The sequence below is a fragment of the Hordeum vulgare genome, chromosome 1H (genome assembly GCF_904849725.1).
Source record: "Hordeum vulgare subsp. vulgare chromosome 1H, MorexV3_pseudomolecules_assembly, whole genome shotgun sequence".
NCBI classification, from domain to species: Eukaryota; Viridiplantae; Streptophyta; class Magnoliopsida; order Poales; family Poaceae; genus Hordeum; species Hordeum vulgare.
The window spans coordinates 212,145,303-212,217,391 of NC_058518.1; positions in this window are offsets into that span (position 1 = coordinate 212,145,303).

A 72,089-nucleotide genomic window follows, 5' to 3' on the forward strand; every position below is an offset into this window, starting at 1 on the left:
TTCTTGTATGCTTTCCTTAGCTCGAGCCATCGGAGAGACGTAGTGAAGCTGCGAGGTAGAAGAGGGTAGGAGAGCGAGCACACTCGAGAGTTCTAACCTTTCCACGTATGCGGAGCCCCGCTTTCGACAATTGGCGCTCTAGGTAGGGGTGCGCAGCTGCTCCCTGGCTCCAGTTTTGGCTTCGGCTTCACCGACTCCATGGTTGACGCCCACCGTCCGTGCGCTGAGCAGACGGCTGCTCGATTCACCGCCGTCGCCATTCTCGCCGAGCCCATTCCTCGAGGGCTGCGGGCTTCTTCCTTCTGCCTTCTCGAACATCGTGATGATGACTGCACCACGGATCCTCTCCCCCGCACCAGCCTTGGACATGTGCATGCCCTTGCCACGCTACGCAGGGCGCATGGTTTTCCTGGTCCCAAACTTGTGGGCACAGGGCCTGGTGCTAGGCAGGGCTAGCGCGCCAGGCCCACCACCATCGTTGGATGGGACAGGGCAGCTCCTCCACCATCTCGCTCCCTGTCACCGTGCGCGGGGTATATGAAGTGCGACCCACAGATCATTTGTGTGGGCGGGTGCCGACATGGGGCATACCCCGCCAGTGGTGGCACCACGGTGTGCCGGGGCCGGTGAGGGGTGGCATGCATCCTGGCGGGGCCCAATCCCTAGACAATCACCGTCACTCCAAGTCGTCCTTTCGTGGGGAGAACGCGGCCCTCGAAGGGCGAGAAAGCACGAGCCTTCCAAGGATCACACCTCGGACTGGTGGAGAGTTGAATGGTGTCACATTCGATGTGAGGGACTACCAGGGGTCTATGGTTGCCAGAGGAGTTCTCCCCATGGTGTGCACCCGCACCATCAGCGGTGTCGGTGTCACCAAGACCCTCATCGATGGGGGTGCCAGGATCAACATCATCTCCGCCGCGGCTTTTGGGGCGCTTCAGGTGTCTTACAGCCAGCTGAAGCCTACCGGGCCCATCTCTGGGGTGTTCGGTGAGACTGCGGCCCCTCTCGGCCAGATCCGTCTTCCCGTCACTTTTGGTACCCGATCCAACTACCACTCTGAGCTCATCGACTTCGATGTGGCGCACATCGGCCACTCGTACAATGCCATCCTGGGGTATCCCGCGCTTGCTAAGTTTATGGCAGCGACCCATATGGGGTAAACCTTCGTCAAGATCCCCGGCAGCAGCGGCGTCCTAACCATCAAATGCGATGAGAGGGCAGCGATTAGTTGCCTCCGTAATGCATGCAAAGCCCCCATGAATGTGTGCATGGTTGACGGGAGCAAGGCGATGTCTCGTGAGAAACTTCTGAGGTGTCCCCAGCAAGAAAGAAACATAGATTCTCTGAGGACCTGACCAAGACGAAGAAGGTGCCGCTGAGTTACAGGGACTCAAGCCACACCTTCACCATCGGTGCCAACCTCCGGTTGGCGCAAGAGAGCATGATAATCGCCTTCCTCGGGGCGAACACAGGCGTGTTCGCTTGGAAGGCTACCAACCTAACTAGGGTACCGAGGCACGTGACCAAGAATCACCTCGTCAGGTGCACCAACACGCGCCCCGTCAAGCAGAAGCTGCGGTGCCAAGCACCCGAAAAACAACGCTTCATCATTCAGGAAGTGCAGAAGCTGCAAGAGACCAGGGTCATCCCCGAGGTGCACCACCCGGCATGGATTGCCAACCCTATCATTGTCCCCAAGAAGGGAGGCTAGGAGCGTATGTCCGTCGACTTCACCAACCTCGATGCGCATCGACCAGATCATGGACTCTACAGCCTGCAGTGACCTACTCTGTTGCTTGGATGCCTTCTCGGGCTACGATCAAATAAAGATGGCAGGAGGGGATGTGGAAAAATGGCCTTCATCTTCCACTATGGAGTGTTCTACTATGTGAGCATGCCCTTCGGCTTGAAGAGCGTTGGCGGCACCTTCCATTGGCTATTATAGATCTCGCTGGAGCCCCATATGCGAAGGAATATCGACACCTTTGTCGATGACATCTTGGTCAGGATGTGTCAGGCTAGGATGCTCATCAAGGACATGGAGGAAACTTTTGCCAAGCTACGCAAGGTCAAACTGAATCTCAACCCCGACAAGGGTGTCTTTGGGGTCCCTTCTAGCAAGCTCTTAGGCTTCCTCGTGCCGCATCGAGGGATTGAAGCAAACCCGGAGAATGTTAAGGCCATCGCGCAGATACGCCCTCCACAAACCCTCAAGGAGGTGCAGTCTTTGGCGGGGTGCCTAGCCTCCCTTGGGCGCTTCATCTCCAAGTTCAGCGAGCGGGCGTTGCCGTTCTTCAAGCTGATGAAAAGGATGGGTCCGTTCGCATGGACCCCTGAAGTGGACGCGGCCTTTCCGGACCTTAAATGGTACCTGAAGAGCCCTCTCGTCATGGTCGTGTCGCGGCCCTGTGAGCACCTACTATTGTACCTCGCGGTCACCCCCCTGACAGCCAAAGCGGCCCTTGTGGTGGAGCAGGAAGGCCATGCACGCATCAAGAAGCAGTTAGCGGCCACCCATAAGGCGTCGCAAGAACTTGCGTTGGTGTCGTCGGGGCCAAGCGTCAACGCTCCTCGGGAGGCTGCCGCCACTCTGGAGGATGTTCCTTCTCAGAAGCCTCTTGTGACCCATGGCGTCACGCCTCCGGAAGTACCCGCAGCCGCTCCCGCCTAGCCCCTCGGCGGGTGTGACGATGACACCACGGTCATGACGTACGTGGATCACCCCGCATACTATGTCAATACAGTGTTGAGGGACGTGCGCGAGTGTTATCCCATATAGCAGAAGCTCCTCCTCGCAGTCGTTGTCGTCTCCAGGAAGCTGGACAACTACTTTGAGGAGCATCCAATCAAGGTTGTCTCTGCTTATTACCTTGAGAAGATCCTGCACAGTCCCAATGCTGCTGGCAGGGTTGCGGAGTGGAACATCGAGCTTCATGCATTCGAGTTAGAATTCTGCACCACCAAGGTCATCAAGGGCACGGCTGTGGCGGACTTCGTCTCGGAGTGGACGGGCCCGAGCGAAGAGGATCCTCGCGAGGGTGAGTCCACCCTACCTGGAGAAGAAGCACCCTACGACTAGGTCATTTGCTTCGATGGTGCTTTCTCCATGCACGACGCGGGGGCTGGCTTGGTGCTCATTTACCCAAAAGGAGACAAGCTTCACTATGCAGTCCAGTTGTGATTCGGGCACGACATGAAGGCCTCCAATGACATTGCGGAATACAAAGATTTGATCGCTGCCCTCAAGGCTGCCTCGGCCCTCGGCGTGAAGCGTCTTGTCTTGAAGGGCGACTCCCAGCTCCTCGTCAACTTCTCCAACAAGAAGTGCAAACCCAAGGACGAGCACATTGCGGCTTACCTAGAGGAGGTACGTAAACTCTAAAAATGGTTCCTTGTTTTAGAATTGTAGCACATTCCACGCAACGCTAATTAGGAGGAAGATGACATTGTCATCGCCAAGCGGGCATCACGCCGGGAGCCCTAGCAGCTCGGCTTCTTTGAAGATCGACTTCTCAAGCCGTCGGCCGTGTCGCTCGTCACTGACACTGCGCCACGGCATGAGGGGCTGCCACATGTGCTGCTAAAGGGCATGTCGTACTGTGACCCACCCTCGGCCCAACGACCGCTGCTCGCGCTGGAGCCCCAAGAAGGCGATTGGACCTTCGAGTTCAAATCCAACCTGCTTCGGGGCGACCTCGCCGTGGAGGACGAAGGAGCAGAGCGCGTCGCATAGCAGGCCATCGCTTACTGCCTGCGGGACGGGGAGTTGTACCGCTGGCGGCCCAAGGACATCCTACTGTGGTGCATCTCAGAGCAGCAAGGGCGCGAGCTGCTCACCGACATCCATGTAGGGGATTGTGGTCACCACCCCTCGTCGCGCACGCTTGTTTGTAAGGCGTTTTGCAGCGGCTTCTACTAGCCCACGACACTTCGCGACGCCACCAGGCTGGTTTGGTCTTGCGAGGCATGCCAGTTCCATGCCAAGCAGATTGATCAGCCCACACAGCGGGTGCAAACGATTCCGCTCTCCTGGCCCTTTGCAGTGTGTGGGCTAGACATATTGGGCCCTTCCCCTGAGCGATCGGCCGATATAGCTACCTCTACGTTGCCGTTGACAAGTTCACCAAGTGGACAGAGGTCGAGGCCGTCTGCACCATCCCGGCCGGCTCAGCCGTCAGGTTCATCAACGGTCTCGTGTGTCAATTCGGTGTCCCAACCGCATCATCACCAACAACATGTCTCAATTCATGAGTGGTCCCTTTAAGTTCTATTGCACTAACCTTGTTATGCAGATATGCTATGCCTTTGTGGCACACCGGCATAGCAACGGTCAAGCTAAGAGGGTCAATGCCAAGGACCTCAAGGGTCTCAAGACCAGGAGCTTCAAGAGAAAGCTCGAGGCTTGCAGAAAGGGCTGGCTCGATGAGCTATAGTCCATGCTTTGCTCCATCCACACCACCGCAACCAAGCCCACCAGCGAGACTCCCTTCTTCCTCATCTACAGGGCTGAGGCGGTCCTCCCCACAGAGATCAAGCATTGTTCCCAGTGTTGTTGGCGTTTGATGAGGCACATCAAGCCGACTCGCGGGAACCCGACCTCCTGCTCATCGAGGAGGCCACTACCAGGCCCACCTTCACGTTGCAAGATATCAGCAAGCCTGCGGTGCTACCACAGCCGTCATGTCCATCCTCGTACCCTGTAGGTCGGGGACCTTGTCCTAAGCTAGGTCCTCTCCAGGGAGGTCCTTCACAAGCTCTCCCCCATATGGGATGACCCCTTTGGGATCACCCATGTCTCCAGTCCTCGCGCAGCACACGTGGAGACGGAGGGTGGGAGCACGGTGCCAAACGCTTGGAACATTCAACACCTCCGGAAGTTCTACCCGTGACACTCTCACATAAGAATGAGTGGGTTATATATGCCCGGAGCCTCCTGACTGGAAGCCCACGACGAGTCGCGTGGTGGCCTCGGTGGAGGGTTCCCCCCATGCCCAAGTGCAAGCCCCTTGCATCGCGCCTGGGGAACGATCGAAGAAGATGTCCCGGGGGCCGTAACTAACACTTATTTTAGGTTGACCTATGCTGGATACGGCAGCCGCATTTCTCTCTAGGTTGACCCGTGCTACATACGACAACCGATTTTCCTCTTTTCCGTTTTGACTTGTAAGCTAGCTCGTGAGGCTGACCCATGATGGATACGGCACCCGCGCCTCCCCTTTTTGGGCTTGTAAACGAGTTCGTCTCTGGTTTTAAAAAAAAGATATCGATCTTTTGATTTTTGTGGAGTTTAACTGGTTTTCTCTAGTTTCACCATGCGTGCTCGGCACCTCCCTCTTTAACGTCACACGAGTGGGTCCGGGTATATGGCCCACGCCCGTGATACATGCTTCGTCCACGAGCCTTTCAGGCTTCATCCACGGGCCTGTTACCACGTGCTCCACCTCACCCAGGCTCTTAGATCCTAATTCCCTCGTGCGACGGATGAGAGCAAGTTGATGAAGCAGGCGTCAGGCCCCCAAGGAATAGCACCCCATGCATGGGAAAGCATGACATTTGGCAAACGACGATTTATCAGCCATACCGCCTCGGTAGGGCTCGGCCTACTCTAGGCACCTTCGCCGCTTAGCCCTACCCAGTCGACCGCGACCTGCCTCCCAAGTGACAACTATGCCCCGCACATGGGCTTCATTCAGATAATACAAGGTATGGAATAACAACAGAGGAATCCACACAATAAACAAAATATTCATGACAGGAGCTTGTAGTACGAAACGAAAGCTGCTAGCTTCATGACTCATCGGTTCTTGTAGCTGGCATGCCCATGACAGTCGGAGAATATTAGAGGGATGCGCCATTATCATCGTCATAGTCATACATGCGTGCTTGGGCTCCATCGCTGTCTTCATCGACCGCGTGTCCCTCCACACCCCGCTGACCCTCGAGGTTGTTAGGGGTGAACTGTGCGCTCAGCACATCGAATGGTCTCTTACTACCTTCCCCAAAGCGCTACGGATCGCCTCACGAACGGGGGCCATCCTGGCCCCAAAATCAAAGTGGGGATCAGCATGGAAGAGGTTGATGAAGACGCACATCAGCGCATGGGACAAGAGATTGCGACTTCCCTCCTCAATTAAGACAACCACCTACTGGGCACCCACCTCAACCCATTCCATGAGCTTGGTGAAGAAGTCAAAGTAAATGGCGTCGTCGAGCATGAGGGGACTGGGGATGCTCCCTTCGTAAATAGAACCTGGGGCTCGGCATTCTCGCCGCTCGAGCCCTTGGAACATATTCGAGCACAGGAGCTACAACCGTCAGGCCTCTCTCGCCTCGTCAGTCGCACACTCCACGAGGGAAGCAGTGCCACCTACTTGCCCCTGGAGTGATGTCAGTTCGGTCGTGGCGGCGTCCAGGGACTCGAGCGTAGCTTCCTCCTGGCCTCCCGCAAGATTAACGACTTCTTTGAGACCATCTATATCACCCTGCATTTTTGTGTGCCAAGCCATGAAGCGGCTCGCCCGCAGCTTCAGTTTTGTTATGTAATCCTTGCGGGCCAGGTCGACCCACGCGTCGGCATCCCCTTCGATCTTTTCCACCCTTTGGTTGTTGGTGGCCTCGGCGTCGGTCACTTCTCGATCCAGCACCTCCAACTGCTTGCGCTTCAAGACCAGCTCCGATGACGTCAAGGCAAGCTGCTGTTCGACGGCTCGGAGATCTGCCTCGCGAAGGACGAGCTCGGGCGCTTCTTCAACCTAGTCCCCACCCCCCCCCCCCCCGCCCCTGAAGCTTCTGTTTCAAAGTGGCGTTTGAAGATTGAAGCTCCCGCATGGCACTCAACCTCTTCTTCGGCATCGCCGGGGGCACGGTCGCCTGCCTCCCTCGCCGAGGCTGCAGACACTTTAGAGTTTGTGCGTGCTACCTCATGTTGGTAGCGACTCAGCTTGACGGCCATGTCAAGCTGTTGCCACCCGTGAGCCAAGCGCAGGTGTTCCTTGGCAAAGCATACGTCGGCATCCTGAAGCTCTTCCCCAAGTTGTCGGCATCCTGAAGCTTTTGCCTGAAGCATATGCGTGCTCAAGGCATTCATCAGGAAGTCATAGCGGATCGCAGTCCAGGAGGCCACGAGTGCTAGGGACCAGTCCGGCTCGGGCCCAGTGCCTTCGTCCTTGGACGGGGCCCCGAAGGCTCCAGCGCCGCCCGCCGAGGGCTCGAATCTGGTTGATGCTTGCCTCGCCTAGCCGGGGCTGGGCATCATTTGCGGGGGGCTCGAAGCCCTCTCCGGGGCGGTTGTCTTCTCGGAGTCATCCGCGGCGTTTGCCAGGGAGGCCGAGGTGGTCGGCGGCACCATCTCCTTCGGCTTGATGCTCGCCTCGGAAGAAGGCACTCCCGAGGGGCCCTTATGCATGTCTTGACCCGCAGGGCTTCCCACGGGAGGTGATGGGGGAGTCGCCATGCTTCACACTGGTTCCTCGACGGACGAAGGTGGAGTCACGTCGCTACCACACGCGCCGCTCGCAAGGTGATCCGATGCATGTAAACCACTTCCACCAGCCCCGACCGATGGAGGGAGGCCACCTGCCAAGCCAGGCGGCTTGTTGGCCCTCTTGCTCACCAAAAGCGTGCACGGAAGAAGAGGCCAGCTACACCTGTAGCGCGGAAGCAAGGAAAACAAGGGAGTGGCACCCACTCATATCTGGTAGCCCATCTTCTCCTCTTCAGCTCCCTCGGCAGCGCGCCGGTACTTCCCTTGGATCGAGCCCGAGTCGGAAGCCTGCTTCCCCCAGCAGCCCAGACTACGAGTTTCGGGCCTGTCAAGGCTCCCGACTTAGAGGCCACCAAGACAGTGCGTCCTAAGGTCCCGCGAGTCCCCCGGTAAGCAGCCCCCACTTATCAAAGAGGGGCATTGTGAGAAGAAGGTCTTCCCCATTCTTGAACCTGTTCAAGGGGTGTCCATCATGGGGAAGGCCACCAACGGTCTCGCCAATCAGGGTCAGGAGTACCTCGTTGAGCACATCTGGAGGCAGGCACTCCGGATGGAGCTGCATGGGGTCATTCGCCCCGAAGAAGGCCCACATCAAATGAGAGTGGCGTTCGAGGGGGCAATCTGCCGCCTAAGGAACTCCCTCACAACCATCCCGGCGGTCACCCCGCCTACCTCAAGGTTCCTAACCTCCTCCACATCGGCAACAACCTTGGGTAGTCAAGTGTCACGGCCAAGATGCGACCCTATCCTCAATTTGGCACGAGGGCCTCGTCAGGGATAGAAGCGCATCTCGTCGTGTCGCAAGAATGGATATCGTTACAAGTACATGTACTGGAAAGAAGAGATATATATATAGAATTGGCTTACACTCGCCACAAGCTACATCAGAGTCACAGCAATACAATACATAAACATTATGATGAAGAGTTGGGTCCGACTACGGACGAAAACAAACGAGAAAAATAAGAACGACGTCCATCCTTGCTATCCCAGGCTGCCGGCCTGGAACCCATCCTAGATCGATGAAGAAGAAGAAGAAGAAGAAGAAGCAACTCCAAATGAACAATCAACACGCTCGCGTCAAGTAACCTTTACCTGTACATGCATCTGGTGTTGTAATAATCTGTGAGCCACAGAGGACTCAGCAATCTCATTTCCAAAGGTATCAAGACTAGCAAAGCTTAATGGGTGAGGCATGGTTAAGTGGTGAGTTTGCAGCAGCGGCCACGCATACTTTTGGTGGCTAAACTTATGAGTACAAGAAATAAGAGGGGGATGATCTACGCATAACGAACGTGAACTACGGATCATCAAATGAATGATCCTGAACACCTACCTACGTCAGACATAAACCCCACAGTGTCATCGATCGGAGAAGGAACTCACGAAAGAGACAGTCACAGTTACGCACACAGTTGGCATATTTTAATTAAGTTGACTTCAAGTTATCTAGAACCAGTGTTAAACAAAGTGTCCACGTTGCCACATAATTGCGGGCACGACTTTCCGAAAGATTTAACCCTGCAGGGATGCTCCAACTAGTCCATCACAAATTACCACAAGCCGCATAGAAATCCTCAATCACGAAGCTCGCGATCTCGTCGGATTCCCTAGTGGAAACCCTCAACTCTGAGATTACCCAAAGCATCACCGGAATCCCGATGCACAACATATTTTGTCAAAGGTAAAACTAATCCAGCAAGGTCGCCCGACGTGTCGACGATCCCGATAGGAGCTGCGTATCTCGTTCTCAGGACACGACGGATGAGCTAGACGTCGGTATCGCTAAACCTCTGTGTGACCAGAGGGGCGCCGGACATCGCTCAGGTGGGACCAACACTCATGAGGAGCACTGGCCTGGGGGTTGATTAAATTACTCCGCGGGTGCCGGCGGGTCCCTATGCATTATTATTAGGTTATTAGGCAAATATAGTACCAAAGTTGGGCCTTGCCAGACCAGCTTTAATCTAAAACGAATTATCAAGGGGGTCCCCATAACAACCCCGATCGTGTTAGGAGCGCTCGTTTATGGAACATAACACCGGTAGCTGAAACTAAGGGGGCAAAGGTGGAACAAAACACGAGGCTAGAAAGGCCAAGCCTTCCACCTTTTACCAAGTATATAGGTGCATTAAATTAAATAGCATTTAATATGGTGATATGACAAGGAACCCATGTTATCACATGGAAGCAACTGCACCTGCAACTAGCAACGCTACACAGGGTTAAGCAAGCGGTAACATAGCCAATCAGTGGTTTGCTAGGTTGGACAGGTTGAAGTTTTCATGGCATTGTTGAGAGGCTGATATTTAACATGTGGTAGGCAACGCAACATAATCGATATAAACGGTAAAACTAGCATGGTAATGATAGTAATGGTATATGGGGAAATGGTCATCTTGCCTGAGATCCCGCTTGGAGGAAGAATGCCTCCGTGAAGCAGACAAACCGATGTAGTCGAACGGGTCCTCACTTTCCGACACGCTTGCGGAACTCTATCGAGGCGGAGGAAACCGGAAACAAGCATCAACACACGAGATTCACCACACGATGCACAACACATATGATGCATGAACAGCTGAATACATGCAAGTCACGGCATGCCAATTCACGACAAACAAACACTACACATTAAGTGAAGTTCAATATGCAACGAGTTGCATATTGACGAAACTCCACATACGGATTATTTAGTTCTATCTCGATTAGGTACACGACAATATTAAATGTTTTTAAACATGACAAGAGGTGAAGCATAATTAAACTACCTATCTAGGCATTTTAAATGAGGTCGGAAATGACATATAGCACCTCCGAAGCGACCTCACATGTTAAATTAAATTATGTCCAGATCTGAACTAACACATTTAATTAGTTGTTAAACAGCAAAACAAATAGGTTCACGTGATTCTACACGTTGTTACAAGCAATTTACACATAGAGAACATCTCCAACGGTGCTACGGATCAAAAGATACGGACACCGCAAGATATAATGGCATGAATGCAATATGTGTGCAACGACGGTCACAAGCACCTCAGCACATACAACTAGCGAGAGAAAAAGAAACTACACGAGATTCTAAGCAAGTTTCATATAGGACACGATCAAATCGGAGCTACGGTTCAAAAACTACGAGCAAAACAAGATATCACAACAATCTGCCAAAATCAGCCACATAGCATTTTCTACACCCCACAACTACGAGCTACAAAATCCCAATATGCTCAAGCAAGGCATGACACTGTAGAGGGCAAGAAGCACTACAACAAACAACTAACAACAACAAGCATGGCATCATGGATCACTAGGGAAAGAAGTCACAAAATGGCATCCCACACACTATTTCAGACTTAGTGAAAATAGCAGTTTATGAAGCTGCAGTTTTCGATCTGAAGGCATATTGACAGCAGAAAAACCATAAGCTACAGGACTCCCAATGGCATGAAAATTCACAACATGCTAGAGAATCACAAAGTCTACAACTAACTCCATTGGACCAACCTCAAAAGAGCTACAGAACTCAAGATAGAAGCAAGACAAGACAACAACAAAATATAACAGATTCCAGACTTAGAAATATTTCAGCACCTCTAAATCAGCACTATTTCTAGCAACTTGAGAGGAAGCAAACCACACCTAAACATGCATTTCTATTGCAACCAAAAATACCACGGTCTAGAGTGAGTATCAAAGGGCAACTCTCTAGTTGACACCTCCTTCAAATGAAGCACGGATTAAATCCTACAAGAAAGACAAGAGGGCAACATAGCAAAATATCGCGAGAACTAACATTCTCAAAAGCTAAAACTAATTGAACAGAAAAATCCTATGGATTTTTCTACCCTGAAAACATATAAAATATGTGGGGTTGCACAACAAAAATAATGCCACACGTAAGCGCGAGAAAATAACCTATACATAGGAAAATAAACTAGCGGCAATCCATACACGCAAAAATACCAATGACCGCTCTAAAATACATCGAAAAGGGGTTCCCAAAACATTGACATTTAATCTAAGGCATTCGAGCAACCCGAACACGCGCGAAAAATAAATGCGGACATCTATCCTACTGAGACGGCACATAAACCTAGGCATATGGCGGCTCAAACTACGTCAAACAAATATGCAAGTTTTAAAATTGGATTCTACGCGCAAAACAACACAAAAACCATATGCTACACGTCGCGATCCGACTTACGGATTAAAAGATACGAGCACCTAAATATAACTCTAATATGTGGAATTTAATTAAATTCCGAATAAACCTAATTTTCCTAACGGGCCGAACTAAGGGGTAATATAGCTAATACGTCACCTAGGCGAAAAAGAAAAAATAAAGGCCGGTGGAGAGCGCACCTTGGGCCTGGCCCAGGTCGACGAGGGAGGTAGGACGGTCGGCGCCGGATGGGCCGGCCCATGCGGGGGAGGCTGCTGGAGGGGCCAAGGCGCTGGGTGTGGCGGCTCGCGTCCTAGGCGGCCCGAGCGGTCAACGGGCGAGGTGGCGGCGTCCTCGTCGTGCTCCCGTCCCGATCTGGAGCGGCGGGGAGCAGGGACAGGCTGGCGGCGGCGGGATCGACCGGGATCCGGCGGGGCGGCGGCACAAGGTGGCGGCGGGATATGGCGCGGGGAATGGAAGCGGGGCGGCGAGCTGGAGGGAGGTTGGAGCTGCGGGGGCCGGCAACATCGAAGGCGGCCGGAGGGAGGTGGGCGGCGCAGCTCTCGGCCGGCGGGCGGTGCTCCGGCGAGCACGGTGGCTACGGGCACTCGAGGGGATCCTCCCCTCGATCCATCTTGACTGGCTGTGAGGCACGGGCCGAGGTGGAGCGCTCGGGCCCGGCGGGCCTGCTTCGGGCTCTTCGGGCCGCGGCGGCGCGAGGACAGGCTCGACAGGTGGCGGGCGCGGGTAGGCTGCGCGCTTCGGCTGGCGGCGGTCGGCTCGGGAGGCACGAAGTGTGAGGTGGGAGGTTAGAGAAGGCCCAGATTAGCCAGGGGGTTGTTTAAATAGAAAAGGGGGCTAGGTTTTCCTTTAGGGGCACATTAGGGTGCTTAAATAGGCAAAGGGGGGCTAGGTTTAGCGGTTTTTCGTTCCGGATCCAACCGTGCGGTCGGATTCGGACGATTCCGCACGCGGGAATGGGTAAGTGGCCGTGTAGTGAAGATATCCGGAGACGAGAGGGGAAACGGGCGACGCGGCAACAATTTTTAAAACACCGACGAACGTCCGATGGTAGACCGTATACGGTATCGCTACGGTCGACCGTTCGGGTACCAGACGGACTCTGATCGCGACGAAATTCGACAGGCGGCCTAGCTATAACTAATTACGACCGCATGCCAAGTTTCACCCCAATCAGAGAAAGTTTTCTGCACACTTTTAAAAACAAGATTTAAACGTTGCCACGGGCGCGTGCGAGTGTGGTCGGGCTTAGAACGGACAACGACGAGAACCGGCAACTAACAACGGATGCGAGTTTTGAAAACTTGCGGCAACGTAGATGCCGATGCAATGCTGATGATGCGCATGATGCGATGATGATGCGACAAACGAAACAAATAGACACACGACGAAAACGGAAAGAGAGGGGAATATTCTGGAACATCGGCATCGGGCTGTCACAACTCTCCTACACTACAAGAGGATCTCGCCCCGAGATCCAAGAATGAAAGGGGGGAGGATGAGAAAGAACAAGAGATAAAACTTAATCACTTCTTTGACAAACGAGTGAAAACAACGATCCTTGAAGGTTGCAAAGCGATGAGGAGTGATATGAGAAACAAGCAAGAATTCACGGAAAATTTCGGCAGCACTTCGGTACGAAAATGGGACAAAAAATCGATAAGATGGAAGAAATAGACAATATACATAACAAACAACTAAATAGAACACGGGAACACCATGATCTTGATAGAACAACATAATAGACCCAAAAGAGCAACATCACAATGCCTCCAGAACAATAGAATAGGAACTAGCTCATACAGAAGAAGAGAATGAAGAGAGAATGACAACTACTAACTCCAATGAATTTGGCAAGCATACTTGCAAGCGGAATTGAACGAAGTTGTTGGAAAAACAACAACGAAAAGAACAAGATAGAAGTGGGCTTATGGAAACCTTTTCAAACTAATGAAGTGACAACCAGCCACTAACAGAAACAAGGATTGATTGGGAGAAAAAGATATGGACAATTTCTTACACCAAGAGGATACATTGAGAACTTGGATCAATGATAAACACCATATTAGCAACATCCTTAGACAAGCTTTAGGTCAAGTCCAAACCAAGATAGCTCAATGAAGAAATCATGGGTTGAAAATATCTCATGATCATAGAATTGGTGGGTTTAATTATCTCATTCTTGAAAGGAAATCTCTTCGAGGCTCCTACACTAACAAGAATGCTATAATACCACCTCAAAGGATAAAGGATGAAGAATTGCACTTTGAAATGCAATAGAAAGGATACTTGAGGTTCTCCAACAAGAATCTTGAAGAACACTTGAGAATGGATTGAAACCTTGATGAACCACCATGAAGGACCTCCATATACAAATGAATGATGCAAAGATATGAAGGTAGAAAATAATAAGATTATGACCTTACCAAGATTTAGATGAAGCCTCACAAAGAGATACTTAATAGGACTTGGAACCCCGGAAAAGAAAGATAAGCACAGGAGAAAAGAATTGAAACCAAGAGTCACTCCGGAAGAAGAATTCAGATCTCTATGAACAAGAATAAGAATTATGTTATGCTTATCCTTCATCAAGTTTAATTGATGACAAGCAACGGTTTTAGCATACCACTTATTCTTCTAGAAATGATTTAGGAGTTATAAGAGCACAAACTTGAAGAAGTCTTCATGGAGACACCGGTAAGAATTGAAATGAACGAGGCAACCATGAATGAATGGAGATACATGACAATGAAGAGATTATGAGCCACCTAAGAGAAAACTAGAACAAGGCACCGGAATAATCGAGAGACGAACGAAGAGACAACAATTGAGAAGAATTGAGGGTGAAAGCTGAAAGCTGAGAACGAAGAATCTTCTAAAATGATGGCCTTCGGAGGATCGAGAATGAAAACAACTCAGAAAGCACCAAATAGCACAAAAGGGATTACTCAAGATTGGAATAATTAAGATGATGACACCAAGCTGAAATGATGAATCTCCAAGAGAATGAACCAAGATTTGAGAGAAACACTCCTTCGGATTGCAAGCTGAGACTGATGACGAGAAACTTCGGGATAATGAAGAATGAAAGGTTGAGCCAAATATGAGACACTCCGGGATAATGAAGAATGAAAGGTTGAGCCAAATATGAGAATTAATACAAATGGATCTTGAAGAAGTAATAAGACTGATGAAATTCATACTTACGTCATAGTTGAAAAGATTTAGAGATCTCCGGAGAATATTAAAAGAGCCAGGAAAGATCCTGGGAAAGAACCTGTGGGTTATGGGCCCACTGAAAAGAAACCACCGTCGAAAAGACTACTTAGGAAGATAGATATTGCACCGGTACAAATGAAGAATAGATGAGGTTAGCACCTCGAAATAAATGAAAGAATTGAAAACAAGAATTTCTGAGATAACTTCAGCACACCGGATAGAAAGAGAAGAATGAATAACAAGATAGGCTGAAAAGAATTTCCAACATGGGAAAGAATTTACAAGGATGAAAAAGGATATGATGAACACGGACAACTGAACTAAATTCACCGGTAAAGATAACAAGACTGAATAAAGATGAACACGAAGCTCCTAAGAATCTTATCAACGACTCACCGGATAAGAGAGAAAAGAACAGGCAGCGGAAGCACAATGAAAAGAAAACTCTTGGATGAAAATTCCATCACTGAAGAAAAAGGGCGGGAGGGTGGGAAAAAACAAAGACAACTTGGGCTAGATGAGATGAACTCCGGAATGAAATGAGAGATTGATCCTGCAAAATTGGAGAGGATAGAATTACTTGAAGAGAGACACACCGGTTGAAAAGACTTGACATAACAACTCCGGTTGACAAAATTGATAAGACAATTGATTGAGCAGAAGGATTAGCACTCTCATATGAACATGAGAACACTTCTTAGAAAAGATCTGAAATCACCACTTGACATCGAAGAAACTCGAATTACCATATTCAACACAACAAAGGATGCGGCTTACAATTAGCCCGAACAAACTCATGAGAAAGATTTCGTCCAATATTTTCGTGGACAGGATCGCACAGGCTCGATCCTTACAGTAGACATCAACTGCAAGGCAGTGCACCCGACATACGAAGCGTCCCCGAGTCGTAGCAAGCTACAAGGACTCTTTAAGACACAATGAGAACCGCTGTAAGTCGACCGTCAACAAACGAATCCACTAGATGTCGAACCCCAACCTAACATCATGCATTTGTTAGAAGATTGTCCTATAAGCAACTACTAGAATTCCCACCTAAGAATTCGCGAAATATCTGGTCATGCAATCTGGTACACGGATACAAGGAGTAATATTTCACACAACTCCTATACTAACCCGTCACGTGTATCACATCCGTCAACACACAACCAGAATCTCGGACCTTCATCTACTACAGACCCTCGTGATCACAACGATACAAATTATGGCAGTACTCCCGAACAATCTGCACCAGTACTGGGGACATCGGGGTTATCTCGCCACTACTAGTATTGAATCAATTATGAACATCCTTCATTCTGAGATACTAAGAAACCTGAATGATAACGATGTGCTCAAGAATCCCTTGGATCTCAACTCCCCAGAAGAAAATCAAGTCAGACAGGAGGCACCAAGACAGAACTCCATCACATCGGCATCATATAGATCCCAAGAATATCCGCATGATCCTAAAAATAATTTGAGTGAGAAGAGGAGTAGAATTAAAATATTACGTCAAGATTCCTCACCAGAGCATAGAAGAGGAGAAAAAAGAATCCTACTCTCCGATATATAACTAGACTCAAAGTAGTTTTTCACTAGACACGACTCGGCCAAGTTCGATCAATCAAGGGGGCTCCTAGGTCGGTACTGCTCTAATACCAACTTGTCACGCCCAAGATGCGACCCTATCCTCAATTTGGCACGAGGGACTCGTCAGGGATAGAAGCGCATCTCGTCGTGTCGCAAGAACGGATATCATTACAAGTACATGTACTGGAAAGAAGAGATATATATATATAGAATTGGCTTACACTCGCCACAAGCTACATCAGAGTCACAACAGTACAATACATAAACATCATGATGCAGAGAAGGGTCCAACTACAGATGAAAACAAACAAGAAAAATAAGAACGACGTCCAACCTTGCTATCCCAGGCTGCCAGCCTGGAACCCATCCTAGATCGATGAAGAAGAAGAAGAAGAAGCAACTCCAAATGAACAATCAACGCGCTCGCGTCAAGTAACCTTTACCTGTACCTGCATCTGGTGATGTAGTAATCTGTGAGCCACAGGGGACTCAGCAATCTCATTTCCAAAGGTATCAAGACTATCAAAGCTTAATGAGTGAGGCATGGTTAAGTGGTGAGTTTGCAGCAGCAGCTACGCATATATTTGGTGGCTAAACTTACGAGTACAATAAATAAGAGGGGGATGATCTACGCATAACGGACGTGAACTATGGATGATCAAATGAATGATCCTGAACACCTACCTACGTGACTCCGTAACAGCAGACCTTCCCTTGCAACGGCACCAGCAGAATGCTGCTAGCACTCGCCGACAATCGAAACTAGAAGAATGTTGTTGACGGCCCACCAGCGCGTGGGATCGTAGCAGTTTTCGAGGGTAGAGTATTCAACCCAAATTTGTTGGTACGCCTATAGGAGGTGAGAGGATACTCTCAAGTATTAGCAGCTGAATATGTTAGATTCAACCACACCTGAAAGATTAGTATCTCCAAGCAAAGTATCAGTAGCAAAGTAGTGTGATAACAACGGTGTCAGAAACAATCTATTGACACGGCAGACTATTTCTAACGATTGTATAAATGGCGCCAAGTTGCCTCATTGACAGAAATTGTCAGTTCCCATCAACGACAAGCAAATCAAGATTGTAGCAGGTAGCAGCAGTGTAACGAGCAATAGCAGTGGCAAGGAACAGCAGTAGTGACAGCAGTAGCAAGTAGCAACAGTAGCAAGCGACAGTAGTAGCAATAGTAGCAGTAGAGCTAGACAAGTAACAGCAGTAGTGACAGCAGTAACAGCAGCAGAGCAAGAGAAGTAACAGTAGTAATAGGACAAACTCGTAGGCAATGGGTCGGTGATTTGTTTGGATGATATTCATCATGCAACAGTTATAACACGGAGAGATATGTGGCTAGCTCCCGTTCGTCAATGTGATGTAGGCATGCATTCCGTGTGTCGTCATACGTGCTTAGGGAAAAGAACTTGCATGACATCTATTGTCCATCCCTACCATGGCAGTGGGGTCCAAAAGGAAACTATGGGATATTAAGGTTCTCCTTTTAATAAAGAACCGGACCAATGCATTAGCACTTGGTGAACACATGAACTCCTCAAACTATGGTCATCACCGGGAGTGGTTCCGGTTATTGTCACTCCGGGGTTGCCGGATCATAACACATAGTAGGTAACTACAACTTGCAAGATCGGATCTAAAACACACATATATTGGTGACAACATAATAATTTCAGATATGAAATCATGGCACTCGGGCCTTAGTGACAACCATTAAGCATGGCAAAGTAGTAGCAGCACCAATCTCAGAACATAGTGGATACTAGGGATCAATCCCCATCAAAACTAACTCGATTACATGATAGATCTCATCCTACTCATCACCGCCCAGCGAGCCTACGAATAGATTACTCACGAACGACGAAGAGCTTCATGGAATTGGAGAGGGAAGAAGGTTGAAGATGACGATGGCGACGATTTCCCCTCTCCGGAGCCCAAGACGGACTCCAGATCTGCCCTCCAGATGAAGAACAGGTTGTGGCGGCGCCTCCGTATCGTAAACGCGATGAAATCTTCTCTTTTTATTTTTTCTGGGACGAAAGTGAACTTGTAGACCTGAGGTTGGGGGCGGCAGAGCTGTGTGGGCCCCACAAGACTGCCCATCGCCACCAGGGGAGGTGGAGGAGCTAGGGCTTGTGGCCCACTGGCCCACCCCCTCAGGTGGAACTTGGCGCAGATATTTTTCATATTTTCCAAAAATTGCTCCCCGTAAATTTTCAGGACGTTTGGAGAACTTTGATTTCTGCACAAAAATAACACCAAGGCAATTCTGCTGAAAACAACGTTAGTCCAGGTTAGTTCCATTCAAATCATGCAAATTAGAGTCCAAAACAAGGGCAAAAGAGTTTGGAAAAGTAGATACGATGGAGACGTATCAACTCCCCCAAGCTTAAAACCTTGCTTGTCCTCAAGCAACTTAGTTGACAAACTGAGAGAGAAAGAAAAACTTTAACAAACTCTATTTGATCTTGTTGTTGCAACTATGTCTAACTCATAACTAGAATTTCAGCAAGATCACAAGTTAACCACATAAGCAAATGACACAAAGGTCTCACGGTAAACTAATATCAATGGCATAATAAGCTAACATGCAAATAATAATGAGTTTCAAATACCAACACTTCAATCAAAATAAGAATGAAGCAATATGAATAGGTGGTATCTCGCTAGCTCTTTTTGAGACCGGAAAACATAAATGCAGAGCACTTTCAAAGATCAAGGGCTCACTAAACATTGTAATTCATAGCAACGAAGATCCATTCATAGTCACACTCAATATCAATCAAAAGCAAAGCATAAAACTGACAGAGGTGCTCTCTAATTGGTGCTTATATAAGAGGAGGGTGACTCGACAGGAAAATAAATAGACATGCCCTTCGCAGAGGGAAGCATTGATTTGCAGAGGTGCCAGAGCTCAAACTTTGAAAAAAGATGTAATAATTTTGGGTGGCATGCTTTCATTGTCAACGCAATGACCAAGAGTTCTCAATATCTTCCATGCTACTCATGCTATAGGCGGTTCCCAAACAGAAATGTAAAGTTTTAACTCCCCCACCACCAATCAATCACACTCCACGGCTAGCCGAATCCTCGGGTACCGTCCATACTAACATCAATCCGGGGGGAGTCTTGTTTCACAGTTATGTTTTCGATTTAAGCGTGGAACTGGGCATTCCAATTACCGACCCCTTTCTCGTGAATGACAGTGAATAAACACATGTCGAGGATAACACTCCTCGCATGGAAGATACCAATAGCCCCCTGTCACCACATGAGCGGTTCGGGCATGCAAAACGGATTATTTCTTGAAGGTTTAGAGAGTGGCACATGCAAATTTACTTGGAACGGCAGGTAGATACCGCAAATAGGTAGGTATGGTGGACTCTCATGGAGAAACTTTTGGGTTTATGGAAGTGGATGCACAAGCAGTATTCCGCTTAGTACAAGTGAAGGCTAGCAAAAGACTAGGAAGCGATCAACTAGAGAGCGACAACAGTCATCAAGATGCAATGAGTTTGACTAACATTGAATGCAAGCATGAACAAGATATAAATCACCATGAACACGAACATCATAGAGGCTATGTTGATTTTGTTTCAACTACATGCATGAACATGCGCCAAGTCAAGCCACTTGAAACATTCAAAGGAGAATACCATCCTATCATACTACATCATAGTCATCTCAAAATCTATGTTGGCATTCAAGACAAACCATTAGAAACTCTCAGCTAAATAAGCATGAGGTCCAATTGCCACGAAATTTACGGAGATTTTTTTGGACCAGAGGGAAACTTGGGAACCAAGAATGAGCAAGAGACGAGGCGAAGGGGGCCACTAGACATCAGGGAGCGCCGGAGGCCCTTGACACGACCTGGTGTCTAGTGGGGCCCGCGGGCACCTCCTCCGAGCTCTATAATACCCCAATACTTAGAAAATCCTATAAGACTCGATGAAAAATCATTTCAACCGACGCAAGTTCCAGAGCCAGGAAATCCAACCTCGAGCCTGTTTCAGAGAGGAACACGATCACGGAGGGGTTCACCATCCGCATTGGCGGTCCTCTGATGATGCGTGGGTAGTTCATATCAGACCTACGGTCCATAGGAAGTAGCTAGATGGCTTTCTCTCGTTTTGTTTCTCAATACAATGGTCTCTTGGAGATCCATATGATGTAACTCTTTCTTTTGCGGTGTATTTGTTGGGGTCCCATGAATTGTGAGTATGATCAGATCTACAAAAACATATTCATGCCTGATTATTTTAGCCTCATATTTCTTCCCCAATATTTAGTGTTTGTCTAGACAACTTGATCTTTTATCTTGCAATGGGAAGAAGTACTTTGTGATAGGTTTGATCTTGCAGTGCTCATCTCAATGACAGAAAGAGACATGACACACATGTATTTTTGCTATCAAGGATAAAATGATGGGGTCTCTTCCAACAAGAATAGATATTGTCTACATCATGTCATCGTTCTTAAGGCATTACTCTATTTCTCCACGAACTCAATACACTAGATGCATGGTGGCTAGCAGTTGATATGTGGAGTAATAGATGTAGATGCAGGCAGAAGTCGGTCTACTTATCTTGGACGTGATGCCTATATACATGATCATTGTCTTGGATATCGTCATAATTATTTGCTTTTCTTTCAATTGCCCCAAAGTAATTTTTCTACCCACCATTTTCTCTTTCTAGAGAGAAGCCATTAGTGAAACTTACGGCCATCGTGTCTACTTCACATCATCTATTTGCAATCTCTACTTTGCTACTTTCGTTTCTAGTTTATTTTCTCCTTTGTTTTCAGTTCTATATTATCAAAAAAACCAAAAATATCTTGCTGCGTTATATTTGCTATCACTCTTATTTACATCTATCAATCTATCCACCCACGAGGGATTGCCAACCTATCCACCCGTTGGATTGCGAGGATTTGCCATTTGTGTGCACGTGATGTTTACATAGTCGTGTAGATCTTCCTACTGGATTGATACCTTGGTTTCATAATTGTGGGAAATACTTGTCGTCGCCATGCTACATCAACCTTTATGCTTGGAAGGAAACCAATGCATCAGTGAGACCAAAGAGAGGACCAATGGGAGTATAAAAGAGAGGCACGACCTCCGTAGAAGGGATCGATTTCCCCCATCGTCTCCACCTAGGCAAAAACTCACACTTTGTACTCGTCTTCCACCTCAAGCAATCTAGACAAGCAGGAGTAGAGTTTTACACCGCAAGGTGGACCAAACCTGGATAAACTTCTCGTGTGTTATTGTATACTTTCCTTAGCTCGAGCCATGGGAGAGTTGCAGTGAAGCTGAGTGGTAGAACAGGGTAGGAGAGCGAGCGCCGTCCAGAGTTCAAACCTTTGTGGGTCTGCGGATCCCTGATTTGTACAGAGACACACCAAGTTTGAGAAAATATCGGACATACTTTTAAGTAGCACCACCGAGCTCTCCTTGACCGTGGACACGGCTATTCGAATAGTTTAATACTCTACAGACGTTACGCGCTATGCCCACAAGACTCGGGGAACTTTTGTGTCATCCATGACTCACGGTATATTAAATAGCCGAGGTAAGCACCCGAACAATGCCTTTCCCCAGGCGACACTAAAAAATACTCCACTTGTTGGCCCACGTCCTCATGATGTACATCATACGAGACTCGCTCAAGAACGTACAATCCCTGAGGGGACACAATAGTGGGTCTGGTGTGTGTAAAAGCACCCCGTATCAAGAGAGCGACTCGACTCTCCCGCCACTAGTAATGCGGGCTCTCTTCATGCATCAACCAAGGTAATCAACAAAGTCCCGTCCCATAAAGGGGTAATATGGTCGAACATGTAAGGTTGGGATAGTCGACCAACCTTAAATCTCTTTGTTTTCGAAAACACACACCCTCAACTTATCTTGGTGCACAACTTATTTCTCAAGTGCTTACCTACCTCAACACCTTCTCCCTCGGGCATTAGTGGCACCCGACGGGATTTTTGAGAAGTCTTTGGAATTGTTTCTTTTTCCGTCACCATGCATATTTCCGTCCCATTAGCGTTGCGACTACTAGCGTCATATCTACTCCCCTTCCGCACAACCCTCATAGGAAGGTTGGGTCATGCTCAGTGCAAGTAGTCATGGTCAAAGTGTTGCTTGCCTAGTTCTCCAAAGTCTTCAAGTTCTTCACAGTTTTCTGGTCCAACTCCGAGCACTTCATCTACTTCGTTGACTATCGTCGGAAACACCCATAGTAAGCAACACAACAAGCAGAGAAATAAAAGTCTTCTAAAAACGAGTTTTTTATAGCACACATCTGGCTATAAGAAAATTAACCAAAGAGGTCTTACTGGATCCGGATCAACAAGAATGTCCAAAAGGTGGAAATAGACGTAACGATGATCCTATAAGGAGTCTATAGAAAACATTTTTACAAAAATGAGTGAATGCAACTATTTAATAGAGCATGATTGTACATGTACCTAGTAATTGGTTACACCCGATTTGGAGTTGGGATGAATTTCCTAGGGTTTCTCTAAGATGGAAATAAAGAAAAAGGGAGCTATTTATTTGGTCCAAGGAAAAGAATGCTTGGAAAAATGTTCATCGTGGCAAGATAAATAGGGAATCATTTTTAGAAAATTTAGAAATTGGAATTACTCCATTTGAATGATCTAGGGATTTTACAAATGGAGCTTTGAAAAATTCAAATTTTAATTAATACGGGAGTAGGGGAGAAACTTGTGGTGGAAAAATATGAAAGTTGCATCATTAGGTAACTGGCATTTTTAGGAGAATGTAGAAATTTTAATCATAAAATTTGGACATTATATGAATTTATAATGAATTGTTTGCTTCTCAGGAAAAAGGAAAAAGATAGAGAAAATACCAAAAAGGCTAACCCGCGCATTTGGCGCAATATATCAATTGGGTCAACCAGCAGCTTCAACCATGCTCTCAGGAGGCCACGCCGAAGGCGCCTTTCGGGAAAGCGCTTTTGCTGTAGGGAAACACACTTGGGTGGGAGGCATCTCCACTTTAATGATCGGGGTTTGGCCATTGACCGTTGGGCCCCGCTTGCATGTCCTCCTACGTCCCACGAGAGCAAGGGAGGGAGAGAGGATCCCAACCGAGCGCGCCGGCACCCGCCCTGGTGGCTCCGGCCACCGGTGAGCTCAGGGCCGCTTGTCGCACCCACCTGGACGGTCCTTCGACCCGGGGGAGGTCGAGACCGAACGTAGCTTCGACTATGGTGATGGGTACGATGTGATAGCCGCAGAGGAGAGGAAGTGGAGAGAGGAGGGGGATCTACTGTGGAGCTAGGGCATGGAGGTGGAACTCATAGGGCAGGAAAGAGGCGGGGTGCTACCAATCCAACCGGTGCCGAGGCGACGCCACGCCAGCCATGGAAGGAGGAAGAGGGCATGGGAGCTTAAACGGCTCGATCCAAGATCTCCATGGGAGTCATAGGGGTGCACTAGGGGGTCCATGTTGCTCGGGGGAAGGATAAAGCAAGAGGGTGCGACGGCGTGAGCTCGAGTGTGCCTCAGGTGCTCTCGGTGCGGCGAGCACGCACTTTAGAGACAGTTTGGAGATTTGCTAAAGTCGCGAAGGGGCATGGGAGGATGAGACAGACCCCCTGGTGTGTTGGGATGCTGTGACACTGCTCGACATGAGCTACACGATGGGGCCAAGTGGCACAACATCGTTTCTACCTGCCATCAGTGTGGTCACCACACGAAGGCTTGTCCAGGACCACGTTTTGGTCAGCCCAAGTTTTCTAGCATGCAAGGCATGCGTGCTAGAGGTTGGAGTGAGGTTTGGATCCATTTGGAGCTGGCTGGAGTTGTTTTGAGTTCAGGTAAGTTTGCAGCAACAAACTTAGTTGCTAGATAAAGGGTTTTTATTAGACGGCATTTGGTAGGAGACTTTGTCCAATGATTTTAGGTAGGGAAGGACTAGATTACCACCAAGTTTTTGCTCCAGGAGATGAGAGTATCTAGTACTTACAGTTGAAGGCTACATTTGCTACCAAAATCTAGTTTTAGATGGACTGCTCACATTTTCCATGTGAGCCTGCAAAGTTTGGGTTTGGATTGATGCATCACTATGCAAAGGGTATTGTGGTAAATTTTGGGGACAATTACATGCAATGAATGGAAGGAGAGGGGAAAGAGGGGCATGCCAATGCTGCCCAAACAGTAAAATGGAGGGTTTTTACCCACCAATTATTGCTTCCTGGGCAAGAGAGAGCTACTAGAGGTAAAATACAACAATGTAGAGCTGTGGTAAAAAGTTGGAGGCAAGGAGAATCTCCTAGGGTCAACTTAGCTTGTCCACAAGCTTATTGCTGAAGATGTTTGTTTTGTATTTGAGCTAGGCAGAGGAACCCTATGGCCTTGATTTTAAAAAAGAGTAATTGGTAAGACCAAATGGCCCTTATAACCAACTTTGAGAGCATATGATGAAAATTTGCAATGTAAACTTGATAAACCATAGAAATGGGCAAAAATGGTTTTGCTTAGATCCATCCATGCAGTTCTATTTTTGTGGGGACCCCGATCATAAGTGGTGATCAATGGTCACCGAATGTACGTCCAAAGTGATCCAGATATCAATGCGCACAAAACACACCAAAACTGAATAACAAGAGGCTTACATCCATTACATACCGCTTTACTTGATTACGGCCTCCATAGCCAAGTCTTCATATATTTGCAGCGGAAAATCTTCATCAACAACGTGAACCCATGCCATCTTTCTTAACCCTACATGCATTCTGATTGGGCAGCATCCCAGCTCACACGAGCGTCACCAACATATTCTTCATCATATCTTGTTCTCTCATGCCTGGTCGATAAAATATCAAGTGGAAAGCCAATGATACTTTGAATATACTCCAAGCAACCCATGTTGTGGAACAAGGCAATAACAATGCATGATATAGCATTATAGGTAAAATGCAGAAAGCGGATTTTCAAGTGCAATTTCATGACCAATTTCTTGTGAGAGCATGCATTATGACGTAAATGATGTCCATAAGAACAGGTTACAGATATCAATATCAACTGAGGGTCAAACATCCCATGTCCACCCATCATGCCAAGATGTCTGACATAGCCCACGAATCATACTGCCATCTTTATCATACAATCACCTTTCTCACACACGCACACTTGGTTTATGCGAAAACTTTTGGACGTAGTTTAAGTAGGTCCACCCAACTGTCCTTGACCGTGCACATGATTATTCGAATAGTTTTACATTCTGTAGAGGTTGCGCGCTGTACCGACAAGACTCGGGGAACTTCCGTGTCATGCACGACTCGCAGTATATAGCATACCCTAGGTAAGCAACCAAACAGTTCCTTTCCCCTTGCGACAATAAACAAAGAATCCACTCAATTGGTACACAACCCTCATGATGAACATGATACGAGCCCAACTATAGATCGTACTATCCACGAAGGGACCAACGGTGTGCCTGGTGTTTGTAAAAACAGCCCATGGTCGCCCTACCTTGCATGACCCCGCCTCGAGAGTGACCACCCCATTCCCGCCACTCATAATGTGGGATCTCTACTAGCATCAACCAAAGTAATCAACAAAGCCCCGTCCCATAAAGGGGTATTGTGGAAATACATGTAAGGTTGGGACAGTTAGCAAATCTTAAATGTAATACCGTTTTAGAAACAACACACACAAAACTAGGCTTGGTACACCACTTCTTTATCCAGTGGTTACCGAGCTCAACACACCCCCCCTCGGGCATTAGTTGCACCTAACGGGGTTTTTGAAAAGTCTTTGGAATCTTTTCCTTCAGCATCACCATGCATGTTCCCATCATGTTTGCGTAGCAACTACTAGCAACCTAACTACTTCCCACCCGCACAACCCTCATAGGAAGGTAGGGTCATGCTCACTTCAAGTATCAACGAGGATTATCGAAGACAACCCACCAAGGTGATCACCTGTTCAACATGATTCAAGTGCAACGAAGTAAAGTGCCAGTTTACATGCATAAATTGTTTCAAATCATGGTCAAGGGGATGCTTGCCAGGTTCAACAAAGTCTTCTAGGGCTTCGCGAGCTTCTTGGCCAACTCCGAGCAATTCGTCTATTTCGTTAACTATCGTCGGAAACAACCATGATAAACCACACAACAAGAAGAAAAACAAAGAGCTCTATAAATAGGAGTTTATTTTCCCGACATCTCTGGTCATAAAAAATGCCTAAATTATTTTCTGAGGGATTTGGACCATCGTAGAATTTTGAACAGTGGAAGTGGAGGCATCCTGGCCCGACAAGAAGATTGCATAAAATATCTTCTTAAAAATGAGTGGAGGCACTCATTTGATACGACATGATTTTAGAAATATTTAGGAAGTGGTTTCACTAGATTTGGGGTTGGGATGATTTACCTATTAATTTATTAAGTTGTGATAAATGGAAATGGGGTATTTATTTGACCTAGCAGAAACAATGCATGAGAAAAAATTTCACCTAGGCTAGAAAAATAGTGCCTGATTTGTAGAGTTTGTGGAGACTTGAATTATTCCATTTGGAGTTCATTTGAGAGCTCTAGGAATTTTGCAAGGTGGGGTTTGAATGTTTCAAATTCAAATTTGAATTTGAACACTATAGAAGACATCTGTGGAAAAATGTGCAATGTAGATATTTGGATAGCACATGATTTTAGGAATCTATAGGAATTTGAATCGTCAAACTTTGAGCTAATATGATTTTTCTATGGACTTTTGATTCTGCCAGAGAAAAAGAAAAAGGGAGAGAAATACCAAGGCAACCGGGCTAACCAACTCCCTTGGCATACAATAGTCACTCGGACGGCCCTGTGACCCACTCGGGGAGGAAAAGTGTTGATGCTTCTGGCAACAGGGGATATCTTCCCTGAAAGCCGTCTCCACTTCAAATGAGGGGCCCGACCTGTGTGTCTCGTACACCAGGTCCTACCGGTCCCTCGCATTCTCTCCCGTCCCCTTCTTCCTCCTCGCGAGAGGGGCAGCGGAGAGCGTCGGCCGTCACGACCCTGGCTGCCCCACTGCAGCGGTCTTCGAGCCGATGGTCCGAGCAGATGCCCCACTCTATGCCATACCCAGGGACGGTCTGAGTGGCCACGAGGACTCCTGGGGAAAGCGGCCCATCTGTAGGGGATGGCGTCAGCACCGATGTGACCTGAGAGCTCGTCTCGACTGCGGGGAGAGAGCCTGGAGCTACCAGGGCTGATGCAGTTGTCGCGGGGTCCTTCTGGAGGGGAGAATCGATGCGAGGGAGGGTCTTCTTATACAATTTGGAGCGGAGACGATCACCAGTAATGGCGGACGTTGGAGGAGGAGGAGGCGCGAGTGGTTCACAGGGGCGAGAGGAAGCGAGAGTGGGCCAAGAGGGGGCTCGGGGATGCTTTCAAGGCAGAGGGCAATGAAGGGGATCTCAAGTGCTCCCCGGATGCCCTCGGGCATGGAGATCACATGCGCCAAAGATTTGGAGGCAAGCTGGTGTTCGGGAGAGGCGTGGGAGGTAGAGAGAGGTATCCTGGCGCTCATGGGCATCCTGCCATTGCCGCCCAAGAGCTACAAGACAAGCTAATCTGGCAGAGAACTGGTGTTGCATGCTAACGGTGTGGTCACCACGCCAGCCCGTGGCGAGAGCATCGTTTTGGTCAACATAAGTTGTCTGAGCTGCAAGGCATGCATGGTTGGGTACGCTGGTAAGTTTTGGTTTCATATGGAGCAGGATAGGTGGGGTTTTCACCATGGTTAAGTTTGCAACAACAAATTTGGGGGCTAGCAAAAGGGTTTTTACTAGAGGGCTTTTGGTAGGAAACTTTGTCCAGTGTCCCTATCTTAGCAATGACTACATTACCACCAAGTTTCAGCTCACGTAGAGGAGAGTAGAAAGTACTTGTAGTTCAAGGCTACTTTTCTACCAAAAATCTAGGTTTAGAAGGGCTCCTCTTATATTCCAAGTGAGCCTCCCACTTTTGGGTGTGCCAAAATGCATAAGCACACTACACGTGTTGTGGAAAAATTTGGGGGCTTTTGCATGAATAGAAATAATGGGAGAGGGGTAAAAGAGATGCTGCCATCATGCAAAGGAGAGGGAAAGAGAGGGACATACCCTCCAATAATTAATCAGGGGCCATGGCAAGGTTACTGGGGTGGAAGAGGGCTAGCACAAGTTGTGGTAAGAATTTTGGATCAAGGAGAATATCTCACGGTCAACTTTGGTTGTCTTGTAGTGCATGGCTGAAAGTGTTCGATGTTCTACGGGGGCATCTAGGGGTAACCGCCTTGAGACTTACCAAGGGTAAATGGTAAGACCATTTGGAATCACCAATTTTGAGATTATATGGTGAAAGTTGACAGTGTAAACTTGATAAAGCCAAGAAAGGGGCAGAAACGGATTCTCTTAGATAAATCCATGCAAATTAATTCACCCTAATGCACGACTTGGTGTGGTGGCATTATTTGTGGATTACATCATGCCCAAAAGGTTTGGGATCAATTGGAGAAACTTTACAATGTAACGTTTCCCCATTCTAGAAATCATCACGAGAGGTTTTGAGGGGTCTTGGACAAGTTCATCTGTTCCCCTTGATGCACCACTTTGTGTGGATGCATTATTAGAGTATTAGAACATGTCCACAATTTTGAGCAGAAAAAGAGAAACTTGGCAATGTACAGTTACTCAAATTTGGTTCGGGACACAGATAGTTTTGAAATATTTTGGTTAATCAAACCAACATGGAATGAGATGAAACTTGGGAAGATCACCACATATATCATGTGTGACTTGCTAGAATTTTCCTGGAATTTATTGAGAATATTTCCTACGAAAATATTTTAAAAGCTTGAAATAGGCAAGAAGGGTTTGGAGGGGTTTTGTCCTATATATTGAACATGACCGTGTGTTGAAAGTCTTACATTTTGAAAATATGTGTCCACTGAGTTTCCCTAAATTTCCCCAAAATTTTGGAGGCAAGAAAATATATCTTTTCTTCAGAAAAGACTATTTCTGGCTTCAGAAAAAGGTATTTAAATAAAATATGAAAATAACTTTTAAAATAATAATTTTGTGGTCTTGGGAAGTCTAATTGATAATTGGATTTAAATAAAATATTTTGGGCAAAACATCTTCCTAATTTGAGTACTTGTAGTACAAATCCCAACTTAGGGGGTTTTTGAAAGCTTAAATTAAATAAAAGCTTTCTGTTCAAAATAATATATCGCAAAAATAATTTTTTGGTACAATACACATGGTATGGTCATTGGGCAAGAGGAGTCTAGAGAGGAGGAGGAAGTTTGTGATTTAAAACACAACCAAACAAGCAAGCCAACACCAATCAGTTCAAGCATCACATCACGTAGAAAAAGTTCTAATTGGTCCTAATTTTTGAGCTATATTAACTTAGTTAGGAGAGTGAAAACACAGGGTGTGACATACCTACCCCCATTACAAGAATCTCGTCCGTGATATTCCTGTACTAGGCGTTGCATATCATGAACTTGCATATTTTATGTCCTGGTTGTCATAAATATTTTACATCACTATGGGATAGTGTACAGGGTGCCACCATCTTCTGAGTCTCGATGTCTTCATTGCTCTAGAAGGTAGATTTTGCTGGTGTCGTATCGTCGCGGTGTTGCCAACCTTGTCTTCCAAGTATGTGAGTGGTCGTTTGGCAAGGTCGTCCCCTTTCAAGTTACCCACGAGAGTTTCAAGGAAGCCAGTGGTCAGGGGCATAAGGGTGCTAGCTATTGTTTATATGTTTCGAAAAAGAAAATGAGGATAGTCAAGGGAATAAGGGTGGATGTGCTAATGCAGAAACCTTCATTTCCTTTGAAAATTTGGGAGAGGTGAGAAATATATATGGTTTGTGAGCGGTTTGAAAGTTCTAAAAAAATATATTTGTCCTAACTAACGTCCATGCTAACTAAGGGCTTTGTACAATCTAGATGGCTCTCATACCAGCTCTCTGGGGACCCCGACTCATAAACCGTGATCATCGAATGTACGTGCACAGTGATCATAGAGATCAAAGCTCAGTGAACACATACAAACTGAATAACAAGACGTTTACATGCATTGCGTTTCATTTACCTCGATTATGGCCTCCATGGCCATGTCTTAAAATATTTGCAGCAGAAAATCTTCATCAACAGCGTGAACCCATGGCATCTGCCTTAACCCTGCACGCATTCTGACTAGGAAGCGTCCTAGCTCGCACGAGCGTCACCAAGGTATTCTTCATCATATCTTGTTCTCTCATGCATGGTCGATAAAATAACTAGTGGCAAGCCAATGAGTACTTTGAATGTATTCGCAAGCAACCCACGTTGTGGGACAAAGCAATAACAGTATATGATATTGCACTAGGTATATTGTGTAAAGTAGATTTTCAAGTGCAATGACATGATCAATTTCTTGTGAGGGTGTCCATCATGAGGTAAATGATATCCATAAGAACAGGTTACACATATCAATATCAAATGAGGGTCGAACATGCCATGTCCACTCATCATGCCAAGTCATCTAACTTAGCCCATGAATCATACTAACATCTTTGTCATAAAATAACCTTTCTCACACACGCACACTTGGTTTATGCGAAAAATTCTGGACATAGTTCAAGCAGGTCCACCCAACTGTCCTTTACCGTGGACACAGATGTTCGAATAGTTTTACACTCTGCACAGGTTGGGTATTTGTACCCACAAGACTCGGGGAACTTCCGTGTCATCCATGACTGGTGGTATATAGCATACCTAAGGTAAGAGTCCAAACAATGCCTTTCCCCTGGCAACACTAAATAAAGAGTCCACTCGATTGGTACACAACTCTCATGATTAAACCTGGGCGTACACTGGGTCCGGCCGAGCTTCGGGCCGGGCTTTGGAAAGCCCGAACCAAAAATCTCTGGCCCGAGCCCGGCCTGACCCGACCATGAAATCCAGATATTAGGCCCGAGCCCGGCCTGAACAAACTAAAAAGGGGATTTCCGGGTCGGGCCGGGCCTCCGTATAAAATGGCAATTTGTGCAAGCCCGGGCCCGGCCCGAACTGCTGCCCGGCCTTGAAAGCCCGGCCCGACCTGGCCCGGGTTTTTCGGGTCGGGCTCGTGCGCGGTCACCGGGCCGGGCTACCCATGCCCAGATTTACTAATGATGTACATCATACAAGCTCTCTCTAGATCATACCATCCATGAATGGGTCAACGGTGTGCCCGATGTCTGTAAAAACAGCCCATGGTCACCAACATAGCATGACCCCATATCGAGAGTGACCACGCCACTCCCGCCATTGGTGATGCGGGCTCTCTACTAGCATCGACCAAAGTAATCAATAGAGCCCCGTCCCATAAAGGGGTATTGTGGTCGCACATGTAAGATTGGGATGGTCAGCAAATCTTAAATCTAATCAAGCTTTCGATACCACACACACAAAACATGCCTCGATACATCACTTCTTTATCAAGTGGATACCCAACTCAACACATCCCCCTCAGGCATTAGTGGCACCCGACAGGGTTTTCGAAAAGTCTTTGGAATCTTTTCCTTCATCATCACCATGCATGTTCCCATCCAATTTGTGTAGTGTCACACTCAGTGCAATTATCAACCTAATTAATTCCCACCCACACAACCTTGATAAGAAGGTAGGGTCATGCTCAGTGCAAGTATCAACGAGGAGTATGAGAGATAACCCACCAAGGTGGTCACTCATTCAACATGATTCAACTACAACGAAGTAAAGTGCCATAGTACATGCATAAATGGTTTCAAGTCATGGTCAAGGGACCGCTTTCCTGGTTCAGCAAAGTCTTCGAGGGTTTCATGATCTTCTTGTTCAACTCTGAGCAATTCGTCTACTTCGTTAACTATCGTTGGAAACAACCACGATAAGCCATACAAAAAGAAGAAAAACAAAGAGCTCTATAAATAGGAGCTCTATTTTTTTGGACATCTTTGGTCGTAAGAAATTTTCCTAAAGTTTGTTCTAAAGGATTTGGACCATCAGAGAAGTTTGAACGGTGGAAGTGGAGGCATCACTAGCCCCACAAGAAGTCTACAAAAAATATCTCCTTAAAAATGAGTGGACGCACTCATTAGATACGGAACGATTTTAGAAATATTTAGGAAGTAGTTTCACTGGATTTGGAGTTGGATGATTTTTCTATGAATTTATTAAGTTGGAATAAATGGAAATGGGGATATTTATTTTTCCTAGTAGAAACAATGCATGAGAAAAATGTTCACCTACTCTAGAGAAATAGTGCATGATTTGTAGAGTCTCTCAGAACTTGAATTACTCCATTTGGAGTTGATTTTATCTCTCTAGGAATTTTGTAAGGTGGAGTTTGAATGATTCAAATTCAAATTTAAATTTGAACACTACAAAAAACATCTCTGGAAAAATGTGCCATGCACATATTTGGATAGCACATGATATTAGGAATCTATAGGAATTTGAATCATAAAATTTCGAGCTAATATTATTTTTCTATGGATTTGAGAATCTCCTGGAGAAAAAGAAAAACGAAGAGAATTACCAAGGCAACCGGGCGAACCAACGTCCTTGGCGTAGAATATTCACTCGGACGGCCTAGTGAACAAGTCGGGCGGGGAAAGTGGCGACGCAGGTAGCATATTTCTGGAAATACACTTCCGACAGCAGGAGGGGTATTCCTTGGAAGCCGTCTCCACTTAAAACAAGGGATCCGACCTCTATGTCTCTTACAAGCGGGACCTACCGGTCCTTCTCCCTCGCTCCCGTCCCCTTCTTCCTCCTCAGGATAGGGCAAGGGAGAGTGCCAGCCGTAGCGGCCTTGGCCGCAATGCTGCAGCGGTCATAGAGCCGGTTGTCCGGGCGGACGCCCGACTCGGGGCTGCACCAGGGAATGGTCTGGGGGGCCACGGGGTGACCTGGAGCAAGCACCCCATCGGCAAGGGACTGCGGTGGCTCCGATGTCACCACAGAGATCGGGTCGGCCACGGGGAGAGAGCTTGGAGCTACGAGGGAGGATGGAGTTTTCGTGGGGTCCTTCTGGAGGGGAGAATCGAGCCGAGGGAGGGCCGACTTGCTCGATTTGGGCGGGAGACGACCGTCAGTAATGGCGGCCGCTGGAGGAGGAGGGTGCGGAGGAGGTCGAATGGGGAGGCGCGGGAGGTTCACAGGGGCGAGAGGGAGCGAGAGGAGGCCCATAGGCGGCTCGGGGACAGCTTAAAGCCATAAGGCGTCGAATGGGAGCTTTGGCGCGCCTCGGGTTCCCTCGGGCATGAAGAGCACGCGATCTAGAGACATTTTGGAGGCAAGATGGTGTTGGGGAGAGGTGTGGGATGTCGAGAGAAGTATTTGGGCGCGCGTGCGCATCCTGCCACTACCGCCCAAGAGCTTCAGAACAAGCAGGCCTGGCAGAAGCACATTTGGTGCATCCTGACGGTGTGGTCACCGCGCTAACCCATGCCAAGAGCATCGTTTTGGTCAACCCAAGTTGTGTGGGGTGCGAGGCATACATGGTTGGGTACACTGGTAATTTTCGGTTTCATATGGAGTAGGCTAGGTGGAGTTTTCATCATGGTTAAGTTTGCAACAACAAACTTCGGGGCTAGCAAAACGGTTTTTACTAGAGGGCTTTTGGTAGGAAACTTTGTCCAGTGTCCCTATCCATGCAAGGACTACACTACCACCAAGTTTCATCTCGGGAAGAACAGAGTAGCTAGTACTTGTAGTTCAAGGCTACTTTTCTCCCAAAATGTAGGTTTAGAAGGGATGCTCATATTTTACACATGAGACTGCCATTTTTGGATGTGCCAAGATGCATTAGCACAGTAGAGGTGTTGTGAAAAAATTTGGCGGCATTTGCATGAACAGAAACAGTGGGAGGAAGGTAAAAGAGGTGCTTCCATGGTGAAAAGGAAAGGGAAAGAGAGGGAGTTACCCTCCAATAATTTATCAGCGGCCATTTCAAGGTTACTAGGGTGGAAGAGGACTAGCACAAGTTGTGGTAAAAAAAATTGGAGCAAGGAGAATATCTTAGGGTCAACTTTGCTTGTTTTCTAGTTAATGGCTCAAAGTGTTCTATGTTGTACATGGGCTTCTACGGGTAACCAATGGCCCTGGGACTTAGCAGTGGTAAATGGTAAGACCATTTGGCCCTGATAACCAATTTTGAGATTATATGGTGAAAGTTGATAGTGTAAACTTGATTAATCCTAGAAACGGGCATAAATTGTTTCTCTTAGATAATCCATGTAAATTAATTCCCCCTAATGAACCACTTGGTGTGGTGGCATTATTTGAGGATTAGAGCATGCCCAATTCTATAAATCAACAGGAGAGGTTTTGAGGCATCTTAGACAAGTTCATCTGTTCTCCTAGATGCACCACATTGTGTGGATGCATTATTAGAGTATTAGAACATGTTCAGAAAATTTGAGCACAAAATGAGGAACTTGGCAACATAGAGTTGCTCAAATTTAGTTATCGACACAGATAGTTTTGGAATATTTTGGTGAATTGGACCAACTTGTATTGAGATGAAACTTGGGAAGATCACCACATATAGCATTGAGAATTTTTTTGAGAATAGTCCTGAAATTTATTGAGAATATTTCCTATGGAAATATTTCAAAATCTTAAATTAGGCTAAAAGTTTCTGGAGGTGTTTTGTCCAATATTTTGAATATGACCATGTGTTGAAACTCTTAGATATGGAAAATATATGTCCACGGAATTTCCATAAATTTTCTCAAACATTTTGCAAGTAACCAAATAAATTTTCTTCATGGAAGACCATTTCTAGCTGTACAAAAAGGTACTAAAATTAAATAGGAAAATAAATTTTAAAATAATAATTTTTTGGTTTTGTGAAGTCTTATTGATTATAGAATTTATATAAAATACTTGGGTGAAAATATCTCCATAATTTGAGGACTTGTAGTACAAATCCCAACTCAAGGTGTTTTGAAAGCTTAAATTAAATAAAAACTTTTTGATCAAAATAATATCTCACAAAAATGATTTTTTTGGTACTATACACATGGTATGGTCATTGGGAAAAGGTTTGGGGTCAGTGATATGAATCTAGAAATGAAGAGGAAGTTTGTGATTTAAAACACAATCAAACAAGCAAGCAAACAACAATCAGTTTAAGCATCACATCACGTAGAAAAAAATGGTCATTTTTTGAGCTATGTTAACTTAGTTAGGAGAGTCAATACACATGTGTGACAATTTTCTCTAATGCACCACTGGGTGTGGTGGCATAATTTGGGGATTAGAGCATGCCCAAAAAGTTTGGGACCAATTGGAGAAACTTGACAATGCAATATTTCCCAATTAAAAAATTTAGCAGAAATGGGTTTGGGGGATTTGGACAAGTGAATTTGTTCTCCTTGATGCACCACTTGGTGTGTATGCATTATTAGGGGACTGGAACATGGCCAGAAAGTTTCAGAATAAGTGGAGAGACTTGGCAATGTAATATTGCTCAAGTTTGGATCTGGATAGAGAGGGGTTCGGAATATATTCGTGCATCAAATTAGTTTGGATTGAGATGAAACTAGGCAAGGTAATCAAATTTATCATTTGTGACTTGCTAAAATTTTCTTGAAATTATTTGAGAATATTTCTTATAGAAATATTTCAAATACTTGAAATGCATAGAAAAGGTTTTGAAGGCTTTTGTCCAATATTTTCAACATGATCATGTGTCGAAACTCGTATATGTGGAAAATATATGTACACTGAGTTTCCCTAAACTTTATCAAATATTTTGAAAGCATTAAAATAATTTTACCCTATAAAATACCATTTCTGGCCTTAGAAAATGGTATTTAAATAAAATAATGAAATAACTTTAAAAATCATATTTTTGTGGTTTTGGGAAGTCTTTTTGATAATAGGATCAAAATAAAATATTTGGGGCCAAACATATTTCCTAATTTGAGGACTTGTAGTACAAACGTCAATTTATGGGTTTTGAAAATCGAAATTAAACAAAAGTTGTTTGTTCAAAATAATATTTTCTTAAATAGTTTTATATCCAATACACATGGCATGATCATTGGGAAATTATTTGCATCAAGAAGTTGAGCCTTGAGATGAAGAGATTTTTTGTGATTTAAGACACAATCAAACAAGGAAGCATATAGTAGTCAGTTCAAGCATCACATCACACAAAAAAAGTTTTTGTTGGCCCTATTTTTTAGCTACGTTAGCTTAGTCAGAAAAGGGAAAACACAGGATGTGACAGAAATATGAACGAGTTCAAATATCACATCTCACATGGAGGCATCATCCCCATGGGAGAGGTAGTGGAAGGAGCAATGGTAAAATAATCTATGAGCTAAACCATTGCTAACCCTAGAAATGAGGAGGGGTGGAGTATATATAGTCCTAGCCACGAAGTGGTAAGTGAGAGGGGGATACATGGGCCTTTGTCCCATCCATGCGCGCAGGTAGGCGCCGAATGTCCGGCCTGGGGCCAGATGTCCGACCGTTCCCGTGACGTTGGATGTTCGTGCACTAGCTGGATGTCGAGCGTGAAGTTGGCCAGAGCATTCCTCTCTACGTAACTTCGGTCCGGATGTGTGGGTGGTGGGCCTGATGTACGATCTCGGGCTAGATGTATGGGGCATGTAGCACTCCAACTAATAGTTGCTGATGAGACTTTGGTCCCCGGACGCCGGATGTGTGGGCTAGGGTCGGATGTCCCACCAGTGTAGACTTGCATCGACTTCTTCCGTCTTTGTTTCCATGCTTCCCTCACGGATGGTGTAGTTGTTCCTTGGCGCTTGCACACCTCTTCGTCATCCGTGAAGCTCCGACGATACCTATGTATGAACACGAGAGAAGTGCCAAGTAGTATACCATCCACGAAGGTGTTAAATGAACACGTGTGAAGGTGACGATTCACGTTTCTGTATGTTGAGTAGATGCAACATGTGTCACTTGCCAAAGGGGCTCTTGTCATGGTGATGTCCGTAGGATGCTTCGCATCATCCCCTCCCCCTGGGGAAAGATCCGTCCTCGGATCAAAACCCAAATCACCATGGGAAAGAGATGTCGTTGCCGTGTAACCATGAAAGATCACCGAGCGTTCATCATCTAGAATATAAAAAGGGCACTCTCCAATGTCGCATTGTCTTGTAATTCTGTCAAAAGAAGAAAACATGACAAACACTTGGAAAAACAAATGTGGTAGCGTTAGAAAACCATGCATTCAAGTGGTGAATCACCGAACAAGTGTTGTCATCATGCATATCTTATGATGTGACAAAGGATTGTGGCATGTCATGTAAGCATATAAACTGAGCACAATTTAAGGCATCATTGAAGAAATTATGCATAGGCGAGGTAGGGATGCAAATATGTGTGACAAGATACCTACCATATACCTAATGGTCATATTAATCATGCACAAATCAATCAACAAAAGTTCCATGATAGCCATAGGAGTCATTCACAACACCAAATAAAATGAAGTGTCTAAACACATGATGCAATCCAAAGTGCAATGCAATCCAAGCATAATGTGCATATGGTGTACTGAAGATAGTGTGGCACTCAACACAATATAAAGAGCAATTAGTCATCATGTGTGAGGCAATCAAGTCAAGCATGTAGAAAGCAAACGAGCATAGCATATGTGAAGAAATGACATTGTTGCAACCAAGAATACGTTAAGAGCAAGTAATCCACAAGTTGGATGCAACAAAGATGGTATATATGTCATTAGGCATGCAAAGATGGCAATCAAGAATGGAAGCAACATCTCTATCATGTGCACGAATATGTGGTCCAAGATGTGTTATGCATTGTGCAAGAAACACATGTAGGATGGTCCACAATATCCATGATCAAGAAGGATGTCACCTCAAAAGTGTGACCTTGTGCATTCTTCACAATGCCAAAACACAAGCATGTGTGATGTAAAAATGCGTTGGTCTAGCAAGGATCAGTCTCAAGAGCTCGAATGGTCGACTCACGTGAAGTGGAAGTTGACCTGTAATCGAAGTATCCTAGTCACACACAAATAAAAACAAATAATGTATACACATGGTAGACAAACACATCATCCATCATGATGGTTCTCTCCTCTTGCACATAACCATTGAAGCAAAAGTGCATGAACAATATGATGAAACAATGATGACATTCATGGCAGTATGTATAAGGTGCAAAGAAGGAATGCAAGCATGCTTCACATGAAGTATGTCAAAAACTTCAATCATATGGGAGAAAGCTATGGGGGCAATCTGATTAGAAAAATTAATAGCAGTGTTGCACTCAATACATGGGAAATCTAGCATGAGATTGGAAACACATGGAGACATATGAAAATAAGTAATACAAATCATGTGCGAAACATGGCAATGGTTATCATCAACCGCATGAAAGGAGAAAGTACTAATCACTAGTGATGCAATATAAGAAAGCATAGTGATCATGCCGCACAAACTATTAGTGTGAAGATGCAACATACTAGTGGAAATCATGGGAATCATGTCACATGAGAAAATGATAGGCATAGACAATGTGCATGACCTACCGCAATCACGAACACAAAGAAATATCAAAGTATCATCATAGTCATGGGTCATGAAGCAAACAACGCAATAACCAATAATATCTCCACAAGCTTGCAAATACACATACAAGTCATATAATTAAGTGTCATGTGAGATCCAAACATGGGTCACAAATGCATGGCAAGGGCATAGAAATGAGCATATCATGCAAAATGGACATGGCAATGTGGACAAAATAAGTGTAATGAGCAAGAAGCCATAACCATGTGAGATCCATCAAGAAGAAAAGCGTGAAGTATTTGCGCAAAGATAGTGGGTGGAGGGTAAGCACTCCATGGTGGTGCACGTCTTCATTGATCTATAGAGCTCTTTTCGCCGACTCATGCACTTGCGAGGTTGACGATGAATCATGTGTACCTACACAACAAGGAGACACACGAAACAAAATGTGTGCATGGTAAATGTAAACATCATCCATGATGAAGTGTATGTGCACGTTAGGGTTAACACAAGATAAAAAATTCTCACATAAATTTGAGGCATGGTATATGAATATGTCATCCATCATGTAATGATTGTTATTATCCGCAACTTGATTGGGACCCAAATATGACAGCCCAAGACCGACGCTCCAGAAGATTCCCCTTTTATTCCATTCTCGTCGTGTGGTTCGTTTGTGTGTCGCACTCATCATCGCATCATGCGCATCACCTGCATTGCATTAGCATCCCGTTGCCGCCAGTTTTCGAAACCTGCATCCGCTATTAGTTGTCGGTTCTCTCCGTTCCCGTCGTTGCCCGTTTTGAGCCCTACCACACTCGCACGCGCCCGCGGCATCCTAAAACCTTGTTTTTAAAAGTGTGTGTAAAATATTATCGGATTGGGTTGAAGCTTGGCGTGCGGTCTTATTTTAATATAGGTAGACCGCGTGCCAATTTTCGTCGCAATCAGAGTCCGACTGGTACCCAAACGGTCGACCGTAGCGGCATCGTATTCGGTATCGTTGGACGTTTTTTGGTGTTTAAAAATACGTTGTCGGGTGCCTGTTTTCCCTCTCATGTCCGGCTAGCCTACTCTACACAGCCACCTAGACCGTCCCCACGTGCGAGGCCATTCCATTCCGATCGCGCGGTTAAAATTGGTGCGAAATTCTGCAAACCCTAGCCCGTTTTGTCTATATATAGACAACCTAACCCTAGTATCCCCTTGGGATCCGTCCCAGCCGCCAGCCCCACCTCTCCATGCTGTCTCCCTCCCAGCAGCGAGGCCCGCCCGTGCCTGCGCGCAGCCAGCGAAGCCCATCTGGCGCCGTCGCCGGCCCGCACGAGCCCGTGGCAACCGCCACCGCGCAGGCTCCCTCGCCCCCGAGCGCCCCGCGCCGCCTGCACCTCGCCGCGCTGCCTCCCTGTAACATCCCAAAATTATAAATTTTGGAATGTTAATATAATTATTAGATTGATTGTTTGTTTGTTTGCTGAGTCACTGAAACTTGTGTGAAATTTGAAACTTTTTGAAACTTTTGAATGAGAGGGAATAAAATGACTTTCCCCTTCTCCGGTGAATTCAAATTCAATCTTTTAAAAGCAACGAGAGAAGATGACATGACTTCTTCAACTATAAAGAATTTGAACAGAGATGTTTGCATTTGAATTTCCTTACATTTCCATTCGTTTTTCTTCGTGCAAAAAAATGCCGGGAAATACATTCTAGAGCGGAGGAACATGACCCTCGAACCCACGGACATTTTGAAAGTTATTTGAACCCTCAAACTTAGAGGATCTTTTGAAAATTATTTGCTAAAGAAAATAATGCTTTTAGGGATTTTTGGAAAAATAATTTTTTCTGAAGTTTTTATTTTTGCCGTGGAAAAATGCCCATCATCTATATTTTATTTTTCTGATAATTTTAGTATATAAAAACTCTTTATTCCGAATTGATTTGATTTCCTTTTTAACGTTTTAGTTTCCTAGTTTTGAAAATAGGAAGGAGATCACTTTTATTAGGAAAACTCTAGGTGGCCCATTAAGCACTTTCCAAATTTGGCCCAGGAGATCTTCTTCTTCCTCCTCTCTCCCACGTGACAGAGAAACCTTCCATCCATGGAGGAAGGAATCCCCTCCTTCCCGATCTCCCTCCTCCTTCCTTCCGGGCGCCATTCGAGACCGCCTATAAATTCCCACCGCCCTCCTCTCTCCATTTTTCCCGAGAAAACCCCCTCTCCTCGCCTCTAGGTCGCGCACCCTCGCCGAAGTTATCACCGGAAAAACTTGCCAGGAGTTTCCTCCACCTCGCCCCCTGTACCTCCACGACGCCACCTCGCCCCCCCTGTACCTCCACCACGCCACCACACCACCAGCAACTCCCCTTCGGCCCCCTCCCTCTACCTCGCCTACCTCCCCACCTGCAGGCTCGCCAGCACCATCACCACCTCTGGCCCCCCTGCTGCTCCCTCCCCTCCCTGGAAACCAGCAGCAGCAGCAGCAAACCAGCAGTTTTACCTCCAACTCGCCACCTACAGCCACCCCCCACCTCGCCTCCCCACCCCCTGCCGAGAGCCCCACCCTTCGGCCCCCTTCCCCACCCTCGCCGGCCCCTCCCCCTTCCCCACCGGAGCCCCCCTCCACCATCGGCCATTGCCAGCCACGAGGAGAGCTCTCTCAGCCGAGGTAACTCCTTCCCCTCTCTGTTATTTTCCCTGGTTGTTAGTAGCCCTTAGATCTTTAGGCAAGGGTGTAGATTAGATCATATATAACTGTTCGGTTAGATTAGAAAAACCAGCGGTTTTTAGTCCCACTTATAATTTAGCCAGCAGTTTTGCTAGCCCTCGGCCGTTTGCTCCTAAGTTTCCAACAAAACCCACCGCAACCACTAGCATCAGGACACGTATACCCCTTTGTTAGTACTAGTTATCTCCAGTTTTTTCCGTCAAAATTACAAAAACAGCAACTTTCAATTTTGTTTTGGCCACAACTTTTGATCCCGAATTCCAATGACTTTGATTCTTTTTCCAGTAGCTCACAAATTTCCTGTAGATTGTAAAAACATACAATTTGTCTATGTTTGAAATTTGGAAATATAAGTTAGAGCAGATTTAGTTTAAACCTTGTTTTGCCTATTCCAGGAGTTTAAAAATAGATTTTGATTTGATTCCTTTTGGTGCTGATCACTAGTGATCTTATTTATAAGTGGTAAAAATTTCGTATTTGTTTGAGTATTTTAACTCATTATTTCTTGTGAAACAATTTCTGTTTCACCGCTTTTAGGTTTTCGGTTAATTCATTTTCTACTTTTGTTTTAAAATATTTTCTTTATTATTTCAGAAAGATTATTATTGTTTGTTTATGTTAGTTAACAGTAGTTTTGCAACAAGTCTTTATTTTATGTTTATTTGTTTTCACGAAAACAATTCTAGCTCCGTAGTAACGTGCAATTGTTTTCACCGTTGTTTCAAATCCCGTTTGGGAATGCTTTCAAAAAGTTTTGTGAAAAATACTTTATTTTTATCTTAGTTAAACTTATATCTTAGTTCCTTGTCATTATTTTCTGTTAGACAAAAACTATTTAGTGGTTGACGTAGTAGAAGACTCTTTAGTTCTATTTGAAGTTTCTTTCGGTTTCTCATTCGCTCTCTCTCTTTTGTTTGGTTGCTAGAATGATTGCTAGTATGAGTGCTTATGTGGATGATATGTTTGTTATATAGATTTCATCGGAGAGTGACGAGTAGTCTATCAAGTTATTTTCTCGAGGAATTCTTCTTCGTCAACATCACAGGCAAGTCACTTTGATCATACTATCACCCACGTTTTATGCATTATAGTTCTACCATCCTATGCCCAATTGCATGCTGCCTAGGTACTTGGAAACTTTAGTGTAAGTTGTAGAATCATGTGGTAGGAACACAACAACCCCGACACTTGGCCCCGGGACGACAATTTCTTAATGCTATGCTTGAGTAGACGGGTTATCGGTTGAGTGTATACCACGAGTGATGCGAGATTGATATAATAATCAAGACCGGATTAAGACAAGATTTTCAAGACCTCGGACGCAATGCAACACTGGGTGAAGGACGGTTGATCGGCTCCCTGGAAAACCCAGTGGATGCCCGGGATGCTGGAGAGGCAATGTCATCCTGCGGAAAGCTTCACCCAGGCTCAAAGAGACGGACGGATATTTTCAAGACCCAAGGCTTACCTGCACAGCCACAAGTCATTATGGGCTCTGGCTTGGTTGGACAACGCGGCGACTCTGGACAGGCGGTGCTAGAAGATGTAGACGAATGGTAGGAATGGATGGGCACCGACAGGGATTCAGAGGGACCCGTTGAAAGACCATGTTTTGATCATCCGGTCTTCAAACACCCTCAAGTGCGAGGACAAACCCGGAGGCGATCAAATCTTGTGGGGAACGTGTGCAAAACTCTGTAGAGTACTCAAACCTAATCGATTAGCCATGTCCACGGTCATGGACGACTTGAGCCAAAGGAACTGAAGTTATCTGGATTTCTCAACACCATTATATATATATTTGATGAGGGTAATTATTGACAACTCGGGTACGAGAACTGGTTGGCGGAACCATCTCATTAACAACAAACCTTGTAGTAACATTTTGCTTTCAACCCCTCTTGTTGTAGGATAAAACTGGCTTTATGCAAAACTTAGCTCCACCGACCAAATATGCATGTAGAGATAGTTGATTATTACTTTACCCCTCTCTTATGTGACTTGCCAGCATATTCAATATGCTGACCTACACGGCTGCAACGTCTTATGTTGCAGATATTTTTCTTCGACGAGTAAGAGTACGATTCAGGGTTACGGTCTACACTCAACTTGCCGTTGGTGTTTATTGGGACTCCACTCCCTTGACTGCTTCCGCTGAGATATTTAAGGTATATATCAGTTCTACGCTATTTACATGTGATTGCACTTTGATATATACATTGATGTACTGTGTGTGCCAGCATACTGATCCAGGGATGGCACAGAAACACACAAGCTTGACTCGTTTTGAGTCAGGTCGCTACACTCCCGCCGCCGCCGCCGCCTCTAGCTGCGCCAGCCAGCACTCGCCACCCTACCCCTGTCACACCCTGTTTTTCACCCCAAGTATTCTATGTTGCAAAAATCAGAGCTTGTTAAAACATTTTCAAATAATGTTGTGAGTGCAATGTGAACCCTTGTTTGAGTGTATGTTTGTCTGTTTGATGACTCAAACCTATGAAAACTTATTATTTTGCTCTCTTCAAAAACCCTTTCTCCTTTATATCAAGATCACCTTCATCATGTTGGGATACACTACTAGCTCATGAAGCCAAGTGGCACTTCCAACCAAAGTTGGTGATCTGATCCAAATATTATATTCATTCATTAAAAACATTAATTGGTGATTTAAAATATTATTTTCCTATTTTATATCTATGTCTGTTTCTAAGGCCAGTAATGATATTCCCACAAGGAAAATTGCTTTCCTGCCTTCGAAAAATCTGAGTATATTCATGGAAGCTCAGAAGGACATATATTTTTCATATATAAGATTTTCAACCCTATGTTATATTAATATTATTTGAGTAAAACCCTGAAAACCATTTCTGTCTGTTTTAGCCTTTTGAGATGTTTCCAAAGGAAATTATCTCAATAAAATCCCATAAAATTGCAGGAGCTCTCCCAAACCATATTAGGTGCTCACCTAAAATCTCACCTTGATCCAAGGTGGGGAAGTGCACCTAAAGAGCCCAAAACCCTCTTTGTACAGAGTAGAGTTGGAACAACTCTACATTGCAAAGTTTCTCCAATGGAGCTGAAACTTTGCAGAGGTGTTTAACACCCCAAATGAGGAGTCCACACCAAAGATGAGATTTGTGAGACTCTGTTTGGCCACACTTCCTTTGTAAAGGACAATACTGGTCATTTTGAGACATTTTCAGGTTTACAAAGCCAAACTTGTTCAATGGAGCTCAGAATTGGTGGAACCCCATGTTTTTATCCCAAGACCAAACCTGTTAAGATTGATTTATAGTGGTGGAGTGGAAGCACCCCAAGTCACTGTCGAACACCTACTGGCAGGAAGGTAAAAACCCTCCTAGCCACTGTTTTACCCAATGTCAAGGCCCCAAACTTGGTGGATTAGAGCACCAGAACACCCTGAGCACCCAGTCAATCAGCCCCTCCCCAACTCCAAGCACAAGTGACAAGAACTCCAATTTCAGCTGCAGGGCAGTACTGACAACACTAGTGTTCCTTGCTCCCTTGACCAGCTCGAGCTCCCACTAAACCTCAACGGCTAGACTCACTTCCAGCAACACGCAGGACATGGAGGACACGTCCCAAGTGCCCTAGAGCGAGCCAGCATGCCGTGGCATGCCAAAACTGCGATCTGGGCGTGCTGGAGAGAGCCTCCAGCAAGGGGCCGACGCTCCGGCCGGTCCCAACCTTCCCAGTTATGTCCAAACGCTCCCCCGACAACCATTCAGTGAAAGCTACCCCAGGGACCCTCTCCCCCTCGCGCAAGAGCTCAGGCGACGCGTGCCCGTGCGCGCCCGACGCGGCCGAGCATGCACGATCGCTGCGGCTCGACCCCACTCGCTTTCCCTCTGCGACCGTTGCACCAGGAGGTCCTAAACCACGTCCCGAACCCGTGGTTTCGCGGCCAGCACCTCACTGTGCTCGCACGCATGCCACGGTGAGTCACCGGCGCGCCCGAGTCGGGTCACCGTCGTTGGCCTATAAATAGGTCCCCCCGGCACTCCAGCACCCTCACCACCCTCCAAGAAGCTTCAACACAACCAGTAGACACTCCCTAGCCACCCAATCGAGCTCGCAGAGCCCCGGTGCTCGAGATCGACCGAGGCCCCTCCGCCTCGGAGCTCCGGTCGATCTCCGGCTACTCGTCGGCTCCTGCGCTGCCCGACCTCCCATTACACTCCCCTTGACACCAGGAACATTTCCACTAACTTTCCCGAGCGAATCCATACCCCTAGCCCCTAGTTCAACACCAACCCGAAACCCTTCTGCCAGGAGGACCTCGTCGTCGGCGACCCCGACCACCTCCGGTGACGTCCCGACCACGAGCAGGTAGGCGGAGGCACGAGGGACCCGTTCCCGTTCCTAGCTAAGCCTGAGGACCACGACAGCCTCGCCGGCGTCCATCTCCACCTCTATGGTTGGAGGTAGGAGAAGGACCCGACAGGTGGAGCCCACCTGTCGGTGTCCTGGGGCAGCCAGCGCGCGCTGCCGCTGATGCTAACCCCAGGGGCCCGCAGGTCAGGTTTGAACCTCGCTCGCGGGCGCGTGGTGGCCAGGCCTGCTCGCTGGGCCGACTGGGTCCAATCCCTGGCCTTTTCCTTTTGTTTTTAATCCAGCAAACTAAATGATTTTTATAAAAAGATTTAGCCAGTAGAAAAATATAATTCTTCCACCAGTAATTTTCTAAAAATGAGTAGTATTTGATTCTGTAATAGTTGATATTTATCAAAACAGAAACTATTTTGATATAATAAAATGATATTAAAAAGCACTTGTTTGCTTCTGTTTGCTTTTAAATAAATATGCTTAGCTAATAAAACTATAGGAAGCATTTTCCAAAATAATATACTGAATTTATTCAAGCCTTGCAACATTTTTAAAAGCACTTTGTGATCTGTTTTAGTGAGAGCTAGTATTTATTTATTCCTTTCTCGACGGTAGAGTTACCGAGTGACGGAGGATCCGGAGCGGAAGACCTCGAAGACCTCGGATACCTAGCTGACCAAGGCAAGCAGCCCTTTTGCCATGACTTAAGTATATAAAATGATGCATGCTAGAATAGCAAGTATTTCCCGTTGCATGTGATCAGGATGCCGGTTCATTATTGATGTGATGGTACCGAAGGCTTCTTCGAAGCACTTGCATTGATAGTAATGATATTCACATGGCTCCTCGGAGCACAAACATGATGAGCTGACCCTACCATCTACAAGGATCATGCTACTGTCATGTTGACTAGTAAAGTAAGATCACTGCATTAAGCTTGACCCTACCCCGTGAGGGTCATGTTATACCATGTTGACAAGTAATAATAGAGCATTTTATCATGAGCATGATGATGAGTTAAATAAAGAGTTTATGAAAACCCCGCCGGGTGCCACTAATGCCCGAGGGTGATGATTAAGTTGGTGATCACTTTTGGTGAAGTGATGCACCGGTGATTTTGGTGTGAGTATGGTTTCCGAAATGGATTAGATTTATGATGTGTCGACCGTCCCAACCTTACCAGTACGACCACGATACCCCTTTATGGGACGGGGCTTTGTTGATTACTCTGTTCAGTGCTAGCAAAGAGCCACATTACTAGTGGCAGGAGTGATCAGTGTCACTCTCGTGATGGGGTCGTGCCAGGTAGAACGACTATGCCATTATTATGAGTTCCAGGCACACCGTTGGTCCCTGCATGGTTGTTACAGTCCAGAGTCGGTGCTTGTAAGACGTACAACATGTGGGTTGGGTACCAATCGAGTGGACCTCTTTGTCTAGTATCGCCAGGGGAAAGATGATGATCGGGTACTTACCTCGGGTATATGTGATATACCGCGAGTCATGGAAGACACGGAAGTTTCCCGTTTCTCGTGGGTCCAGCGTACTACCTCTGCAGAGTGTAAACTATTCGAATAGCCGTGTCCACGGTCAAGGATAGTTGGTGGTGCTGCTTAAACTACGTCTAGTGTTTCCACATAAACCAAGTGTGTGTGTGTGTGTGTGGTGTTAAAAAGGTGTTGTTATAATCACAATAATATGATCAAGTTCGGTGACTTGACATATAGGGTAAACCCGGATGGTTTAGTCCTCATTAATACCGTGAGGTTATGACAAGTCCGATGACTTGGCATACAGGGTGAACCCGGTGTGTCCAACCCTTGTCAGATATGTCCATATCTGTAACCTGTTCTTTAAAAGTAATTCTTTAACTTGTTGCACATACGTGATCATGCCACTACATTGCATTCCATTAAAGAAACATGTTACTGTTATTCCTTACCACATATATTCATATCATGGGCTGTTTGCGAGTACATTCAAAGTACTCATTGGCTTGCCACTGGTTATGTTATTGACCAGACATGGAAGGACCGGAGTTTGGCGATGAGTACGCCGTCGGAGACGAACCTGCGATCTAGGACGCTTCCAAGTCAGAATACCTGTCGGTGTAGGCTTGATGGCATGGGCACCGCTTAGCCCTTACGAGTTTCCGCTACTCGATGTATCCATTTAATTTGGCTTTAGGCCTTGCTCTTGAACCCGACCTTTGGGTCGTTCGATGTAATAAATTCGGTACTTGGATGTAAGACTCTATTATTCAGTATCTGTGTTCAGTGAACATTGATCCTTGAGGTCACTAGGCACGGTGAACTCGACTTACTAGTCGGGGTCCCCATAGAACTGGTATCAGAGCCATCCTGACTATAGGAAGCCTTAGATAGCATGGACGTTAACCGAGAACATTAGAACGCCAACCTTGCACAAGACTCTTGCACACCTTGTGACTTCTCTCCTATGCCTTGTAGATGGCTACCGTACCCGAGACGCTTCTGGAGACCGGCTTTCCACTACTCCTGGTGGATTGTCTGGAGAAGTGCCACGTACGACGCACACCCATCTTCCTCTACCACGAGCACTGGGTCAACGCCGACACCAAGGAATATCACGTGGACGTGATAGTGAATGTTAATGACTCCCCGTCTAGTTGGTTCTTTGAAGGACCACAGATGGGAGAGCTGATGTTGGCAGTGGAGACGGCTGCACGAGAGGCGCTCGTGCAACTCCGCAGCATCCTCCCTGAGATGGCTAATGAGCCTGTCACTCGTCACCTACCTTTCATTAAGGAAGGAGTGGATGGGAGTTGGACACTGACCCCAGCCACGGAGGATGGAATGCCATTAAGGTTTGAGACCTACTTCAGTCTCTCGTCGGACACCCTGACACACTTCCTGGTTAAGGAATCAGTCAAGCTTCGCCAAGAGCTGCACCTAGTCAAAGGCCTGCTCCACACTGAGAAGATGCAGAACCACAAAGTAAAGAAGGCAGGCGCACCTGTAGGGAGGGCAGCTATTGCCACTAGGGGTGGTGTGTTACCCATCCAGGCAGTCCCTCTCCGGAGTCGCCGCCTGACAGCGGAAGAGTACACTGAGATCTTCGCTGCCTCGCCCAAGAGACGCCGTGATGTGCAGATTCTTTCTTCCACTCCTATAAAGGAAGAGGATGTTGATGAAGATGAGGATCCTGTTGAGTCCGCCTTTGAGACCGAGCAGTCCGTCGCGTAGGTTTTAGTGTAGGCAATTCGGAGTACCCCGAGCATAGGGTATCCATGTATCCATTTTTAATTTGTGTATGTGTGCTTGATGCAAGTCACCTATTGCCTTAGGCAGCCTGTAAGTGACTACATCACCTAGTTGTCATGAATGCAATTTCCAGTTTGTCAAAAACTTTGGTTTTAAAAACTTGGCACATGCACGTACTGGACCCCCTCTTACTAGGAGCGAATCCTTGTATTCCCGAGCAAGGTGGCATTTTGACCTGTCTGTTTCTATGACAGGATGGTGAACGCAACCCGCAACAGCACCTTCGGCAACCCCGGTGCCGGCTCCTCAGGGACGCTGCAGGGAACCGAAGGAGAAGCTCACGCTGGAGGTCACCACGAGCAGCCTAGAGACCTTCCGCCACCACCTCCTCCTGAGAACTTGACGATGGCTCAGTTCCTTCAAGCTCTTCGGGAGGAGCGTCAAGCCAGCAATGCCGCTATTCAGCAGCTGACTCAAGTCCTGGTGGACAACCCGCCGCGAAATGGGAATGGTGGTGGTCGCTCTACTCTTTCTGAATTCATGCGGACTACGCCCCCCATATTCACGGAGTCGACTGAACCCCTGGACGCCGATGACTGGATTCGCACCATTGAAGACCTCCTTACGCTGGTCAAGTGCACCGATGATCATGAGAAGGTCCTTTATGCTTCTCACTGTCTCGGAGGCACCGCCAGGGTATGGTGGGATGGATTCCAGATCATGCGGAAGGGCAAGTCATCACGTGGGGGATGTTCAAGGAAGGATTTCGCGCGGCTCACATTCCACCTGGACTGATGACCATTAAGAAGCGGGAATTCCGAGCCTTGAGGCAGGGCAGTGGAACTGTTAAGGAGTACCTGCAGAAGTTTAACCTCTTGTCGAGGTATGCGCGTGAAGATGTTAACACTGAGGCCGCTAAGGTGGAACGCTTCATGGAAGGGTTACAGCAGTCCCTGCAATACCAGCTGGTGGTTTGCGACTGCCAGACTTTCAGCGAGCTGGTTAACAAGGCGCTTATGCTAGAAGACAAGCGTCGTGCGATGGACGACACCCGCAAGCGCAAAATGATAGGCAGTGGAGGACCCGGTAACGCAAGACCAAGACCATGGCAGTCAGCACCTGCAAGACCCAACTTTCAGCAGCAGCAGTACAAGTATCCGGTGTTCCACCAGAATAACCAGCCTCAACAGCAAGCCAAGCCAGTAGTCAACCCGTCGAACCACGGTGGAGTCAAGACCAACCCTCCGGGGCAAGTCACCTGCTTTGGCTATGGTCAGACTGGGCACTATTCCAGGCAGTGCCCCACCAAGAAGCCCGACGCACCGCGTCCCAATGCACCCAACCCCGGTCAAGGTGCACCAGGAAGAAACCAGCCCCCCCGCAACCAACAGTTCAATGGTAGGGGCCGGATCAATCACATCACTACAGAAGAAGCACAGGAAGACCCGGACTGCATTCTGGGTACGTTCCTCGTCAACTCAACTCCAGCAACAGTGTTGTTTGATTGTGGTGCCTCGCACTCTTTTGTTACTCAAGGGTTTGCGGAAAAGTGCGGTTTAAAACCCACTTTACTCCGCGGGCAGATGGCAATCCAAACCCCGGGAGCAGTATTGAGGACCAACCTAGGGTGTAGAAGGGTCGAGATAGTTATCAATGGGACGAGTTTCTTGGCAGACCTCATTGTGCTTAAATCGCAAGGTGTAGAAGTAATCCTCGGCATGGATTGGTTGGCCAAGCACCAGAGTCTTTTGGACTGTGCCAACGGGGCCATTACCATGATAAGCAACCAAAGGGTCAAGGTCAAGTTCGTCTCCGAGCCAGTATCGGCTCACGCACCTCGAGTCAACAGTCTATCCGAGGTAGAGCTTGATCGAGTGCCTATAGTCTGTGAATACCCGGACGTCTTTCCTGACGAGCTACCCGGAATGCCTCCTGACCGAGACATCGAGTTCATCATTGAGCTCATGCCCGGATTGAGGCCTATTTATAAAAAGCCTTACTTGATTAGTTCCGAAGAGTTGGCAGAGCTGAAGAAGCAGCTAGATGAGCAACTCAGGAAAGGGTTCATCCGTCCGAGTGCGTCACCTTGGGGATCACCTGTTCTATTTGTTTCAAAGTAGGATGGTACCATTCGACTCTGCGTCGATTACCGTTCTCTTAATGAAGTCACAATTAAAAACAAGTACCCGCTCCCAAAGATCGAAGACCTGTTTGACCAGTTAAACGGGGCCAGGGTATTTTCCAAGATCGATCTTCGATCGGGATACTACCAGTTGAAGATCCGACCCGAGGATATACCCAAGACTGCATTCGTGACCCGGTACGGTCTATATGAATGCACTGTCATGCCCTTCGGTTTGACAAATGCCCCAGCCTACTTCATGTACCTCATGAACAAGGTCTTCATGGAATATTTGGACAAGTTTGTCGTCGTGTTCATCGATGACATACTAATCTTCTCCATGTCCGAAGAAGAGCATGAGCAAAACCTGAGGCTAGTTCTGGGAAAGTTTCGAGAGCACCAACTTTATGCCAAATTCAGCAAGTGTCAGTTCTGGCTGAACGAAGTTGGATTTCTGGGTCATACCCTCACAGCACACGGTTTGGCCGTAGATCAGTCCAAGATTACTACAGTGACCAACTGGGAATCACCCAAGGACGTGAAGGATGTCAGGAGTTTCCTCGGGCTCGCGGGATACTACCGCAAGTTTGTCGAAGGATTCTCCAGCATCGCTCGACCTATGACTCAGCTCTTGAAGAAAGGCCGGAAGTTCGAGTGGACACCGGCGTGTGAAGCAAGCTTCCAGGAGTTGAAGAAAAGGCTAACTACCGCCCCGGTATTGGCTACCCCAGACATCAACAAGGAATTCGTGATATATTGTGATGCCTCTAGGACCGAGCTCGGTGGAGTCCTGATGCAAGATGGCAGGGTCGTGGCGTACTTGTCATGGCAACTGCGACCGCATGAGGAGAACTACGCCACCCATGATCTCGAGCTAGCAGCTGTAGTGCATGCTCTGAAGACGTGGCGACATTACCTTCTGGGAAAGCGATGTGAGATATATACAGACCACAAAAGTCTGAAATATATCTTCACTCAAAGGGAGCTGAATATGAGACAACGAAGATGGCTTGAGTTAATCAAGGATTACGACCTCAGCATTCAGTACCATCCCGGCAAGGAGAACGTGGTAGCTGATGCCTTGAGCCGGAAGGCAGGCTCCTTGAACGTCTCGCTCAAGGAAAGGTTACCCGTCTTGTGTGAAGAGATGGAGGGCTTAGGGCTTGAGATAGTCGAACCACGGTACCTGGCCAACCTCGAAGTCAAGCCTACTCTGGCAGACGACATCAAGAAAGCCCAGAACGGGCACAAGAGTATCGAAGGCCTCAAGAGGAAGGTGCGAGAAGGCAAAGCCCCAGGATTCTCGATTGATGAGCAAGGAGTACTATGGTACGGGAAGCGCTTATGCGTACCCAACAAGGCCGAACTGAAGGACTTGATCCTGCAAGAGGCACACGACACACCGTACTCTATCCATCCAGGTGGTACCAAGATGTACCAATACATCCGAGGACGATTCTGGTGGCATGGCATGAAGATGGAGATTGGCTCCTATGTCGCTAAATGCGATGTATGTCAGCGAGTCAAGGCTGAACACCAGCGACCCGCTGGATTACTACAACCTCTTCAAGTGCCGGAATGGAAATGGGATAAAGTCGGCATAGACTTCATCACCGGGTTGCCCCGGTCGAATAAGGGTCATAACTCCATTTGGGTCATAGTTGATCATTTGACCAAGGTGGCCCATTTCATCCCCGTTAACACCACTTACGATGGCAGCCAGCTGGCCAGTCTGTACATTCATTGAGTGGTGAGTCTCCATGGAGTTCCCAAAGAGATTGTGTCCGACCGCGGCACGCAATTCACCTCAAGATTCTGGAAGAAGTTTCAAGAAGCTCTCAGACCAAACTCTCCTTCAGTACGGCTTTCCACCCGCAAACGGGCGGACAGACCGTGAGGGTAAACCAGATACTTGAGGACATGCTCCGCGCTTGTGTTTTGGCCCATGGTGCCAAGTGGGAAGACTGTCTGCCGTTTGCTGAGTTCTCTTACAACAACACCTACGAGTCCAGTCTTCAGATGGCCCCATTCGAAGCATTATATGGGCGGAAGTACCGCACCCCGCTCAATTGGTCCGAAACCGGTGAAGGACTAGTTTTCGGACCAGAGGCACTGCAGGAAGCAGGGGACAAGGTTTAGCTTGTCCGAGAGAACTTGGAGGCAGCTAAGTCAAGGCAGAAGAGCTATGCGGACCCTTGCCGCATAAACGTGGAGTTTGTTCCTGGAGACCAGGTGTACTTGCGAGTCACGCCTCTCAAGGGGACCAAGCGTTTCCACGTCAAAGGGAAGCTAGCTTCAAGGTTCATTGGACCCTTCAAGATCACGACAAGGCACGGGGAAGTAGCTTATCAGTTGGAGCTACCTCCTGAGCTTTCGGGTGTGCACAACGTGTTCCACGTGTCACAACTCCGGAAGTGTTTGCAAGTGCCGAACCGTCCCGATCTTTACAAGGACATTGATCACCAAGCTATTGACCTTCAACCGGATCTTACCTACTGCGAGAGACCGACCCACATTTTGGATTAAGCTGAGCGTTGCACCAGAAGCCGCACCATCAAGTTTTTCAAGGTTCAGTGGAGCAACCATACCGAAGCAGAAGCCACATGGGAAGGTGAAGACTATCTCCGATCAGAATTTCCCGAGTTGTTTGACGCTTAGCTTAGGAATCTCGGGGACGAGATTCTTGTAAGGGGGATAGGTCTGTCACACCCTGTTTTTCACCCCAAGTATTCTATGTTGCAAAAATCAGAGCTTGTTAAAACTTTTTCAAATAATGTTGTGAGTGCAATGTGAACCCTTGTTTGAGTGTATGCTTGTCTGTTTGATGACTCAAACCTATGAAAACTTATTATTTTGCTCTCTTCAAAAACCCTTTCTCCTTTATATCAAGATCACCTTCATCATGTTGGGATACACTACTAGCTCATGAAGCCAAGTGGCACTTCCAACCAAAGTTGGTGATATGATCCAAATATTATTTTCATTCATTAAAAACATTAATTGGTGATTTAAAATATTATTTTCCTATTTTATATCTATGTCTGTTTCTAAGGCCAGTAATGATATTCCCACAAGGAAAATTGCTTTCCTGCCTTAGAAAAATCTGAGTATATTCATGGAAGCTCAGAAGGACATATATTTTTCATATATAAGATTTTCAACCCTACATTATATTAATATTATTTGAGTAAAACCCTGAAAACCATTTCTGTCTGTTTTAGCTTTTTGAGATGTTTCCAAAGGAAATTATCTCAATAAAATCCCATAAAATTGCAGGAGCTCTCCCAAACCATATTAGGTGCTCACCTAAAATATCACCTTGATCCAAGGTGGGGAAGTGCACCTAAAGAGCCCAAAACCCTCTCTGTCCAGAGTAGAGTTGGAACAACTCTACCTTGCAAAGTTTCTCCAATGGAGCTCAAACTTTGCACAGGTGTTTAACACCCCAAATGAGGACTCCACACCAAAGATGAGATTTGTGAGACTCTGTTTGGCCACACTTCCTTTGTAAAGGACAATACTGGTCATTTTGAGACATTTTCAAGTTTACAAAGCCAAACTTGTTCAATGGAGCTCAGAATTGGTGGAACCTCATGTTTTTACCCCAAGACCAAACCTGTTAAGTTTCATTTACACTCGTGGAGTGGAAGCACCCCAAGTCACTATCGAACACCTACTGACAGGAGGTAAAAACTCTCCTAGCCACTGTTTTACCCAATGTCAAGGCCCCAAACTTGGTGGATTAGAGAACCAGAACACCCTGAGAACCCAGTAAATCAGCCCCTCCCCAACTCCAAGCACAAGTGACAAGAACTCCAATTTGAGCTGCAGGGCAGTACTGGCAACACTAGTGTTCCTTGCTCCCTTGACCAGCTCGAGCTCCCACTAAACCTCAACGGCTAGACTCACTTCCAGCAACACATAGGACATGGAGGACACGTCCCAAGTGCCCCAGAGCGAGCCAGCTTGCCGTGGCATGCCAAAACTGCGCTCTGGGCGCGCTCGAGAGAGCCTCCAGCAAGGGGCCGATGCTCCGGTCGGTCCCAACCTCCCCAGTCATGTCCAAACGCTCCCCCGACAACCATTCAGTTCAAAGCTACCCCAGGGACCCTCTCCCCCTCGCGCAAGAGCTCAGGCAACGCGTGCCCGTGCGCGCCCGACGCGGCCGAGCATGCACGGTCGCTGCGGCTCGACCCCACTCTCTTTCCCCCTGCGGCCGTTGCACCCTGATGTGATGGTACCGAAGGCTTCTTCGAAGCACTTGCATTGATAGTAATGATATTCACATGGCTCCTCGGAGCACAAACATGATGAGCTGACCCTACCATCTACAAGGATCATGCTACTGTCATGTTGACTAGTAAAGTAAGATTACTGCATTAAGATTGACCCTACCCCGTGAGGGTCATGTTATACCATGTTGACAAGTAATAATAGAGCATTTTATCATGAGCATGATGATGAGTTAAATAAAGAGTTTATGAAAACCCCGTCGGGTGCCACTAATGCCCGAGGGTGATGATTAAGTTGGTGATCACTTTTGGTGAAGTGATGCACCGGTGATTTTGGTGTGAGTATGGTTTCGGAAATGGATTAGATTTATGATGTGTCGACCGTCCCAACCTTACCAGTACGACCACGATACCCCTTTATGGGATGGGGCTTTGTTGATTACTGTGGTCGGTGCCAGCAAAGAGCCACATTACTAGTGGCGGGAGTGATGAGTGTCACTCTCGTGATGGGGTCGTGCTAGGTAGGACGACTATGCCATTATTATGAGTTCCAGGCACAACGTTGGTCCCTGCATGGTTGTTACAGTCCAGAGTCGGTGCTCGTAAGACGTACAACATGTGGGGTGGGTACCAATCGAGTGGACCTCTTTGTCTAGTATCATCAGGGGAAAGATGATGATCGGGTACTTACCTAGGGTATATGTGATATACCGCGAGTCGTGGATGACACGGGAGTTTCCCGTTTCTTGTGGGTCCAGCGTACTACCTCTGCAGAGTGTAAACTATTCGAATAGCCGTGTCCACGGTCAAGGACAGTTGGGTGGTGCTGCTTAAACTACGTCCAGTGTTTCCGCATAAACCAAGTGTGTGTGTGTGTGTGGTGTTAAAAAGGTGTTGTTATAATCACAATAATATGATCAAGTTCGGTGACTTGACATATAGGGTAAACCCGGATGGTTTAGCCCTCATTAATACCGTGAGGTTATGACAAGTCCGATGACTTGGCATACAGGGTGAACCCGTTGTGTCCAACCCTTGTGAGATATGTCCATATGTGTAACCTGTTCTTTAAAAGTAATTCTTTAACTTGTTGCACATACCTGATCATTCCACCACATTGCATTCCATTAAAGAAACATGTTACTGTTATTCCTTACCACATATATTCATATCATGGGCTGTTTGCGAGTACATTCAAAGTACTCATTGGCTTGCCACTGGTTATGTTATTGACCAGACATGGAAGGACCGGAGTTTGGCGATGAGTACGCCGTCGGAGACGAACCTGCGATCTAGGACGCTTCCAAGTCAGAATGCATGTCGGTGTAGGCTTGATGGCATGGGCACCTCTTAGCCCTTACGAGTTTCCGCTACTTGATGTATCCGTTTAATTTGGCTTTAGGCCTTGCTCTTGAACCCGACCTTCGGGTCGTTTGATGTAATAAATTCGGTACTTGGATGTAAGACTCTATTATTCAGTATCTGTGTTCAGTGAACATTGATCCTTGGGGTCACTGGGTACGGCGAACTCGATTTGCTAGTCGGGGTCCCCAGAACCCCGCCGCCTTGCGCCTCCGACGTTGGTCCCGCATCTCGCCGCTGCCGCTTGCACCTCGCGCCCGTCGCTGGACCTGCCCTGCGCCTCCGATCCGCCGCCTCCGGCCGCCGTTCGTCGCCGCCGCCCAGATCCGGTCGGATCCGGCTAGACCCGGACCGAGGGACCTCGTCCCAGCTCTTTCCACTGTGTTCTCGTGGCCCCGCTCGCTTGAGTCGCCGCGATGGTGTCCTCGCCTTGATCCCCAGCACAGGTCGCGAGGAGGACGACCACCCTAGCGGGCCTCGCGAGCCCCTGCGCCTCGGCCTCGTGGGCTAGCTGCAGCCCGAGCCGGCCCAACTCGCAGCCCCACTGGCCTGCCTCCTTCTCCAGATCCAGCCCAGAGCCGTGGTGAGAAGTCGCTCCTTAACCCCCGCCTGTGCACAATATAGCTATTTAGCGCTAGCCCAGATTCGGACCGAGAATGATTTTCTATTTCTTGCAATTAATTATTTTTAGTAAATCTATAATTTCAAACGCTCGTAGATAATTAACGGTGCGTCGGATCGCGATTTCTTAAATGTAACTTGTGTAGTTTTTCGCATAGAATAATATTTTGCAACTTGCATGCATGTTTGTAGTGGTTTGACCGTCATTTGCCTAGAATAGCATGCTGTCCTAATAGGTTATTTGTTGCGTAGTTATTTTTGTGCGCGTCCGGACTGTTCCAACCCCATAGATAAAATGTTCATGTTGTTCGAGACTCTTTTCCATGTATTTTAGAGTAGTTGCTTGCATTTTTTCATGTAGGTGGTATCATTAGTTTGCTATGTCGTGTTTAGGATCTATTCTCGCATATATGTGTGGTGCTAGTTTATTTTTCGAACCCCACTTATTATATATGTTTTTGGGATAGAAAAATCCATAGAATTTAACTCTGCATTTAATTTTTTCTTTCGAGTAAGTTTGTGCGCATGATATTTTGCCATGTTTCCCTTTTGTTTATTTTGTGTGATTTATTCCGTGCATGATATGAATGAGTTATCAACTAGAGATATGCTCATGGATGTGTAGGATAGCCCCTGGTATTTTTGGTTGCCTTAGAAAACCATGTTTAGGTGTTGTTTGCTTGTTGTCATCATGCTAGAAAATAGTGTTGATTTGGAGATGCTGAAATTTCCAAGTCTGAAGTATGTTATATTTTGTTTTTGTCTTGCCATGAGGTTTGCTAGTGATCTACTTCTCCTTTGAGGTTCGTGCAATCGAGTTATTTGTAGTCCTTAATATTCTCTAGCATGCTGTAAATTTTCATGCCATTCGCACCCCGTAGCATATTTTTGCTGCTTCCAATATGCCTTCAGATCGAAAACTGCACTGTCAATAGTGTTATTTTCACTAAGTCTGAAACTGTGTGTGATATGCCATTTTGTGAGTTCTTTTCCTAGTGATCCATGCTGCTTTGCTAGATGTTATTAGTAGGGGGTTGAAGTACATCTTGACTACTACTGTCTCATGCCTTGTTTGAGCATTTTAGATTTATGTAGCTTGTTGTTTTGGGGTGTAGAAAATGCCATGTTGCTGTTTTGGGCAGATTGTAGCTATTTCTTGTGTAGCTTGTATTTGTTGAACCGTTGCTCCGTTTGATCATGTCCTATATGAAACTTGTTTAGAATCTCGTGTAGGTTCATATTATCTTGCTGTTTGGATGTTTTGGGATGCTTGTGACTGTCATTGCATACATATTGCATTCATGCCATCATATCTTGCGGTGTTCGTATCTTTTGAATCGTAGCTCCATTGGAGATGTTCCATATATGTAAATGGACTAGAATGATGTGTAGTTTCACGTGAACCTATTTATTTTGCTATTTAACAAATATTAAAACGTGTTAGTTCAGATCTGGACAGAATTATAAATTAACGTATAAGGTTAGTTCGGAGATGCTATAAGTCGTTTCGGACCTCATTTAAAATGCCTAGATAGGTAGATTAATTACGCTTCACCTCTTTCCATGTTTAACCACAATTAATATTGTCGTGTAACTAATCGGGATAGAACTAAATAATTCGTATGTGGAGTTTTGTCAATATGCAACTCGTTGCATATTGAACTTAACTTATTGTGGAGTGTTTGATTGGAGTGAATTTCCATGTCATGCCTTGCATTAGACCGATCATGTATCATATGTGTTGAGCATTATGTCATGCATGTGCCGTGGTGGATATCTGTGTTGATGCTTGTTTCCGGTGTGCTTCGTCTCAATAGAGTTCCACAAGCATGTCAGAAAGTGAGGACCCGTTCGACTACATCGGTTCGTCTGCTTTACGGAGTTGCTCTTCTTCCAAGCGGGATCTCAGGCAAGATGACCATTTCCCTAGATACCATTACTATCATCACCATGCTAGTTATTTCGTTTCTTTCGCTATGTCTCGTTGCCTACCACCTGTTAAATATCAGCCTCCCAACATTGCCATGAAAACACTCAACCTGTTCATAACCTAGCAAACCACTAATTGGCTATGTTACCGCTTGCTTAACCATGTGTTAGCGTTGCTAGTTGCAGGTGCAGTTGCTTCCATGTGATAACATGGGTTCCTTGTTATATCACCATACTACTTATATTTAATTTAATGCACCTATATACTTGGTAAAAGGTGGAAGGCTCGGTCTTTCTAGCCTGGTGTTTTGTTCCACCTTTGCCCCCTTAGTTTCGTCTACCGGTGTAATGTTCCATAAATGAACGCTCCTAATATGCTTGGGGTTGTTATGGGGACCCCCTAGATTCTCATTTTGGGATAAAGCTCGTCTGGCAAGGCCCAACATTGGTACTGTATTTGCCCAACATAATAACTTTGTTAATACTGAAAAACATAGGGAGTTAGCGCTACCCAAGGAGTAATTCAACATAATACATGGATGGCTAGTGCTGATGGTGCTGGTCCAAAACCGAGCCACTCGCGGGGCCACCCGGGGCAACTCAGGGGATTTCTATCCGGCCACCGTACGTATTGCTCATCCGTCGTGTCCTGAGAACGAGATACGCGGATCCTATCGGGATTGTCGACACGTCAGGCGGCTTTGCTGGACTTGTTTTACCTTTATCGAGCGTCTTGTGTGAGGGATTCCGAGGATGCTTTGAGCTAACTCGAGGTTGAGGTTTTCCAATAGGAATCCGAGGAGATCACGGGTTTCCGTGATCAAAGTCATTCTGTCGTAGTGTGTGGAAGTTTGTGATGGACTAGTTGGAGCACCCCTGTAGGGTTAAATCTTTTGGAAAGCCGTGCCCGCGGTTATGTGGCAACGTGGAAACTTTTCTTAACATCCGGTTCTAGATAACTTGAAGTTAACTTAATTAAAACTTGCCAACTGAGTGTGTAACCATGACTGTCTCTTTTGTGAGATCCTTCTCCGATCGAGGACACGGTGGGGTTATGTCTGAGGTAAGTAGGTGTTCAGGATCATTCATTTGATCATCAGTAGTTCACGTCCGCTACGAGTAGTTCACCCCCCTCTTTTATTCTTGTACTCGTAAGTTAGCCACCTCAGATAAATGCTTAGCTGCTTGGTGCAGCCTCACCACTTAACCATACCTCACCCATTAAGCTTTGCTAGTCTTGATACCTTTGGAAATGAGATTGCTGAGTCCCCTATGGCTCACAGATTGCTACAAAACCAGTTGTAGGTACATGTAAAGGGGTTACTTGATGCGAGCGCGTTGATTGTTCATTTGGAGTTTCTTCTTCTTCATCATCGATCTAGGATGGGTTCGAGGCCGGTAGCCTGGGATAGCAAGGATGGATGTCGTTCTGTTTTCGTCCGTTGTCGCACCCTCCTCTTCTTCGTGATATTTATGTATTGTACTGATGTGACTCTGATGTAGCTTGTGGCGAGTGTAAGCCAATTCCATATACTCTTCTTTCAGTACATTTACTTGTAAAGATATCCATTCTTGCGAAACAACGAGATGTGCTTCTATCCCTGTCGAGGCCCTCGCGCCAAAATAAGGATAGGGTCGCATCTTGGGTGTTACATCAAATTAGAGAAAGTGTGTGGCACAAGCATACCTTTCATATCAGTGTCAAACATATTGTGCAAAGGATGTGATGGATCAAAATCTCCTAATATGTGTGCAGAAACTATGGGGTCTCCTCATGTGCAATGAGGTAACGTAATATGAAGAATATGGACAACATCCAAAACAATGCATTTACAAAGCATGGTTATCATGGCATGGCATAAGCGAAAAATTGCACAAATGATGCAAAGTAAGAATGACAATATCATTAAAAGAAAAATAAATGCCAATAACCATGGTCTTTTCATCTATGCCATATGTGCACATTGGGTTTATTTTAATGGCACATGCATATTTACTATGACGAGGTTGCAAAGATGCAATATGGATGATCTCATGCATAACATATGACAAGTGAAGCGGATTGTGAAACATAATGTGACCTATAGAGTTATAACAAGATATCCTATGCAACATGACATCACAACTAATATATTCAACGTGTGAATAGTCAAACTCATCATAAATGGGAAACTCTTCACATGAGGAAGTCGCATATTAATGAAGCATGGCAATAGGTGTATCGACATCATGCGAGCAATCAATATACGTTACTAGGACAAGAGCATCACCTTCACCTATGCTACCTTTTTGATTCCACTCAGGTGGTGTAGGTGAGTTGGCAAGGACCAACTTGGGGCCATCTTCATCATGCTGGAACCATGTGGGAGTACATCATCCTCCACCATGGCCATTGTCTTGTCCAAAGAATGGATGAAGTTGTCGAGGATCGACGCATCATCGTATTTGGAACCTAACAGTAAAGAATAAGACACAATATAGGTAGATGTTAAGTTGTTAGAAATTGAAATGGCCTCACATGCCCTATCAACTACCTCACTATCTCTATGTGGTGGCTCACACACTCCCTCAATGTAAGTGCACTCAAACTCAAATATGGTGGAGTCACTCTTCTCACTCAGGTGGTGGGGGTTGTGCCTCTCCTCACATGGGAATTGGGGTAACTCATCATATATGGGGCTAGTGGTGAAGGAACTCTCCTCTCAATGTGGTGGCATAAGTCACTCATCTCATCTCCAAACGTCGTCCTGGTCGAAAGGAAAATCCCACGCTCAACCATCTTGTCACCGTCGTCATGGTTGAAGGCCGAACATCGCACATCATGACTCGCCTCCATGACTGAAGGCAAAAATCCCAGGATTGATCATCTCACTCTCGCCTCCAAAGATGGAAGCATTATCCTTTCTCACCACCTTGTCGCTCGCCTCCAAAGCATGTTCCTTGCTTGGCTCCGTAGTCATAGTCGTCGTCGCATGTTGTCAAAAGAGTCGTCGTAAACTGAGCATTGTCAATGCCACAAAGAGAGATGACGGTGAAGTCGAACTTGGGAGCGTCATCTTGGAGCTCGTCGGGATTGGACATCTTGGTGGTACCATCCTCATGCTCATAGCCTTGGAGCTTGGTTGTCGCAAAGTGTGCGTGGAGTCGAGTAAACTTAGCCTTCAGTTCTTTTTCCACCTTGAGAGTACCAAAGTAGTGGTAATCGAGATACTTGTAGGTGTTGGTGAAGATAGTGTGGCAATGTCATCATGAAGTGGAGCTTTATCCAAATTGGAACATCAACTCCGTCTCATCGCAAGGTTTTCTTCATCTCCATGAAGTACTCATCGAGGGACTTGGCTCCTTGTATGGTGCTCTCCGATTGGTGTTGAAAGTGTTTCGTGTATGTGGAAAGCACAAACTCTCGCTGCATAGCGTTCTTCTTCTTGGGCCAACTCATGTCGAAGCTCTTCGAACTTGTTTGAAGCCACCATGTCAACACGTAGTCATGGAAATTACTTGTGGTGCACTTCACTTGATCTTCAGAAGGAACTTCAAGTAGCTTGAGGTATGTGTCCATCTTGCGCTTCCACTCGAGGTACTCCTCAGGGTCATGAGTCCCATAGAATGGAATATCATAGTCGATGTCAAAATCGTAGTACCTCATGGAAGTGGCATGCTTGATCTTGGGAAGATTCACTTGAGGTGCCTGTCGCCAAAGATATCGCATGTCCAAAGGAGAAGATGCCTCGAAGTCGCTTGACAAATATGCCAAGGTAGGTGGAGAAGTCATCAAGGTGTTGGTCATCTCGAGCTCGTCACCTTCACACTTGTTTGTCGTTGGATGATAACCCACAAGTATAGGGGATCGCAACAGTTTTCAAGGGTAGAGTATTCAAACCAAATTTATTGGTTCGACAGGGCAAGCGAAAGAATATTCTCAAGTATTAGCAGCTGAGTTTGTCAATTTCAACCACACCTGAAAGATTAGTGTCTGCAAGCAAAGTATCAATAACAAAGTGGTATGATAGCAACGGTGCCAGAAACAGATCTGTTGATGGCAGACTATTCCAAACTGTTGTATCAATGGCGCCAGTAAAGTGTTGCAGAAAGTAACATCCAAGTATCAAGTAACAACAATAGAGACATGAGTAGCAAGTAATAGCAGTAGCAGCAGAGTAACAACAGTAGCAACAGAGTAACATCAGCAACAGTAACAGCAGTAGCAACAAAGTAACATAGCAAGGACCAGTAGTAAAAGACTCATAGGCAGTGGATCGGTGATGGATGAGTATGCTGGATGTGATTCATCATGTAACAACTATAACGAGGAGAGATAAGTAACTAGCCCCCGTTCGTCAATCTAATGTAGGCATGTATTCCGTATGTAGTCATATGTGCTTAGGGAAAAGAACTTGCATGACATCTATTGTCCATACCTCCCGTGGCAGCGGGGTCCTAATGGAAACTATGGGATATTAAGGCTCTCTGACCAACGCATTAACATGTGGTGAATACATGAACTCCTCATACTATGGTCATCTCCGGGAGTTGTTCCGGCTATTGTCACTCCGGCTTGCTGGGTCATAACACATAGTAGGTGACTACAACTTGGAAGATAGGATCTAAAACACACATATATTGGCGACAACATAATAGGTTCAGATCTGAAATCATGGCACTCGGGCCCTAGTGACAAGCATTAAGCATGGCAAAGTAGTAGAAACATCAATCTAGAACATAGTGGATACTAGGGGTCAATCCCCGTCAAAACTAACTCGATTACGTGATAGATCTCATCCAACTCATCACCGTCCAGCAAGCCTACGATGAGATTATTCACGAACGGTGAAGAGCATCATGGAATTGTCGATGGAGGAAGGTTGATGATGACGATGGCGACGATTTCCCCTCTCCGGAGCTCCGAACGAACTCCAGATCCGCCCTTCAGATGAAGAACAGGAGGTGGCGGCGCTTCCGTATCGTAAAACGCGATGAATCCTTCTCTCTGATTTTTTTTCGGGCGAGACAGAATAAATAGAGCTGAGTTTGGGGGCGGTAGTGCCACGTGGGCCCCACAAGCCCTTACGGCGCGGCCTGGGGGGTGGCCGCGGCCCAGGGGCTTGTGGCCCACTCGCACACCTCCTCCGGTGGATCTTTGCACGGGTATTTTTCATTAATTCCAGAAAATTCTCCGTAAATTTTCAGGTCATTCTGAGAACTTTTATTTCTCCACAAAAACAATGCCATGGCAATTCTCCTGAAAACAACGTTAGTTCGGGTTAGTTCCATTCAAATCATGCAAATTAGAGTCCAAAACAAGGGCAAAAGAGTTCAGAAAAGTAGATACGACGGAGACGTATCATTGGACGCATTGATGTGGGCGTTGTTATTTTTCATGTTTGTGATCGTGTTGATGCCGGTATGATCTTTCCGAAGATGGTTTCTCAGAAGCATGCACACTTAAGCATCTTCTCGAAGATGATGAAGACCTCTCGTGGTTCTTGATGAGGACATTGAGCTCCTCCATTCGAGTGTTCATCTTGGTATCAAAGATGTTCTTGATGGCATCGAACTCATCGTTGTGGTTGCAAAGAGAAGTAGATGTGTCATTCCTATACATAGAAGCACTCAAGAAGGTGTGAGAAGGAGATGTAATGAACATACCAAAGTTACATCTTTTCGAAATTGTACATGGATCTCAAAAGACCACAATATAAGCAAGGAAAAGAGTACACTTGGTGAAAAACCTTGTCCAATCTTCACAACCTACACAAATGGCTTATAGTGGAGCTCGGTGGGGTTAGTGGCACAAAAATCAAGCAAAATGAAGTCCAACATAATGTAAATGTTGAAAGATATCCAATGGAATTAAAATGAAAAGCAAGTGATCACAAATATAGAGGAGGGCAATAAAGAAACACATGTGGTGGATAATGGGGCTTGCGCAACTATACGGATGAGACAAACAAAATTGCCTAACAAAGACTAAGCTCATGTTGCACAAACACAAGGAGAGACGCTAGATGGATTGCATGTTTGGGCACGATTCACTACTTTCACCAATCCTATTCATGGAAGCAAAATGTTTCATGTTCCATGTATCCTCATGCACAAGTATCTATATTCATGCTCAACTCTGTGCTTCTAACCTTATGATCTTTCTTTCTTGCTGTGAAGCTTTTTTGTAAAAAAAATATTATTCACTTCCTTTCCACTATGCTTAGTTAGCCTCAATCAAATATATGAGATAACTATCACAAGATATTCACAGGAGCAAGAAATTAGACTATATGATATTTCAGTTGATGCAACAATTGTGGGGACCCCGACTTACGAGTCGAGTTCGCCGAATGAACGTGCTGAGTGGTCCGAGAGATAAATGCTCACCGAACACACAAATGTTGAATATTAAGATTCTTACATCCAAGTACCAAATTATTAAAACACATGACTGAAGGGTCAAGTTCACAAGGTAGGGCCTATAAGACCAAATCACACTGATACAACTAGTAGCGATAATCTTCGGGCTAAGCGGCTGCCCATGCCTTCAGCCTGCACCGACGGGCATTCTAACAGGGAAGCGTCCTAGTTCGCAGGGCTGTCTCTGAAGACGTACTCTTCACTAAACTCCGGTCCTTCCATGTCTGGTCAATAATATAACCAGTGGCAAGCCAATAAGTACTTTTGAATGTACTCGCAAACAACCCATGATATGAACAATGCAATTGGTAGAATAACAAGTAATATGCAATATTTGGTGGATAGCAAATTAAGTGTAAATAAACATGTTCATGGATAAACAACATAAGCTAGATATTGTTTAGAAGAACAGGCTACAAATATCAATATATCTGTCAAGGGCTGAACACTCGAGTTCATCGATATGCCAAGTTACCAATCTTGGTCATATCAACTCTTTCATATTAACACCATTAAACTCACACACACTTGGTTTATGCGGAAACGACTGGATGTAGTTTAAGCAGCACCACCCAACTGCCTTGACCGTGGGCACGACTATTCGAATAGTTTGACACTCTGCAGAGGTTGTATGCCGTACCCACGAGATCCGGGAAACTTCTGTGTCATCCACGACTCGTGGTATATAACATACTCGAGGTAAGTACCCGATCAATGCCTTTCCCCTGAGGATACAAGACAAAGAGGTCCACTCGATTGGTACGCAACCCACATGATGTACATCTTACGAGCACCGACTCTAGATAGTATCATCCATGCACGGACCAACGTTGTGCCCGGAACACGTAAAAACGGCATAGTCGCCCTACCTGGCACGACCCCGTCACGAGAGTGACCACACATCACTCCTGCCACTAGTAATGTGGCTCTTTGCTAGCGCCGACCAGAGTAATCAACAAAGCCCCATCCCATAAAGGGGTAACGTGGTGGCACATGTAAGGTTGGGACGGTGAACACATCATAAATCTATTCCCATTTCCGAAACCATACACACACAAAATACCTGGTGCACCACTTCACCAAAAGTGGCCACCAAACTCTTCATCACCCTCGGGCATTAGGGGCACCCGATGGGGTTTTCATAAACCTTTGATTTATACCATCATCATGCTCATGCTACCTTTATGCTTATCTCTACTTGTCAACATGATATTAGCGTGATCCTCATAGGTGGTAGGATCAAGCTTAAAATGCAAGTGCTACGGAGGAGCCATCGGTAACATCACATCAATGATTTACCGATACTTATGATCAAATGCAACAAAAATATTTGCTTTACTAGCATGCAATATAACATATGCTCAAACATGGTCAAAGGGCTGCTTGCGTTGATCAGCTAAGTATCCGGGGTCTTCAGGGTCTTGAAGTCCAACTCCTTCGTCAAACGTAGTTTCTATCATCGTAATAAATGAAAAGCAATACGTAGCTCACTCAAAAACAGATCACAAAGTCACTTTTAAAATGTTGTTTAATTATGATAAATCCATATTGTTATTTTAAAAATACTTGTCTCTGGTTTTAGTGGAAGGAATATTTTAAAAGCCAATTTAACAGAAGCAAAACTATTCCAAATTAGTCTTTTTAATTATTATAAAACATATAAGTTGTCCTAAAAATTTGCCTATTTTTTATCAAATACTCCTTATTTGAGAAAAATAAGAGTGGAACAATCATTAATTTTCACTGGTTAAGTCTTTTTATAAAAATCTTTTAAAACAAAGTTTTAAAATAAAAGAAAAAGGGCAACAACCCTAGCCTGACTCGGCCTGGGGCTGGGCCGGTCCAGATGGCCAGCCAGCCAGCTTGCCCATGCGCGCGCGCCGTTAGGTTTGAACCTGACACGCGGGCTCGTGCGGCCAGCGGCTGCGGGGAGCAAGGGAGAGGAGGATGGGCCACCGACAGTTGGGGTACACCTGTCGGGGTCGTCTCGTACCTCTGGACAGAGAGGAGGAGGAGCACGCCGGTGTGGCTACCAACGTCCTCAGGCCCTAACAACGGCGGAAATGGGTGTGGCTTGTCGTCGCCTACCTGCTGCTGGTCGAGTCGACGACGGGGGGTCCTGGTTCACCGGCGACGAGGTGGACGCGGCGGAGAGGTATGTGATAGCCTGGCTTATTAGGGATGATAGACTAATCATATCAATAATGAATTCCTTCTTTTCCGGGAGCCCATTCGGACAGAACTCCCAGGTTAAGCGTGCTCGGCTTGGAGTACTTCTAGGATGGGTGACCGACCGGGAAGTTGTTCCCGGGTGCACATGAGTGAGGACAAAGTGCGCAGAAAAGACTAGTATTGATATGTGGGGACAGTCTAGATCCCGCCAGGAGTAACGACCGCCGGCGGGTGTGTCCGGAGCGTTACAAGTTTGGTATCAGAGCCAACCCTCGCGGTTACACGGATATTTGAGGACAGGTGCGCAGACTTGTTGTTCATGACGTTTGTGACCCGTTGTGGCACATGGCATGGTACATGTACTGGACTGGATGCACAGACGTTTGTGCCAAGAGGGAACGTTCCTGTGACCCGACGAGGACACCGGTTCCTCTGAGTGGTGGTGTATATGATAGCCTGGCTTATTAGGGATGATAGACTACTCATATCAATAAGGAATTCCTTCTTTTCTGGGAGCTCATTCGGACCAAACTCCCAGGTTAAGCGTGCTCAGCTTGGAGTAGTTTTAGGATGGGTGACTGACCGGGAAGTTGTTCCCGGGTGCGCATGAGTGAGGACAAAGTGCACAGAAAAGACTAGTATTGATATGTGGGGACAGTCTAGATCCCGCCAGGAGTAACGACCGCCGGCGGGTGTGTCCGGGGCGTTACATTTTAGTCAATGGTGGAGGTGGTGGCTACGGGCACAGATTTGCTCGGGGAAGAGAGGGGAAATGATCCTGGGGTCCCGGGAGTGTGTAAGTGGGCAGAGGGATGCGAGAACTGACGTCTAGCCGAAGATTGAGTGGAGCTCCGACGCGGAGGAGCCTCGGTCGATCTAGAGCACCGGGGCTCTTCTTGCTCAATGGGGTGGCTAGGGAGGTGATTGTGGTCTAGATGGAGTGGAGTGAGGGGAGCTCGAGCGAGGGGAGCTCGAGCGAGGGGTGGCCTTATATAGGCCCGCGACGGTGCACCGGGCGGGAAGCTCCGGTGGTTTCACCGTGGCGTGCATGGGGCATAGAGAGATGAAGTCCATGCCGACTTTCTCCCACTTCCATTCAGGCACTTGGAGAGGTTGTAGCAGTCCAGAAGGTCGTTGATGTTCAGCCTTGACTCGCTGGCACATGCCGCACTTGGCAACATAAGATGCTATTTCCCTCTTCATGACATGCCACCAGAATTTCTCTAGGAGGTCTTGATACATCTTGGTAACACTAGGGGTGAATAGAGTAGGGTGTGTCATGGGCCTCCTACAGGATCAGATCCTTGAGTTCTGCCTTGTTGGGTATGCATAAACGTTTCCCAAACCACACTAATCCTTGTTCATCCACCGAGAATTCTGTGGCCATGCCCTCCTGGATCTTCTTCTTGATGCCTTCAATGCTCTTGTGCCCCTTCTGGGCCTCCTTGATATCGTCTGCTAGCGTTGGTTTGACTTCGAGGTTAGCCAGGAATCCTGGTTCAACTAGATCCAACCCGAAGCTTTCCATTTCTTCATACAAGGCGGGTAGCCTTTCCTTGAGCATGACATTCAAGGTGCTGGCCTTCAGGCTTAAGGCATCGGCCACTACATTGGCCTTACCGGGGTGGTATTGAATGTTGAGGTCGTAGTCTTTGATTAACTCCAACCATCTTCACTACCTCATATTCAATTCCCTCTGTGTAAAGATATACTTCAGACTCTTGTGGTTAGTGTATATTTCACATCGCTTGTCCAGAAGGTAATGTCGCCATGTCTTCAGGGCATGCACTACCGCTGCCAACTCGAGATCATGGGTTGCATAGTTCTCCTCATGCGGGCGCAGTTGCCGTGACAGATATGCCAAAACCCTGTCGTCTTGCATTAGGACTCCACCAAGCCCGGTTCTGGAGGCATCACAATATATCACAAACTCCTTGCTGATATCTGGAATGGCCAATACCTGGGCGGTAGTCAATCTCTTCTTCAACTCCTGCAAGATTTCTTCACACTCCGGTGTCCATTCGAACTTCTTGCCTTTCTTCAAGAGCTGAGTCATGGGTCGAGCGATGTGGGAGAATCCCTCTACGAACTTGCGGTAATATCACGCGAGTCCGATGAAGCTCCTGACTTCCTTCACATCAACTGGCGACTCCCAGTTGGTTACCATAGTAATCTTGGAAGGATCGACCGCCAATCCGCTTGCCGTCATGGTATGACCCAAGAATCCAACTTCGTGCAGCCAGAATTGGCATTTGCTGCATAAAGTTGATGCTCCCGAAGCTTCTCCAACAATAACCTCAAGTGTTTCTCATGCTCTTCTTCGGACTTGGAGAATATTAATATGCCATCAATAAATACGACGACGAACTTATCTAGGTATTCCATGAAGACCTTGTTCATGAGGTTCATGAAGTAAGAAGGGGCATTTGTCAACCCAAAAGACATGACAATGCACTCGTATAGACCATATCGGGTAACGAATGCAGTCTTTGGTATGTCTTCAGGTTGGATCTTCAGTTGGTAATATCCAGATCAGAGATCGATCTTGGAAAATACCTTGGCTCCATTTAACTAGTCAAATAAGTCTTCAGTCTTGGGGAGTGGGTACTTGTTCTTGATCGTAACTTCACTGAGAGAACGGTAATCGACGCAGAGTCTGATAGTCCCATCCTTCTTAGATATGAACACAACAGGTGATCACCAAGGTGATGCACTCAGACGAATGAATCCCTTCCTGAGTTGCTCATCTAGCTGCTTCTTCAGCTCTGCTAGCTCTTCGTATCCCATCCTATAAGGCTTCATATAGATAGGTGCTACGGCAACAAAAGACCTTCCCCGGCAACGGCGTCACAGGTCCTTCAGCTACTGGCTACGCCTATAGGGACTTCCTTGGCAAATATGCAAAGGATTCCCCGCGGCCTTGGAGCCTTGTGTTGGTGTTCCCTTGAAGAGGAAAGGGTGATGCACCATAGAAGCAGTAAGTATTTCCCTCAGTTTGAGAACCAAGGTATCGATCGAGTAGGAGGATCGCGTCAAATCACAAGTACCTGCACAAACACAAAGAGCTTGCACCCAATGCTATGAAGGGGTTGTCAATCCCTTATAGATTGTTTGCAAAGTGAGAACTGAAAGCAAAAAGTAAACAAAGCAAAGTAAAAGTAAAAGTGGAGACGATAGTTGTGAATAGACCCCGGGGCCATAGTGTTCATTAGTGGCTTCTCTCATGAAAGCAAGTAGACGGTGGGTGAACGAATTACTGTCGAGCAATTGTTAGAACCGCGCAAAGTCATGATGTTATCTATGGCAATGATCATATCTATATGCATCACGTCCAAAACAAGTAGACCGATACTTTCTGCATCTACTACTATTACTCCACACGTCGACCGCTATCCAGCATGCATCTAGTGTATTAAGTTCATAAGAACAGAGTAACGCCTTAAGCAAGATGACATGATGTAGATGGACAATCTCAAATCTATGATGAAATCCCATCTTGTTACCCTTGATGGCAACAACACGATGCGTGCCTTGCTGTCCCTTCTGTCACTTGGAAAGGTCACCGCACGGTATGAACCCAAAACCGAGCACTTCTCCCATTGCAAGAATCATAGATCTAGTTGGCCAAACAAAACCCAAGACTCGGAGAGACTTACAAGGATATCAAGTCATGCATATAAGAAATCAGCAAAGACTCAAATATAATTCATAGATAATCTGATCACAAACCCTTAATTCATCGGATCTCGACAAACACACCGCCAAAGAGGATTACATCGGATAGATATCCATGTAGATCATGGAGAACTTTGTATTGAAGATCCAAGAGAGAGAAGAAGCCATCTAGCTACTAAATACGCACCCGTAGGTCTGAAGTAGACTACTCATGAGTCATTGGAGGG